The 72,089-nt window shown below is 46.7% G+C and overlaps 1 protein-coding gene, 1 long non-coding RNA gene and 1 pseudogene across 12 annotated transcripts; 1 reads left to right on the top strand and 2 right to left on the bottom strand.

Moving 5' to 3' along the window:
• Positions 1-15,104: 15,104 nt before the first annotated feature.
• LOC147991513 (uncharacterized) lies at positions 15,105-18,315 on the top strand. Its single transcript, XR_015613932.1, has 2 exons — positions 15,105-15,505; positions 18,072-18,315. It is a non-coding gene; the product is annotated as an uncharacterized LOC147991513 (long non-coding RNA).
• Positions 18,316-29,580: 11,265 nt separating this feature from the next.
• On the bottom strand, positions 29,581-37,856 carry LOC125515340 (secreted mono- and diacylglycerol lipase 2-like). Of its 11 annotated transcripts, none has more exons than XR_015603496.1 (7): positions 37,421-37,856; positions 32,512-32,563; positions 32,261-32,352; positions 31,692-31,776; positions 30,687-30,848; positions 30,081-30,410; positions 29,581-29,989 (listed from the first exon to the last, which is right to left on the bottom strand). XR_015603496.1 is itself a non-coding variant. In XM_087523536.1 (7 exons), exons 3-6 carry the CDS (start codon positions 32,300-32,302, stop codon positions 30,220-30,222), a joined length of 324 nt encoding a protein of 107 aa, XP_087379662.1. In that variant the 5' UTR covers positions 32,303-32,352; positions 32,512-32,563; positions 37,421-37,856; the 3' UTR covers positions 29,581-29,989; positions 30,081-30,219. The 11 variants fall into 11 exon arrangements, 1 of the variants encoding a protein (XP_087379662.1); XM_087523536.1 differs by having other exon boundaries at positions 30,081-30,258; positions 31,696-31,776; XR_015603490.1 differs by having other exon boundaries at positions 31,692-32,352.
• LOC147991512 (subtilisin-like protease pseudogene) lies at positions 32,574-37,407 on the bottom strand (annotated as a pseudogene).
• Positions 37,857-72,089: the final 34,233 nt, after the last annotated feature.

The following is a 72,089-nucleotide window of genomic DNA, read 5'->3' as shown; positions in this document are numbered from 1 at the left end:
AAAAAAACGAAAAAATAAAACTATTCACACCACACAAAGATAGAGTCTTGCCCCGTTTTACTATACAAATGTTATTCAAAGCTACACCCTCCTTCCATCTATATAGGACCTAATGCGTTTTTCGATGCTAACTTTAACCAAACATTAGAGCAATGATATATGACATGCAACTTACACAAAGCACACCATTGAATTAGTCTGTGAAAGGTTCTTTCAATGATATAATTTTCACATTGTGCATGTCATGTACTATTAATCTTGTCAATAGTCAAAGGCGGTCTTAAAAATCTCATTACGCCCTATATAGATGGAAGGAGGGAGTATGAATCCATGTTATGTTCGATTAAATTTTTTCGCTTGCTGTATAATGCATGTAACCTACTCATACCAACATTTTAGTGCATTCCAAATGTCTATACTACCGCTGCAATTTGAAATAAATTTGAATTCGTTTCTCTATTTCAATAAGAATCTACAATCATGATTGTTGCCAACTTCAACCATCATAGTTTCCTTTCTATCCGCCAGATATAAATTAGACGGCCTATAATGCAGGATGGCAGGCACACCATCATCAACAACTCTGTTTTTTTTATAAGAGTAGAGATAAAATATATTAAATATAGTATACCATGTTCATAACCACACCATGTGTATCACCGTTATATATATTCACACATCCGTCGGTTTGAAACACTATGATAAATTCTTCAAATATCTGAATTCGCTTTTTATAATGAAGTATATATGATCTCTATTCGTCTTTTACACCCACACAACCCTCTTATCTTTGTAGCTAGCGCTAACTTTCTCTTGTGCATGCACACGCCCGCATCCCTCTCACCCTCCCTCAGCATTCTCTAGCTCCATCGCGCAAATTCGTCTTTTCACTTTAGGTCGTTCACCCATGGTGTGTGTAGGCCCCCCAGCTCCTTCTTTACGGCACACATCGATCGATATGCCTCTCTAGCCAGGTGTGCCTAGCACAAACACAAGCTTCCCCTCTTCTCTTGTCACCGTCCATGCCTCACTCCCACCACTCTTTTCGTCATTCTCGTACTCGCACACTCCTCCCCCTCGATATAGTATGCCTCTCGTACCACCTCCTACATGCATCCCTCTCTCTCTATCCTTCTCCTCGTGCCTCATTTGTTCTAACACACACATGCATGTATACCGATCGATCTCCCAACATATACCTAGATCGACTTTAACTACCCCCCCATCGATCGACGTACCTCACAAGTTATGTCTCTCCTTTCTCTTACAAAGGGCGATTGATCTTCCTATGAAGTTATGTCTGCTTACCACAGCCACATCGTCCCCCCTCATCATTCGTGCATGCCTCCTGACCCGTCTCTCACACGCACGTGCATAGACAGCAAGCAGCCATCTCCTCTCTTATTGATATTGCGGGTGTGCCCTCCGTTTGTCTAGCAAGCCTATCCCACCATTTGTTAGAAGCAACTCCACTACCACCCCCTCCAACACTCTAGCTCTGTCTCTCTCCCAACCTTATTCATCTCCTGTACATATGCACGGATGCCGATCAATCTCCCTTAATACATGAGGCAGATCGATCTCCTTAATACATGAGGTAGGCCTCTCTCCTCCTCCACACATATACCAGCCATTGTACCTCTATAGTTAATTGGGGGACGTTGCTGCCAATGAAAGCATGGATCAATTTTAATTTAACACCTTCTCACAACTTTGTCTTCAGTTGTGATGTAATTATTAGCTCTGATCTGCTAATAATTGACATGCATTAGCAAGGAAGTTAGTTTTTTATTGTTTCCGAAAGAGCATCAATGGCAAGACACGCGAAACAAAAGCTGAAAGCTCACACCATTGTACAATTTGATGTCGCTGGAAAATTATTTGTATAGTATGTCAATTATGTAAAAAATGATGGAAGCTTGATAGCATTGCCAGAAGCCTCTTCATCATCCGGGTCCATGTGCCATGCACAAAATTATACTCCTTCGTTCCTAAATATTTGTATTTTTACAAACTTCAAACAGGCATATTTTAGAGTGTAGATTCACTCATTTTGCTTCGTATGTGTACTCCCTCCGTTCCTAAATATTCTATTCGTCTTAACAGAGATTTCAACAAGTGACTACATACGGAGCAAAATGAGTGAATCTACACTCTAAAATATGTCTATATACATCCGTATGTGCCAGTCCATTTGAAATCTCTAAAAAGACAAATATTTGAGTAGTCACTCATTGAAATCTCTAGAAATACAAATACTCCGGAGTATATTTAAGAACTGAGGGGGTAGTGCACAACCGCATGGGAGACTCAGCCCGGTCGTTGCGCCGCATTAATAGTGAGTAATGAGCAGTAAAATCATAAGCCCCACCTTTCCCACTGTAAGTTGCTTTGAAGAAGCAACCATCAATACGCTCTTCTTTGAATCCGCTCATACTAATCCATCCGTCACTATTTATACAGCGTGCTTCAGAAAAAAGAAAAAAATCTGTGGGACCAAGGCGACTAGCGATTGGCCTGAAAAATAGCATTGGTAGTTATAGCATGGCGTCTATTACTAGAGGGAATAATGCGTACACACATGCATGCAGTGCTTCCACTCCGGGTACACACATGCATGCACTTCGTAGTAGTACAGTACATGTAGAAAAGCAAGACACCATCGACATAATCACCCACGTCTACGCGCAAATCGTCCACAAGGACTACATGCAAGAGGAGGAAGATAGGACGCTGGCCTTCTTGGAGCGCAGGGCAACCTTGGACGACACTGTTCAGAAGCATGTTGAGCTCGCCACCAATGCCGCTGCTCCTCACACATCGGTTGGTGACCCGGCGCACTAGGGCGTGAGGATGTCGATGAACGTTGATGGATCCGTATGTATTTTTATCTTTCCGTCAAATCCATGTAGTAGTATATGATACAACAGTAATTATCTTACCTTTCGCATTAACTTCATAATTTTCGTACGTACTCCATGCATGAACGGCGCCAGAACCAAACTTCTCATTACTCTAGGCAAAATCGTTATTTTCTATCTATCAGTCGCGCCATGGAGCAGAACCAAATTTTACAAGTTACGAGATCAAAAGGAAAAGCCTGTTGTGTTCGCGTCGCACCCCCACATGGTTGGTCCGGCACGCCTCTCAAGCGGGAATGCGTGCGGTGTTGCATTTTCACTTACAAGTGGGACCACAGTTGAGCAAACCGACTATCGGCAAACCCCCACCCCGCCCACCGCGCGATGGCTGAGAAAACAGGAGGGAGAAGAGATGGCTATAGCACGGACTCCAAGAAAATTGGTGTCAGATGGGACTCGTGTGGGTGGAGTGTGCAGTACTGCTAGACATGAATGCTAGTTATGGCCCATGCCACCCCACTATATCGAGCCTATATCGAGGTACGTAGAATAGATTTCCTGTAGTCCGTGCTCAGCCCTCCTCTATCTCTCTTCTCAGCCAGCCAGCAGACGTGTGGAGCCCATCGTCTGTTTGCTCACATGCAGCCCCACATGTCAGTGAAAACGGAAGAGGACCCACTGAACCTGCACATCTTTCACCTCGACGTGCTGGTGATGAAAAACAAATCCAATAAAGATCTTCGGTGGCCGCTTTTGGAGTTACTCAAGAGTAGTAAGATTCTATTCACAGTTTAACCCAAGATGCACATCTCGTGGCTTCAACTACCACTCTATTTTCTTTCATGACACAACCTGGATGCTGGATGTCCCACGTGTCGGCAAAAGGAGGAAGAACCCGACCAAATCTTCGGTTCTGCTCTCGGATTAGACTAGTTGTGCTAACTTAAAAATTTTATTGTGTACTCCCTCTGTTCCAAAATACTTGACTCCCATTTGTCCAAAAATGGATGTACCTATATACTAAGACATGTCTAGATACATATATATTTTGACAAATAGAAGGCATGTATTGTGCAACGGAGGGAGTAGAATGGATGCAAGTTTTTGTATTGGGAAGAAGAGTACATCCATATATTGATAGAGCGCAATTTAGTAGATGTTCTATCACTTTTAGCTAGCACAGACGCAAGATCGAGCCTTCGTAGATCAACAATGAATGCATTGAGAAGGCACTAATCCAACTTACAGGAGTAGTAAAATGTATTCTTGTGGTTCTTGTTTTCTTTGGTCTTGCTTTTCTAGTCAAAATTATCGTTGGAGTTCATGCAAAACGGAGGTGCGTTTGGGGTCGTGCGTTGTAGTTGGCCTTACAAGTGGGACCGCAGTTAAGGAAACCGACAATCGGCAAACCCCCACCTCGCCCGCCACGCGATGGCTGAAGTTAGAGAAACGACGAGGTTGAAGAGATTTCTCTAGAACGGACTCCAAGAAATAATATGGTGTCAGATGGATGTCGTGGTGGTGGCGTGTGTCGTACTCCTGAAGTGAATGCTTGTTCTGGCCCATGCTACCCTACTACTCCTACTACTTACTCCTACTACTATATAGTATACTAGTATCGAGGATTCGAGGTGCTGGTTACGTACAACGAACACATTAACATATGGCTACAGTAAAAACAACCGCCAGACGCGCGAAGCATGTGAAGCTAGTACAAATAGTGTACTACTATTGTTGATTGGCCTCATCGATAACCTGTTGCAATGCACGTACAATTATGTATTCAGAAAATATTTTTTTGCCTCGTCGCACCACTCACTCAGAGAAGCGACTCAAAAGCCATTCATAAATTTAATAAGTTTATCATAGGCATATCATTTTATTACATACAACAGGTCATCAACCCACACCGACAACGAGGATACATTATAAATACTAAAGTTTTCACCACACAACAAATAACAAGCCATGAAATGAACTTTAACTCAACCATTCCGCGGCGTTGGAAACGCTTGCTTTGAACCACAAGTGATTCTCTGGGACGGGCCATCCGTTGTCGATCTGGAGACCAATGCAGGACTGATCATCCAGGCTGAAGCAGCCTACTATATCAGTACCAGGGTAGGGAACCACCCAAATGTCTGAGGTATAGACATAGTTGCTTCTCATAAATGTGTCAACACAGTTGGATCGCCTTTCACCATCATCGGATAGTTTTATCCAAGGAAGAGCGAGTTTTCTCCAAGACTATCAATTCTGTGCCAAGGAGAAGGAGTTGGCGCTAGCACACTAGTATCCATCCCGAATACCATGCAACGGGTGTTGGAATAGGTCCGGAGAGTGTGACAATGGGAGACACCTGCTTCCTTAGTAGTAACATCATCAGTGGGCTGTATACACACAAGAAGAGGTGATCCATCGGAATTAGTTGCCAGGTGCCACAAAGTATATGGGCGCTGCTCGTGATCATCACCATCGGCATCTCCCCCTTTTTTATAAAAAATTTCAAGTATAGGTTGTGGGATGTTCACAGGACCTTGGAAACACAAGAAGAAGGTTAATTAGTAAAGGGAAACTTGCTAACCCGCATGCATGTGGATGAAACAATTATAATTACGGTGGAAGACAAACGTACCGAAACTACTAGGATGCCATGCAAAAACAGTGCCACGAGTGGTGGCAGCAAACACAAGGCCCTCGTATTGAATTGCATCACAGTACTCATCCGTGTACATAAACCGATTTTTGAGCAATATCCATCGAGTCGAACCACGAAGGACGGCAACAAGCTTGTCAAAGATAGCAACAACATGCAAAAACAGTTCCAAGAGCGGTTGGGAACTCGACAAATTTCTATCTTCTGTAGAAGACAGTCACCATGATCGTATTTGAACGTGCGTACATTACCGGTGTGCTCAACCTCTGGGCAGTGTGCTTAGATTTTTTGAAGTGGAACCCGGTGAAGAGTGTACACATTCACAAGTTCCCACTCGCAGTTGGACCCAATGTAAACAACCCAATCTCCATTTGCGCCCGCCCAAGCCTTGCCCTCAAGCGATGGCATCTTAACATCATACGTATCATTATCAAGCGGCATCAACTAGCATAGGGCGAGGCCTCCGTCGTGCCGGCGCCAGTCATCGGGGTCACGGCGAAGAAGATAGGGGAGATCAAACCGCTCCTTGACTCTTGGGTTCTTTGTAATGATGTTATTAGTTGAGTCGAGAATGGGCTTGAACGAACCTGCCATGCTAGCTGAGGTGATGACGTCACACCGATCAATGAGTTCCTCCACCACGTCATCTTTCAGATCGGGGCAAGAATAACGGGGTCATTTCCGGCCTGTTCCTTCCATGGAGAAGACGATCGAACAATGGCAGAAGAAAGGGTGAAGGGCTGAAGGAAAATGGAGGAGGGAGAGGAAGAGCGTGCGACAGCAGTTCCAAATCGATAGGGAAAGGCGAAGAGTCGGTGGACGGTTGCGAGTTTGCCACGGTTCACGAAGAGGCGCCCCGGCCTACACGTCCGTTCGGAAATACTCCTACTACTCGCCGTCGTCTCACTGATATGTTGGAACGGGACCACATGTCAACGAAACATGGTGTGTAATTTCTCATGCAAAATGCGATCTGGCCGCGTTGGCCCGAGGTGCCGCATTAGTTATCGACCTTTATTTTTCTAATGGCGTGCCGATCAGTTTTGAAGCATGACTAACTGGTACTGTATGCAGAGAAAATGGGTTGTATTTGTCCTCCACAGTTTAGAGGCTGACTTGTGGGCCTAGCAAGTTGACGCGTACACAATCAGGAGATGATTGTACGTGGAGAGGATGACAGCAGGGACCCGCCAAGGTCATGGCAGTACGCAAGCAAGTGCCTCCTTATTTCAAGCCAATAAAAAAATGGCTCCTCCTATAGGATTTTTGACATCTGGGTCCCATGCCATTGTCAACATAGTCAATAAACGAGAGAATTGCACAATGAGCGGCTGACACCAGGGACCTAGCAGCTCGCCCAGTTATTTTCATTTTGGGTTAATTAGATAAATGCCACTCCAAATCTGGTGTATCCGAGAAATGCCACTGCAATTTCCAAACTTTGAAAAATTCCATTTCATGCCATTTCTAGTGGCATTTTTCGAAGTCTGGAGTGGCGTTTTTCAAAGTTTGCAAACTGCAGTGGCGTTTTTCAAAGTTTGCAAAAATTGCAGTGACATTTTTCAAAGTTTGGAAATTGCAGTGGCATTTTTATGAATCGCCATAATTGGAGTGGCATTTATCTAATTTGTTTTTGAGACGGAAGCAGGGTGTCAACTGGGCTGTGCGGGACACTCTGGCCTGTCTAGACAGCCTTTTCTTTTATGTTTACCACAGACTAGCCCAGTAATTTTTTTTTCTGAAAATGGCTAGCCCAGTTCTTTTGTGATTTGTCAAGTAAGTTGCTTTATCAGGCCTGTTGGGCTGCAAATCTTTCAAGACGAGGAGAGCTTCATTCGGCTGGCCGATAAAATGGCCTATCAGTAATGAGAAATGGGCTGTACATTTTCAAAACACATCAAACCGGCAATTATTTTCAAAAAAAAAATTTCATTTCGAGATTTTAAATTGCATTGATTTTTACGCGTGGACAATTTATTGGATTTTATATTGATATACATTTATTTTTAAAATCAGTCTGAATGTGACTCGAAATTTCCGGATTAAAAATAGTTCAGACCGCACCAACATATGTAAAATTTTGTATAATTTTTTAACCGTGGCCACAATATGGGCTGTAATGCTAACATAAAGAATATGGGCTCCAAAAAAACCCGTAAGAATTAGCAAATGGGTTGTAAATTATTTGAAATAATGGCAGATGGGATATATACTGTTTTCCACAGATTTGAGGCTTGCCACAGATGGCCTATAGACTGTTGGATGTCCATCCAACGGCTGTCGTGCTTCTTCAATCTCTGCTCTTCCTGCTCCAGCCGCTCAAACAAGCGCTGGCGGGACTGCCTGCTCCCTCATCCCCGCGGCCGTCTGCGCTGCCGCGCAGGCCTCACCGCCCCACCGTACTCCCATCGCTGGCCTAGCCATCCCTCTACTCACCCACACCTGCTGTTATTCTCCGGCGACGGAAGACGAACCAGTAAACCCTCGTACAGTCGTACTCCCCTCCGCGTGGGAAACAAAAACAACGGCCGAGTCTTCCCTACCTCCCTGTCGTTCCTTTCCTAGGCCTCGCTGTCGTCCACCACCCTGGTGCTCTCGGCGTGGCGTGGTCAGCGTGGTCAACGACCGACATGCATCTGAAGTGGACCGTACGTGGAAAGGCTGACAGCTGGGTCCACGGCCGCACGCAAGGAAATGCCTCCTTATTACGCGCAAAATAATGATTTCCTCCACCTGACATCTGGGACCCACTGAAACGGCCTCTGTATTTTGCGAAAAAAACGTTACCACCGCTGACAGCTCAGACCCACCAGCTATATCTTCGCACGCAAGGAAGTGCCTCCTTATTACGCACAAAAAAATGAATACCCCCCCTGCTAGCTGGGACCCAGTATAGTGGGCCTACTAAGTTGACGGGGACGGAGGGCTTTGTCAACTTAGTCAATATGCACGATTCTAGCTCTAGTGACCGTACGATGTCCATCCAACGGCCATAGTGCTTCTTCAACCTCTGGTCTTCTTGCTCCAGCCGCCCAAACCAGCGCCGGTCATGCCTCGTGCTCCTGCCTCCCGTGGCCGGCTGCGATGCGGCGGAGGCCTCACCGCCCCCTACTACTCCCACCGCTGGCCAGGCCATCTCACTACTCACCCACACCCCCTGTTATTCTGCGGCGATGGCAGCCTCACACCGCAGTGAACCAGTGAACCCTCGTACTCCTCTAAGCGTGGGAATCCACTGCCGCGTCTTCCCCGTCTCCGCGCCGTCCCCTTCCTCGGCCTCGTCGTCGTCCACTGCCCTGGTGCTCTCGGCGCAGCGTGGTCAACGTGGTCAAGGAACTGCTTCCATCGGACGTGGACTGTACGTGGAGAAGCTGACAGCTGGGTCCACGGCCGTAGCAAGGACGTGCCTCCTTATTACGTGCAAAATAATTATTCCTCCACCTCACAGCGGGGACCCACCGGACGGGCCACCGTATTTCGTGAAAAAAATGTTTGCCCCTGACTGCTGGGACCCACCAGCTACATCTTCACACACAAGGAAGTGCCTGATAGTCGGGACCCACCTGGTCGAAGCGTACGTAGCGTTGTCATTCTGGTCGCGAACATGTACGTACATACTGGTCGATGTAGAGGCGCGCACGTGTCGTAGTAGAGGCGCGCACGTGTCGTAGTAGAGGCGTGCATGTGTCGTAGTAGAGGCGCACACGTAGCATGTACACGTACGTACAACGGCTAGGGTGCAAGAGAGAAAATACGTCCACGTATGTGTACATACAGGCGGGGTCTCGAATGCCTACTCGCGCATACGTACGGCCAGGGCTCGTGTACATGGCTGGGTCGGAACGGACAAACAGCATCGTCGTCTTGTTCATGGGGAGGCAACGGAATGCGTCATGTTCATGGGGAGGCAACGGAATGCGTCATGTTCATGGGGAGGCAACGGAACGCGTGGGAGCCAACCGGCTAGGTCGGAACGGAATGTGTGGTCGTGTTCATCGGGAGGGCTTGGTCGGAATAGGCGATGGAAACGAGGCCTGGCATACCGCAAAACAGAGGAAACGGCCTTGTGTTCGACCGGCCACGTTCGAAATAGGATCCTGTTCGTCAGGAGGGGTCTGGCGTACTGCAAAACGGAGGAAACGGACCTCCTACGGTCGAAACGGGGGTCCTATTGATCGGGAGGGGTGCGGCGTACCGCAAAACGGACGAAATGGACTTGTGTTGGAGCACTACGGTCGAAACGGGGGTCCTGTTCATCAAGAGGGGTGTGGCGTACCGCAAAACGGGACTCCACGGGATACTGTTCATCTCCACCGTCGACCCCCTCCAGCCTCCATGAGCTACTGTTCATCCACCGTCGACCTCCTCCAGCCTCCACCTGCGACTGTTCATCCACTGGCTCCTGTTCATCCAGCATCCACCGCGCGCTACTCCACCGGCTACTGTTCAACCAGCCCTCTCCACGGGCTCCTGTTCAACCACCCCTCCACGGGCTGCTGTTCATCCTGCCCTCCACCGTCTACTGTTCATCATGCCCTCCACGGGGTGGTCCTATTCATCCAACCCTCCACGGGGTCCTGTTCATCCAGCCCCAACCGGCTCGATCGATCGGGGTCCTATTCATCCAGAGGCAACACCACAGGGTCTTGTTCATCCACCCCCACCAGGAACTATTCATCCAACCCCCCTGCAACGCTCACTGTTCATCCAGAGGCAGCATCGATCGGCTTCTATTAGCAGCAGTAGTGAAGGAATCGCTCGATCGGGTTCAGTTAACAGCCATCGATCGATCGCTCGGGTTCAGTGACGCGTAGCCTGCAGTGCAATCGCTCGGGTTTAGGTAGAGCCCAACGCCTCGCTCGGGTTCAGTTAGAGCCAACGCCTCGCACACACACGCGTACGTGTACGAGAGAAGCACGCATCGCTCGGCCCCCAACCTCCCACCGTAACCGGGAACTCCCCGAAATTTTCCTCCCCCTCGCTTCTACCATGGTTTTTTCCGTCATGGACGACCCAAAGATTGTCATGCAGCTGCGTCTCCGGCCCGCCCAGGACGAAAAGCCCATTTTCTGTCATGATTTTTTGTCATAGAAGTAGGAGCCCACCACATCTATGATGATACCGGGTTTTGTCACAATTATCGTCATAGAAGTGTTATATGTATGACAGAAAAAAAATTCGTTCGGCCCAAAATGTCACGGATGTGTCTTTTTTTTGTAGTGTTTATTCCTCACCTATACTCTGAGACTATGATCTCTCTTCTATTTGGGTTAAAAGATTTTGCTAACTCTAACTCTAGGTTCTCGTAATTACTTCCTTCCGGGGAGCCCCTTATTACAGATGATCGCCTGCTGCACCAGAAGATTCAGAAGATACTCTCTGATGCTATCCCGAGAACTTGTGCTCATTGCGTTTGCAATTCCCTTCCACGGTCAACCCCTATAGATAACTACATTCACTTGCCATTCTTACCTTAGTCCCGAATTGCTCTTGTTATTACAAGATACCCCGAAATACTCGTTGTTGTTCCGAGAATCCTTGTGCCTACTGCCATGCAGTTCCTTGTCGCCTGACTACACCTACAAATTAATCCTCACACACACCAAGGATTTGTTTCTCCCCAGTTGTTCATGTGTTTGACCAAAGCCTTCGAAATACTGTTTGATCTTCCGAAAATCCTCAGCAACTTATTGCTCTTGAAATTCTTGCTTGCTTGCATTATGGTTAATCCCATAAGTATAGTAATCTTATTGGCATCCTTTGACACTATCATTTTGAGCCCATTGATTCAATAAGTGTGAATGCTCGCAATCCTCAACCAGATCCTAGAATTCATCCTTCCGGCTCAGACACCATTTTAAACATGAGCTGGATCTCGATCAACCAAATTGCCATCGATTGTACACCTAAGGATATTCAAATTATCCATCCCTAATCAGAGCATTGCTTCTGACCCCTTGTCTTGGAATTCACAATTCCTTTGCATTTGAGCTTTGAGTTAGTCAGTTGTTTATATAATCTGACCTCCTTGCATTCTTTCTTCCTCTAGTTGAGTACCGACGCTCACATCAGATCCCTTATAGACCACCAGATCCTTTGTTGAATTTTGCCCGACATCGTCCTTCATATCCATTAAACTTGTGAGCCTTTCATCGGATACATAATGCCTTTGGTAAAATTGTATCCCCTGCTTTTGTCAACCATGCTCTGCTCCCGAGCTTGAGTTATTCGCTCCTGATGTTCGTGGTATATGTTTCTACGATGCCCCGATGGGTTGAACCTATGTTTCTAAGATTTCACATGTCATACTTATCTGGTATTGCACTAGGTAAAACTTTTAACAACTAATGTCATTTTCGAAAAGTGAGAGGTGAATGGAAGGTTATGCATTGAGGAAGTGGGAGTCGACCTTGAACCTTTGTGTTCATGCCCATGGACACGATGTAGATCATATCATGGAAGCTTCTTGTAATAATAACTATTTCCTTGATTTAATATCCTTTGGTATTGGTGGATTGATCTTTTGGAATCATGGTTCCGACCATATGTTCTTCTTTGATCCCATTTCTTGGGAAAACTTTAAGCACTTGTCTTCTATGGATCAATACACCTGTCCAACCTTTACTTTGGTCTGTCGTCGAGTATTACCCCCCCTGGTATCTCGAGATTGTCACGGAACTGCATAACTTCTTATGAGTTCTTCGTCAAGTACTACATTCTCACCGATTCCAAATATTTCACGAGCTCTGAGTTATTAAACCCTCAAGGACATCGATAACTGAATCGAGTCCGCATCGTGATTAAACAACTCTTAGTAACCTTCTTTACTTGCGAGTTTGTACCCGATCATGCCATTCCTAGCCTATTTGGCTATATCATTATCATACTAAATTTTTACTGTGCTACATGGTCCTTCACGAAGCACAATTTCCAATGATGAGCTAACCCTACGTCGATCTTCCTCGTCATATCATTTCACCTTGAACAGCAAACTTGATTTTCAGTAAGTGTCCTATCCTTGGTTCCAATAACCTTTCGCTTCATCATTCCTTTGACTTGATGTCATCACCGATTGATTACATCTTCATGAGATTCTTGAAAAATGTGCCGTGATCATCATCAGCATTCTAACATTGATCGTACTACATAAGCCCATATTTCGGGTGCACTTTTCAACCAATGTTTAATTGTGTATGTTTTCCTCGAGCATACCTCCTTATATCATTTGATCCGACAAATGTTATCACCTTGTTCACATAATTGTGGAAATACATCTTTTGGAAATCCCAATGAATTGTCGCTGAGATCATTAGCCGCCTCCTCATTCTCTCCATGGTTTACTGATGAACTCTTGTATCGGAACTCGCTTCCATAGTTCATTTCCCGAGAATCTTACGATGTCTTCTCATCAATTTGTGTCGCAAATTTTTCTTCTAAGGTATCCTGACCCCAATCAGATCTGAATCTCGGTCTGATATGATGGTTGGAACATATTTCCAAGAGATATAACATTGGTCTTTATGTGACCCGGTAAGGTGATGTCGTGCCTAGCACACTTGGCCTGAGGACTATTGTTATAGATTCCTTTTCAGCAAGGTTATCCATTCTTCCATGAGGAAATTGTAAGACTTATTCTACTAGCTATTCCTGATGGATCCTTTCTGTTTCCAAAGTCTGATCTTCACATGTTGACCATGTCAATGCTATCTTGAAGCATGTCTATGGTACTCCGATTTTCAACAAGAACATTTGAAGCCCAATGTTAAATGTTTCCTACTCAATTATCCAAATACCGTTGTATGGGTAATGTCATGAAATTTCTCCCCCCTTACCTAAAGAGTTTTCTACATTATATTCTGCCATGGATATCTTGCTTTGCTTGTCTTTGGGAAGGATATACCCTTGAATGATGTGTTTAAACACATTTTTCCTTTCCATTGTTCTGTTTAATCTGATAATCACATATTCCTTTCCATTGTTTTGTTTAACCTTCTTGAGGTTTATATGATCTAATCAGTAATATTCTCCTGCTTATGTAAACACCTCGTTGTACAATTCTGTCAGCAAGACCCTGTTACTATTGTTGATGACATTTCGGTAGCCACCGATGGGTGAGTACTTTGCCTATTGGTCTGCCTCGTTCAATGAGTAGGAAAATGGTTCTCTTCGTCCCTCACCCTTGGTACTGATGTTGTTGCCGACATAACTGATAGGCTATCCTCTGACATACCTTGATTACATGATCGTGCACGACATAATCGCTCTTCCTACTTTTAACCCACATGATGGGCCCATAACCCACAGGTCCCAGGATCGAAACCTAACTCTCATATACACCCTGTTGTCAAATATTCCTCACGCTTGACTTCTTATGTAATTCACGAGCCACCTGCCAGGAGATCTATTCTGGTTTCAACCGCAATGCTTATTCGTTGCTCTGAACCCCCTTTCCTGCTATGTTTCAGGCATATAAACATTGCTTACCCGCTTGAAACTCATTACTATACCTTCTTACTTTACTCTCGATATTTTCTTAAGTATCTATTCGAGATTTACTTTCTAGCACATTCCCTGAGTTATCCGCCAGATAGTCAACCTTGTAAGGCCCGTTCTTCCGAAGTTACCCCTTGTCCTTTCGTAAGTACGATGAAATTTCCGAAGAAAGGATGTCGACTTCATCATGATGGCTGGAAGCAGAGTAATGAAGACGTCAATGTAATGGATCGACCTGTTCGAGAAAAGCAACCAAAGACCGAGAAGAACCGTTAGACTTTCGTAACCTAGTCTTTCCCCTTAATCCACCCCTTAAAATCTCAGGACGAGATTTCTTGTAGTGGAGGAGAATTCTGATGCCTAGATAATTACGCTACAGTAATCCTCTACTAATGGTGCCAAGTCATCACAATTAATTTTTGCTAATCATCACTTTGTTCCAAACTGATCTCGAATTCAAATTTAAAAGATAAGTCAAATTATTATTTCTTTAAACTATAAAACTAAAATATTCGAATTTTGGTATAAAATCCCCTAATCAATTGTCAGTTGTAACCCACATCATTTGACTTACCATTTAATTTCTACGAAAATGTAAAGTGGTCAAACAGCTACCAAAATAGCCATTTTAGAATAAACAAATGTTTATGTGATTCCAAACCACTTGAAACTTTGTGGGCCTCTCCAAAATAATGACGACTATTTATATGACAAGTTTCATATTTTACATAATGCTTTTGCTATTAAAAATAAATAGAAAGCGGTAACTCTATTTTTCTAAAAAAATTAAACAGTAGTAAAAGGGTAAATCCTAGGTACTGTGCACTGTAGCCCAACAAAAATGCTAGACATACAAAAATTTACAAGCTTTTACAAGCTCTTTCCATCTAACAACCAATCACAAACATCTCCCCCCTGATTGTCACGAAGGTGGGCCGTCCCGCTCACTTGTTGACCAATAAAAACTAACCCCACCTATAAAAGCCTGTAAACTTTTTGTACGTGTAGCATTGCCGGTAGCCCAATGCTACAATGCATAGCCCAGCCCACGTAGCCGCCATCTTCAACCTCCTGTTCACTCCATCACGGTGGACGCCGCTCCCGCGTCCATGGCGCGGATGGCCACACGTCGGCCATCCTACGGCCTCCCCGACGTCGTGGGTGCCTACTAAACCGCTCTCACGGCCCCTCGGAGAACCCTACCCTCGCAATCCCCTTATTCTCGCTCTCTCTCTCTCTACTAGAGCTCGCGCCCGAGACTCCCGTCAGCGCCGCGTCGTCGTTGCCATGCTCCAAGGCATCCCCGAGCTCCTACAAGGTGGCCAGGATCCTCCTCGACCACGTCTCCTTCACCTACGCATCTGGATAGAAGCCAAAAGGCCATGTATGTTCCGCATCGAGCTGCCATCCCCACCACGACCGTCGCGGCCATAGCCGTCGATCTCCACCACCGGCGCCTCCCCGACCTTCCCTGAGCTCGCCTACGTCCTCCCCGGTGAGCCCTCCTCCGGATCCCCCTTCCTCCGCCTTGATTCGGTCACTGTTTGCCGTCCCCGAGCACATCCGAGCTCGCGTCGCGTGTATGTGTACGCGTACTAGCGTAAGCACGTGCGTGAGCTGCTGCTGCTTAACCGCCGTCTCCTGCTGCGGCGTACTGCTGCTGAAGCGCGCCCGCCCTGGCCTCGCCTCTGCCCGCCGCTGCTCGCCGGCCATCGCCCGCGGCCGCGTAGCGTACCCCTGCTGCTCCTTGCCATGTGTTGCTGCTCATACCGCTACTCTGCTCTGCTTGCTACTGCTGTCGCTACACTGCTGCTTCGTTTGCTGCAGCTCACGGCCGCTGCTACTTCTTTCCTTGTGCTGCTGCCGCTGTTGGCCATGGCCGCCGTGGCTTGTGCCTCGTGCGTGCTAGCCATGGCAAGCATAGCCAAGGCCTGGGTGTGCCGCTGCCAATGGCCGGCCCAATTAGTAGGTCTAATTAGTTTAGGCTAAATTACATGTTAATTAGTCTAAGGCTATTACAAGTGGACCCAAGCTAATTAACCTAATTAACTAGAATAGTTTAGTTGTTGTCTATGATGTGTGGCTCCCACCTCTAATTAAGCTAGATTAACAAATCTGTTAAACTAAGACAATGAAAATTGGGCCCCACTTTCACTATTCATCAGTGGACCGATCAAAGTTGACTGGGTCAACTGAGCCCTCCAGCCCCACATGTCATGCACATGCACACATTTCTGGGTACACTCCTGTGTACCCATAGCCATTTTTTTAATTCGGGTTAAATTTAATTCCAGGATTTCAGAAATGTTTAAAACTTCATAAAATCATATAAAATAAACCATAAGTCAGATGAAAATACTTTGTACATGAAAGTTGCTCAGAACGACGAGACGAACCCGAGTTCGCAGTCCATTCGTTCACTACATGTCCCTAGCATAGTGAACATGAAATTTTTCCCCTCCGGTTCATCTGTCCGAAAACGCGAAACATCGGGAATACTTTCCCAGATGTTTTCCCCCTTCGCCGGTATCGCCTACTACCACGTTAGGTCACCCCTAGCACTGCGTATTGGCATGTTATGCTTTGTGATGCTTTGATTGCTCTATTATTTATTGTGTTCTCTCTCTGTTACTTCTTTTCGGTAGACCCCGAGATTGTCAGCGACCCCCAGTTCGACTACGGTGTCGACGTCCCTTCTTCTTGCCAGAGCAACCAGGAAAGCCCCCCCTTGATCAACCCGATATCGCCTATTCTTCTCTCTACTGCTTGCATTAGATTAGTGTAGCATGTTACTATTTCCGGTTAATCCTATTCTGTTGCATAGCCTATCATTGTTGCTACTGTTGTTGATACCTTACCTGCAATCCTAAATGCTTAGTATAGGATGCTAGTTTATCATCAATGGCCCTACATTCTTGTACATCTGCCATGCTATGCTATCAGGCCGTGATCACCCGGGAGGTGATCACGGGTATATACTAACATACATACTATACAGGTGGTGACTAAAGTTGGGTCGGCTCGTAGAGTACCCGCATGTGATTCCGATGTGGGGGCTGAAGGGGCAGGTGGTTCCATCTAGGTAGTGGTGGGTCTGGGTTCCCGATGGCCCCCGACTGTTACTTTGTGGCGGAGTGACAGGGCAGGTTGAGACCACCTAGGAGAGAGGTGGGCCTGGCCCTGGTCGGCGTCCGCGGTTACTTCAAAATAACACGCTTAACGAGATCTTGGTATTTGATCTGAGTCTGGCCACTGGCCTATACGCACTAACCAACTACACGGGAACAGTTATGGGCACTCGACGTCGTGGTATTAGCCGAAGCCTTCGTGACGTCAGCGACTGAGCGGCGCGCGCTGGATTCGACCGTAAGCCTGCTCTTGTATTAAGGGGGCTAGGCCTGCTTCCGGCCGCCCACACAACGTGCAGGTGTGCAATGGGCGATGGGCCTAGACCCCTGCGCCATAGGATTTAGACCGGCGTGCTGACCTCTCTGTTGTGCCTAGGTGGGGTTGCGACATGTTGATCTTTCGAGGCTGGGCATGACCCAGGAAAGTGTGTCCAGCCAAAGGGGATCGAGCGTGTTGGGAAATGTAGTGCACCCCTGCAGGGAAGTTTATCTATTCGAATAGTCGTGTCCCTTGGTAAAAGGATGACCTAGAGTTGTACCTTGACCTTATGACAACTAGAACTGGATACTTAATAAAACACACCCTTCCAAGTGCCAGATACAACTCGATGATCACTCTCTAACAGGGCGACGAGGAGAGGATCGCCGGGTAGGATTATGCTATACGATGCTATTTGGTGAACTTACCATCTACTCTCTCCTATATGCTTCAAGATGGAGGCTGCCGGAAGCATAGTCTTCGTTAGGACTAGCTATCCCCCTCTTATCCTGGCATTCTACAGTTCAGTCCATAGATATTACCCATTTCATTGATACCAATGCATATGTAGTGTAGATCCTTGCTTGCGAGTACTTTGGATGAGTACTCACGTTTGCTTTCCTACTTCTTTTTCCCCTTTTTCCCGGTTATTGCGATCATATGATGGAGTCCAGGAGCCAGAGGATCCCGAGGATGATTCTACATGGAGTTCGGGTTCGAGGAGTAGTTAGGAGGTTCCAGGCAGGAAGCCTTGCCTTTTCGGTCGTTGCTAATTTTGTGCTAGCCTTCTTAAGGAAAACTTGTTTAACTTATGTCTGTACTCAGATATTGTTGCTTCCGCTAACTCGTTTGTATTCGAGCTAATGTATTCGAGCCCTCGAGGCCCCTGGCTTGTAATATAAAGCTTGTACTATTTTATTTGTGTCTAGAGTTGTGTTGTGATATCTTTCCGTGAGTCCTTAATCTTGATCGTACACATTTGCGTGTATGATTAGTGTACGGTCAAATCGGGGGCGTCACAGTGTCAACTTTAGATCCCACACATTTGGAGAATGTTCAATCTTATGAATTTTTTTATAAAAGTGGGTTTGGAGAGGTCATGACTTTAGTTAATGTTAATCCCACTATTTTGGAAGAGTGTCAACTTCGCATGCATGTGGATCGTGTTGAAAATATTTTATATGATAGCTATATTGTTGAATTTGATTATGATTCTACATGTAATTATTATGAGAGAGGAAAATATGGTTGTAAAAATTTTCATGTTACAAAATTACCTCTCGTTATGTTGAGATTGATATTGTTTCTTTCTTCTTCCTTGCATATGGTAGTTTTTGCTTGCCTTGATAATTTGTTTGCTTATAAAATGCCTACGCATAGGAAGTATGTTAGACTTAAGTGTGTTTGTCACATGTTTTATGATGCTCTCTTTGTGCTTCAATTCTTGTCTTTCATGTGAGCATAATTAAAATCTCAATGCCTAGCTAGGGGCGTTAAACGATAGCGCTTGTTGGGAGGCAACCCAATTTTATTTTTGTTCCTTGTTTTTTGTTCCTGTTTAGTAATCAATAATTCATCTAACTTCTGTTTAGATGTGGTTTTATGTTTTTAATTAGTGTTTGTGCCAAGTAGAACCTTTGGGAACACTTGGGGGAAGTCTTTGCGATCTTGCTGTAAAAACAGAAACTTTAGCACTCACGAGATTAGCTGTCATTTTTTACTGGAGAGTGATACTAGGTTGATTCTTTTTGAAGATGATTAATAGACAAATTCCTCACGTCCAAAAATTTATTTAAGAATTTTTGGGGTTACAAAAGTATTCGAAACCTACAGATTACTACAGACTGTTCTGTTTTTGACAGATTCTGTTTTTCGCGTGTTGTTTGCTTATTTTGATGAATCTATGGCTAGTATCGGGGGGTATGAACCATAGAGAAGTTGGAATACAGTAGGTTTAACACCAATATAAATAAATAATGAGTTCATTATAGTACCTTGAAGTGGTGGCTTGTTTTCTTATACTAACGGAGCTCATGAGATTTTCTGTTGAGTTTTGTGTTGAGAAGTTTTCAAGTTTTGGGTAAAGATTTGATGAATTTTGGAATAAGGAGTGGCAAGAGCCTAAGCTTGGGGATGCCCATGGAACCCCAAGGTAAAATTCAAGGAAAATCAAAAGCCTAAGCTTGGGGATGCCCCAGAAGGCATCCCCTCTTTCATCTTCGTCTATCGTTAACTTCACTTGATGCTATATTTTTATTCACCATATGATATGTGTTTTGCTTGGAGCGTCCTGTATGATTTGAGTCTTTGATTTTTAATTTACCACAATCATCCTTTCTGTACACACCTTTTGGAAACACACATGAATCATAATTTATTAAAATACTCTATGTGCTTCACTTATATCTTTTGAGCTAGATAATTTTGCTCTAGTGCTTCACTTATATCTTTTTAAGAGCACGGTGGTGGTTTTATTTTATAGAAATTATTGATCTCTCATGCTTCACTTATATTATTTTGAGAGTCTTTTAGAACATCATGGTAATTTTCTTTGTTTATAAAATTAGTCCTAATATAATAGACATCCAAGATGGGTATAATAAAAACTTTCATAAAAAGTGCATTGAATACTATGAGAAGTTTGATACTTGATGATTGTTTTGAGATATGAAGATGGTGATATTAGAGTCATGCTATTTGAGTAGTTATGAATTTAGAGATACTTGTGTTAAAGTTTGTGGTTCCCATAACATGCACGTATGGTGAACCGTTATGTGATGAAGTCGGAGCATGATTTATTTATTGATTGTCTTCCTTATGAATGGCGGTCAGGGACGAGCAATGGTCTTTTCGTACCAATCTATCCCCCTAGGAGCATGCGCATAGTGCTTGGTTTTGATGACTTGTAGATTTTTGCAATAAGTATGTGAGTTCTTTATGACTAATGTTGAGTCCATGGATTATACGCACTCTCACACTACCACCATTGCTAGCCTCTCCAATACCACACACCTTTAGCCGGTATCATACACCAACCATATGCCTTCCTCAAAACATCCACCATACCTACCTATTATGGCATTTCCATAGCCATTCCGAGATATATTGCCATGCAACTTACCACCGTTCTGTTTGTTATGACACGTTTCATCATTGTCATATTGCTTTGCATGATCATGTAGTCGACATCGTATTTGTGGCAAAGCCATCTTTATAATTATTTCATACATGTCACTCTTGATTCATTGCATATCCCGGTACACCGCTGGAGGCATCCACATAGAGTCATATTTTGTTCTAGCATCGATTTGTAATTTTTGAGTTGTAAGTAAATAAAAGTGTGATGATCATCATTATTAGAGAATTGTCCCAAGTGAGGAAAGGATGATGGAGACTATGATTCCCCCACAAGTTGGGATGAGAATCCGGACGAAAAATTAAAAAAAGGAAAAAAAGAGGCCATAAAAAAGGGAAAAGGCCCAAATAAAAAATAGAAGAAAGGAAAAAAAGAGAAATGAGGGAAAAATAGAGAAGGGACAATGTTACTATCCTTTTACCACACTTGTTCTTCAAAGTAGCACCATGATCCTCATGATAGAACTTGTCTTGTATATTCCAATGATGGGCTTCCTCAAAATGCCCTAGGTCTTCGTGAGCAAGCGAGTTGGATGCACACCCACTTAGTTTCTTTTGTTGAGCTTTCATACACTTATAGCTCTAGTGCATCCGTTGCATGGAAATCCCTACTCACTCACATTGATATCTATTGATGGGCATCTCCATAGCCCGTTGATACGCCTAGTTGATTTGAGACTATCTTCTCCTTTTTTTGTCTTCTCCACCACCACCATTCTATTCCACATATAGTGCTATGTCCATGGCTCGCGCTCATATATTGCGTGAAGATTGAAAAAGTTTGAGAACATCAAAAGTATGAAACAATTGATTGGCTTGTCATCGGGGTTGTGCATGATTAAATACTTTGTGTGATGAAGATAGAGCATAGCCAGACTATATGATTTTGTAGGGATAACTTTCTTTGGCCATGTTATTTTGAGAAGACATGATTGCTTTGTTAGTATGCTTGAAGTATTATTATTTTTATGTCAATATTAAAATTTTGTCTTGAATCTTTCGGTTCTTAACATTCATTCCACAATAAAGAAAATTACATTGAGAATTATGCTAGGTAGCATTCCACATCAAAAATTATGTTTTTATCATTTACCTACTCGAGGACGAGCAGGAATTAAGCTTGGGGATGCTTGATACGTCTCCAACGTATCTATAATTTTTGATTGTTCCATGCTATTATATTATTTGTTTTGGATGTTTAATGGGCTTTAATACACCTTTTTATATTGTTTTTGGGACTAGCCTACTAACCAAAGGCCCAATGCAAAATGCTGTTTTTTTGCCTATTTCAGTGTTTTGCAGAAAAGGGATATCAAACGGAATCCAAACGGAATGAAACCTCCGGGAGAGTTATTTTTGGAACAAACGCAATCCAGGAGACTTGGAGTGGACGTCAAGGAAGCAACGAGGCGGCCATGAGGTAGGAGGGCCCGCCCAGGGGGGTAGGCGCGCCCCCCACCCTCGTGGGCCCGTCGTGGCTCCGCCGACCTACTTCTTTCGCCTATATATACTCATATACCCCGAAAACATACGAGAGCACCACGAAACCCTATTTCCACCGCCGCAACCTTATGTACCCATGAGATCCCATGTTGGGGCCTTTTCCGGCGCTCCGCCGGAGGGGGAATCGATCACGGATGGCTTCTACATCAACACCATAGCCTCTCCGATGATGTGTGAGTAGTTGACCACAGACCTTCGGGTCCATAGTCATTAGCTAGATGGCTTCTTCTCTCTCTTTGGATCTCAATACAAAGTTCTCCTCGATTCTCTTGGAGATATATTCGATGTAATTCTTTTTGCGGTGTGTTTGTCGAGATCCGATGAATTGTGGGATTATGATCAAGATTATCTATGAACAATATTTGATTCTTGTCTGAATTCTTTTATGCATGATTTAATATCTTTGCAAGTCTCTTCGAATTATCAGTTTGGTTTGGCCTACTAGATTGATCTTTCTTGCAATGGGAGAAGTGCTTAGCTTTGGGTTCAATCTTGCGGTGTCCTTTCCCAGTGACAGCAGGGGCATCAAGGCACGTATTGTATTGTTTCCATCGAGGATAAAAAGATGGGGTTTATATCATATTGCTTGAGTTTATCCCTCTACATCATGTCATCTTGCCTAATGCGTTACTCTGTTCTTATGAACTTAATACTCTAGATGCATGCTGGATAGCGGTCAATGTGTGGAGTAAGAGTAGTAGATGCAGAATCGTTTCGGTCTACTTGTCGCGGACGTGATGCCTATATACATGATCATGCCTAGATATTCTCATAACTATGCGCTTTTCTATCAATTTCTTGACAGTAATTTGTTCACCCACCGTAGAATTTGCTATCTTGAGAGAAGCCACTAGTGAAACCTATGGCCCCCGGGTCTATCTTCCATCATATCATTTTCCTATCTACTTGCTATTTCTGCCGCCTTTTTATTTTGCAAACTTTATTTTCCAGTCTATATAACAAAAATACCAAAAATATTTATCTTATTATCTTTATCAGATCTCACTTTTGCAAGTGGCCGTGAAGGGATTGACAAACCCTTTATCGCATTGGTTGCAAGGTTCTTGATTGTTTGTGCAGGTACGAGGGACTTGTGTGTAATCTCCTACTGGATTGATACCTTGGTTCTCAAAAACTGAGAGAAATACTTACGCTACTTTGTTGCATCACCCTTTCCTCTTCAAGGGAAAACCAACGCATGCTCAAGAGATAGCAATCAACACCAAGACTCCATGGGTGTTAGAATCATTACAATGTAATCTAGATTATTGACTATAGTGCAAGTGGGAGACTGAAGGAAATATGCCCTAGAGGCAATAATAAAGTTGTTATTTTATATTTACTTATATCATGATAAATGTTTATTATTCATGCTAGAATTGTATTAACCAGAAACTAGATACATGTGTGGATACATAGACAAAACACCGTGTCCCTAGCAAGCCTCTACTAGACTAGCTCGTTAATCAAAGATGGTTAAGTTTCCTAACCATGGACATGTCTTGTCATTTGATGAATGGGATCACATCATTAGGAGAATGATGTGATGGACAAGACCCATCCGTTAGCTTAGCATATTGATCGTTCAATTTTATTGCTATTGCTTCTTCATGTCATATACATATTCCTTTCACTATGAGATTATGCAACTCCCAGATACCTGTGGAATACCTTGTGTGCTATCAAACGTCATAAGTAACTGGGTGATTATAAAGATGCTCTATAGGTATCTCCGAAGGTGTTTGTTGGTTTGGCATAAATCGAGATTAGGATTTGTCACTCCGAGTATCGGAGAGGTATCTCTGGGACCTCTAGGTAATGCACATCATAAGAACCTTGCAAGCAATGTAACTAATGAGTTAGTTGCGGGATGATGTATTACGGAATGAGTAAAGATACTTTCCAGTAACGAGATTGAACTAGGTATGAAGATACCGATGATCGAATCTCGGGCAAGTAACATACCGATGACAAAGGGAATAACGTATGTTGTCATTACGGTTCGACTGATAAAGATCTTCATGGAATATGTAGGATCCAATATGAGCATCCAGGTTCCGCTATTGGTTATTGATCGGAGAGGTGTCTCGGTCATGTCTACATAGTTCCTGAACCCTTAGGGTCCGCACGCTTAACGTTCGATGACGACTTTGTATTATATGAGTTATGTGTTTTGGTGACCGAATGTTGTTCGGAGTCCTGGATGAGATCACGGGCATGACGAGGAGTCTCGAAATGGTCGAGAGGTAAAGATTGATATATAGGACGATGGTATTTGGACACCGGAAGTGTTCCGGGGGTACCGGGTACATATCGAGTCACCGGAAAGGGGTTCCGGGCACCCCCGGCAAAGATATGGGCCTAATGGGCCAAGAAGGGAAACACAGCAGCCAGTAGGGGCTGTTACACCCCCCATATGGGCCACACCAGAGGGGAAAGGAAAAAGGGGGAAGAGAGAAGGAAGGGGAGGGATTCGGCCTTCCCCTTCCTTCCCTCCTCCCTCCTCTTTCCTTCCCCCTCTGGTGAAAAGGAAAGGGGGTGGAATTGGGGAGGAACACCAAGTAGGATTCGGCCTACTTGGGGCGGCCCCCTGGCTGCTCCCTCTCCATCCCACCTATATATATGAGGGGGGGCGCCTAGAACACACACCAATATCTATTAGCCCTGTGCGGCGCTTCCCTCCACAGATTACACCCTCGGTCATATTCTCGTAGTGGTTAGGTGAAGCCCTGCGCGGATCACATCACCATCACCACGTCGTCGTGCTGACGGAACTCATCTACTTCCTTGACACTTTGATGGATCAAGAGTTTGAGGGACGTCATCACGCTGAACGTGTGTAGAACTCGGAGGTGACATACATTTGGTGCTTGATCGGTCGGAACGAGAAGAAGTTCGACTACGTCAACCGTGTTGTCAAACGCTTCCGCTTTCGGTCAACGAGGGTACGTAAACACACTCTCCCCCTCTCGTTGCTATGCATCTCCTAGATAGATCTTGCGTGAGCATAGGATATATTTTTTTTAAATTGCATGCTACGTTTCCCAACACCTCGTGCTCCTTTCGGAGCTTCCCACTAACAATCTTCTCCACCCCACCTCCCGCCTTCCCATGTTTCTCGCAGATCCGCGTTCGCCACCAATCGTGTGCGCCGCGAGGGGGCGGGCAAGGAACCAGAGAGAGGAAGAGGAGGTGACAGGTGTGGCGGGCGACACTAGGAAGAGGAGGAGGAGGCGTGTGAGGGGAGAGGAGGAGACGAAGACGTGTGTCTGCCTTCGTTGGGAAGGAAACAACCGATCGTTGCGTTTCTCTCTTGTCTTTTTTCCCTCAACCTAAACAGAAGCCTTGATGGCGTGGCTAGCGTGAGGGCTCACGCTTTGCGCGTAGCTTATTTTGTTGATGGCCCAGAACCAAATATGGTGAGTGGTTTTCTTGCAACAAGAATGTTGAGCCCAAGTGCTAATATATCTGGTTGAGGACGCGTGGGCTGAAAATGTTGGGACTACAGATGAGAATGTCATGGAAGTGGGAGATGGACGAACACCAAGCAGGGTGTTTTTGTATGGGGGGATATGCCCCCTCCCTCATGCACGACACCACCATATATTTCTTCAATAGTTTTTTACCGTTAAGTGCATTTACATCATGCGTCTCGGGTCATGACCATGATAGGGGCACAATAGTCGAGATTGCTCCAGGCACACACCTACCATGTACAACATATGTGTCCTTCGTGGGTGTGCATCATCACACATACTAGACATATTAGCTGGGTTAGATGAAGCTACTATAAAGGATGGGGTTGATGTGCTCTCACTCTCCCTCGCCAAGTTTACAATGTCAACTTTAGTGGTAACCCGGTCGCGATTGGCGCACCAGCGTTGTTGTGGCTGTGGCTGGGAATAATGGACACGAGTCATTTCTTGCCAATTATTTACCATGGTTTTCTCACAGTCGCAACTGGCTAAGTGGACCGAAGCTTTGGGGCTATTGTGCAGTTTGGGAACGGTAATTACATCAACGGGGAAGCTTGTAACCAGATTTCAAACTCAAGCTCCAAGTCATTTCCTCTTTATTGGAATAAACGTTTACGCGGTGGCATCATGAGTGTCGGGGCGGCTGGCGTAGTGCTGATCACATGAAAGCTAATGGATATCTAGCTCTAATAATCATGAATGTGTAGTTAATCTAGGATTATGGCGGCTTGCCCACTCCCCCATATTATGTTAGGGGCGGGGAGGACATATGCCCCCTCACTCATGTACGACACCACCATATATTTTTCAATATTTATTTACTATTGATTGCATGTACATCATGTGTCTCGGCCCATGACCTCAGCACAATTGTAAGGAGACACCATTTGCACAATTGCAAGAAGGGTAACCTCGATGACATTGCTGCTATGATGGTTGTGAGTTAATCAACTTGTTTTCTAATTTGTTATACTTTTTAGGCATTAGTGTTTTGTAATCAATCATACATGTTAGCAAATTGCTTGTGTAGAGAACCACCAAAGAAGAGGAGAAACACTACCCAAGTCCTCCATTGTGTCAAGAGAGGATGAAGCACCGACAATCGCTATGTGTTTTCTATCAAGGTTAGCAATTCTACACCTACCATTGTGCCAAATGAAAACTGAGTTCAATTTGTATGTATTGACTACAAATGTTAGAGACTACAAATAGGAAAAAAGGAGAAGGGGTAAAAGGTGAGCTTTGCAAGTTTTGAATATTGTGCATGGTTAATGTTGTTGTTTGCTCTAAAATTATTGCTACCATATATATATATGGACAAATGTAGATCAAGAACTGGATCTAACGAACCCCAGCTCATTCTTGAGCCTATTTATGTTCCTACGAAGCAAGCAGACTATGTTGTGAAGGTATGGACCAAAAGGGAAAAGATAACGTTTTCTAAAAAAGATGAAAACATTCCTATGGTGCTATTTGACAACCCTGCAATGGGCGCGAGAAGCCAAGAAAACCTTGGACAACCCTACAATTAGCACAAGAAGCAAAATAAGACTCGGCTTGTGAACGTCATCTAATTTCTTTCAGTTAAAGTCACTTTTGTGTTGTTCATGACATATGTGTGAAGTTTAACTCATACATGTGAATGATATACATTACTAGCAGGTGGTCTCTCCCCTCCATGTAGGAATCGATGGTAATATTTGGTCCAGTCATAGTAATTCATTACTAGCTTTAGGTCTCAATCCTCCATGTAAAAATCAATGGTAATATTAGGTCCAGTTATAATAATTGATTACTAGCATTAGGTATCCCCCTCCATGTAAAAATCAATGATAATATCAGGTCTAGTTATAGTAATTCAAACATGACGCATTACTATCATGGGGTTCTGCATTTACGTGAACATGATGCTTTACTTGGTAACACAAGTAATTTTATTACCATATCCCGACCTATTTTACTACCAATAATTATGGAGTGTAGTTGGTAACACAAATTATTCTATTACCATATCCTCAACCCGTATTACTACAGAAGTGTAGTTGGTAATGTAAATTATTTTATTACCATATCCAACATGCTTTACTACCAACAATTAGGGAGGGTAGTTGCAAGACGTAGGTGAACCTATGGGACGGTAATGAAATAAATTGCATTACTATTTTTGTAGTTGGTTTTACCCTCATTCATTAACGAGTGAGGAGGCCTATTCATGCGGAGACCTAATTAGGACTGGTGGGCAGGATAAGAAATTTTGCGCTCTCGCTCAGTTTAGAGCTACCGTGAGCTATTGTGAGTGTGCGAGCATTCTTGCTTAGCCTACGCTCCGGTCGGTCTGCATAAGATAGGCAAAACCAAGATAGCGTAAGATAGGCCATAGGCTAGAATGCGCGCCGGCATAGTCTAGCAAGCCTGTGTGTGTGTCTTACAGGAAACAAAAAAATTCCCAGTGTCAAACAGGAAACAAAATTAAAGACAATGTTAAATAAGTAATTCTCTCTTACTTCTAGAGTTCTTTTACAGTACCCTTAAATGAATATAGGCCCTTCATTTATCTTCATCTGATGGATAGGATAGGTTGGTACTCCAACGTTGGTGTTTAGGAGTACCACCGCCAAAAGTTGGGGAGTACCTTGATTTAAAGGGTAAATTGGTAATCAATATATGGAAATCAAGGTGGAAACTACTCCCTCCGGGCGGCAGTTACGGTAATTACGAGATTTGACTAGCATCCAGTGCGAACCGGCCGGCGAGGGACCCGTCAGGAAATAAAGATGGATGCATCATCTGAAAGCCATGGCTCCTTTGCGATTTATAAATCAACACATGAGCACTCAAAAGAAACGAAACGTGATGCCGATATTCAACAATTTACAACATTCCAGTTTTCTATACAAGACGCCGAAGAACTATGTTAGTAATTTTATCGCCTTCGCGAGCGAAGTGAAGAACTAGACTCGGATACGATGGATGATCGAAGGTCTCGCCGGCGGCCGACGCGCCATGTTTTCATGGGTGTGAAAGTAAGGGTGCAGACCAGGGGAAGAGAAGGCAGCCACGGCTATGCAAGATCAGGGAGGCCACAGTTTGTGCTTGATCGGGAAATCAGAAGAAATTAGTTGGCGCAGAATTCATCAAGAGTACGCTTAGATGAAAGAGACAAAAAGACCAAAGTACCCTCTCAAAGGAATGGTCAGATCTAGTTTGTAGTCGAAGCCCTGCCTATGAAGTACCAGGGTACCTAAAAAACATGTACTTCTTTGGTGGAACATGGTAGCAGTACATGAACATTTATGAATGTATCATGTATGTATCATGTTTGAGTCTTACAAATGTTGTCTAGAAATAGTCCAACCATGATTGCATACCCTCCTTAAGACTAGGCCTGGTTTTCTTGATTACCATAGCAAAATGTTCCTTGAAGCTACTGATACAGTATTCTAGATTTCTTTGCTTGTGGTCAAATATTATATTATTTCTGTGCTTCTATATGCTCCTACATGCAGTGATCAGGCGTTCTTTGAAACATTGAATTGGCATTCTATCTTTGGCTCCCATCAGCATATCAACTATGGCATTCCATTAAAAACCAAGTGTAATCTAGAAATTCTGACTAAAGTCACATAAAAAGAAAGGACCCAGAAAGAAAAGGTGGATGTAATCTTCATTAGGTTCATCATCACACATAAACACATTTGTTATTCTCAACATAGAAATTCTTTCCGTTTAGTAGACCCCTTGTGTTCAATCTGTCTTAAAGGAGAAGCCAAAAAAATAAGAATATCTATTTGGAGAGACAGCTTGATTTCCATATCCAATGAAATGCATGTACAATAGCCGTGCAGATTTTTAAAATTTTACCACATCCCTGTAAAGTTTAATAGTTTAACTTGAATATCAAAACCAGGCAATTGTAAAACAAAGCATTTGACGGCAGGAATGTCAAAAACCATTGTGTATAAACATCCTCAACATTTTTAAGAACAATTGATACCACAAACTGACTTGTGCACTTCACCATATATAACATATGCATCTGGTATGCTGCACATAATGAAAGCAACCGCCATGCTTAAATAAATTAAATTATATACAAGAATATGAACAAGTTAATCAGCACAAATATGTTTGTACATTTCAGAAATACACCCTCGACTATGATTATTTAATCCAGCCAGGATAACGCGTGTATATATACATGAGATAGTGCTTTGATTGCCAACAAGAATATTGTACTTTGGCAGAAAAGAACCATAAAAACAAATCCATGTAATCTTCAGCTTGTTCACTGTGCACTGAGTAGCTGATCAACTGATAAACCAGGCTGCTTCGAGAAGACAATAGCGCCGTCTACAGTGCCAACTTTGTACCTGAGCATATTGTCATCTGCGACGATCCTGCATGATCCCCGCGATTCGGAATGCATGCAGATGCCAAGATAGTGGATATGGTCTTGCACGCTATTTCCACTGACGGACCTGAATAGAAGAGCAATGTTAGGGTGAAAGAACATCAGCTGGCAAAGAGTTCACAAAGGACAGAATGTTAAAACGTGAGAGCGGAAAGGACCTGCTGCAAGTGGGTTCTTCACCAGAATCGTCACAGATTTGCTCGATCGGGTATACTAGGCTATCGAGCCCAATATGGTGGCTAAAATCAGAAGCATGTCGTACTTTTCAGGATAGACAAAAACAGACGCCAGTACTACTTATGCTTGATGCCACTGTTCAGATATACAGAGGGTGTACTGTCCACACATGAACAAAGATAGTTACATCTGCCTCATCTAAGATTTCTGTATTCAGAAGAACAGCACAGAAATCAAATTATACTATCACTGAGGTTCTTGATTCGCCGACACTTGCTGTCATTCCCAACAAAATATTAGCAATAACTAGTCTGTCAAATGTAAAGAGAGCTCAGTCTGAGAATTGTGCAGTAATTATGTAGTATTGATTTTAGTGATGTTAGAAGTTTTTTCAATGCATTTTATACACATGAAAGAATCGATTAAAACTAAGAACAGAGGAGGAATGGAATCCCCAACAATGCACCCTATTCCATTCAAAAAGGACAGCTTGTAGTAGAATTTAGCACGAGGATGAATTCATGAAAAATAGAGAAACTTCTGAATAAATGAAAGCATATCTTCTTCAGACAAATATTAGCACTCACAATAAGATCAAGGGCACAAAACGAAGCCATGGCCCCTCCCATGGAATGTCCAGTCACCATGATGGGAATATTGTCATATGCTTCCCTGGTCTTCTGGATGCCATTGATGACTCCATCACGCAATGTTGTATTATGATATGCAGAATAAAACCCACTGTGCACCTATAAACAGATAGATCACCAACATTAATACTGTGCATGAACCAGCATTTTCATCATAAATACTGTGCAGCTGCACTAATCGTCTTTGTAAACATACAAGGGGCTCGAATAGTGTAACCATAGTAGCTCAACCAATGAATGAAAGGATCATCTAGACCAAGGTATGGGATAACTTGCTTCAATCGATACCAGGGGCTTTTACCCTCTTTTCGGGAAAAAAAAGGTATACTTGCTCGAGGAGGAGGGATAAGAATAGAAGAAGATATTCACCTGGCCGTAGTTCCCCCCTTCCCACTGTCTCCACTTCTCTTTCCCAATTAAAAAAACAAGAACCAAAGGAGGTGGTAACCTGAGAGACCACCAATGCTGGCTGTCGTGGGCGGGGGAGGAGCTGAGAAGCATGCCTAAAGAAGCAATTGCATCCAGAGTAGAGACAAAACCAGCAAGCAAGAACAAAAAGGAGCAATTGCATCAAAGAAAGGTGTTTTTCTTCATGCCATCATTTTTCTTTTCTCACGTACAAGCACAAATCCCATGTCACCACAACGGTTTCATTAGCGGAAAAAGCTGGCGACATGAAGAAAATAGTGAAATGCTTTAAGGCAAGCAAAATACTTAGGACTTAATGACACCATCACCTCAATTTTATATCAGAAACCATTGAGGTGGGAATTTGAGTTAAACATCAGTATAAATTATGGGTTTAGGCCTAATATAAATGCTGGGTTTAAAGGCGAGAGTTGGGAATTTTGTCTCAGCACACAAGAGCATTTTAGGTCCCAGAAACCTCTAGATCAAGTAGAGGAGAGTTCAAGGTGTTCAGGAGTGACAGAGAACATCAACCTACAGTGATGTCCGAGCAGCTCTGTCGTGGCTGCATACTCGAGCTCCAGTGTGCGCCGTCCAGCGGCAACGCTGCGGCCACTATCTGCATTTCAAAAACCAGAGACCAAAATCAGGGAGATCAGAGTGTCAAGTGATGGGAAAATATAGGGGAATAGCATTAGCAAAGATGAAGGATTTCGGATCCAGTAGCAAACATAAATCTTCACTCATGTAGCACCATTGAGGAGAACGACCTGGACCTGGAGGCAGAAAGCAGAGGAGTTGAGGAAGAAGAGATTGTGTGTTGGCAAGGTCTAACTCGGTGCCTGGCTCCGGGTTGAGACAGGGGAGTGAGCGAACATGCACAACTAATAGTACAAGCTCTAAACTGACTCACTAATACATGTTCTTACAGCACGAACTAATAGGTTTAAACTGTACAATTACTGCAACGATGTATTTTTCTTGTTAAAAGTCAAGACTCAATTTAGCTTCGGAACATATATACACGAACTGCAAAAGACAAAAAGGAACAGAAAAGAAACACAGGGAGAAAAACCAATTTAGCTACGCGTATTCAGGCAAACCTCTCCTTTGTTCATGTAGATTGATGATGACCTTAATATCATCAAAATCTAATTTCAAAGCACCCGAAATAGTCATTAGTGCCCAACTGAACCTAACAATTGAAAGGAACTAATTTAGAGGAAACAAAAAAAGAGCAAGTTTATCATCAATAGCTCATATCGGCAGAAAGTATATCATCAATAGCGCGGATAAAAAATCTGGAGGTAGCAATGGCATATACCCATATGAGGGAAAGGGTAGGTTTAGGTACCTGGATGGATTTTACACCTTAGAAGCAGCACCTCTCAATGGTGATCTACTACCTGCAGCAAACATTGTTGATAAGTTGGGAAAAAGAAAAGGTAATTCAGAAAAGAATTGTGACAGCAATGGATGCTAAACGTCCAAACATCAATTATTTTACAGGCATGGGTACACTTCTAATTAAAAGACAGTCATTGCCCTAATTACAATATTACATGCGCGATTCTACAACGTCATGTGTCACACATGCCTTTCCTGATTACAACAGAGGAGAAGCCACGATCGGACTACGCACAACATGTTTTTTGGACACCCAGCTCAAACTTCCCTGCAAGGCCTTTGACCCGACATTGCGATGCCTGCTCACCGTAATGCTGAATGTTTTCTTTTGTCCAACCTTGGAGAACACCAGCGTCTCTGGGTAGACTCGCACTGTGAGAGACTTGGGAACCTCCATCTTCTGTGTATGCTGAATTTATTGGCCCCACATTTGTCACGGTTCTGTTCACCGTGAATGGCCTTGTCCTGAGTGGCACTGTTATCGATGGGTAGTTCAACTGTGCCTCTGGTATCTTGGGAAGCATTTTGCAGGACAGCGTCGGGTCACGCGCAATGGTTGCCAAGCCTTGATCACCGAGGAGAGCACATATGTAGCCAGCATATTCAGTGATGCTAAGGTCATACACAAGGCCCGGATCAATAGCTTTTATAGGATTGGCATGGCCAGCACCCATGGCATACGCGGTTGCCCTCGGATGCTGCTCGTCCAAGATCGGGCCACCAGCGCTGTCCGTGATGTCAGCTGTGGTGAGGATGGCTGACTTGATAGCAGCAGCAGACCAATCAGGATGGGAGCTCTTGACAAGCGCAGCGATTCCACTGACATGTGGAGTCGACATGGATATCCCTGACCTAATGTTGAATGGCCCAGATCCAAGAATGGTGAGTGGTGGCCATGCAACAATGATGTTGAGCCCGGGTGCTAATATATCTGGCTTTAGCACACCGGGGCTGAACGTGCTGGGACCGCGGGATGAGAATGACGCGACAGTGGAAGATGGACGGACACCAAGCACAGTGTTCTTGTATATGACTTCGGCACTGGCTTTGCTTGTTGCCCTTGCATACTCTATGATATTGTTGCCATCAGCCACGGTCACCTGCACAACATCACTGCCATAATCCTCCAGAAGGGTGGTGAAGCTAGCATCTTTCCTGTTGATCAGGACTATGCCAGCCGCCCCGGCACTCATGATGCCACTGATGTCAGACTGGTTGATTGCTGACCCTGTGTCATTCATTGGTCCTGTGTTATGGCAAATCACAATTTTGCCAGACACATTTCTTCCAGCCAATGATGACTTGCAGTGTTTGTTCCAATACAAAGGAACAGAGTTGGAGCTTGAGTTCGCAGTCTGATTGAAAGCTTCCCCACTGATGTGCTCGCCGTTGCCAAGCTGCACAACGGTCTGGAAGCTTCGGTCCACCGAGCCAGCTGCAACTGTGAGCAACCATGGTGCAGAGTTGGCAATAAAGGACCTTGGACCGTTGTTACCAGCTGCAGCCACGACAACAACACCCTTTGCTACCGCATTGAATGTGCCAATGGCAACCGGATCATCAGTGAAGTTGACATCAAAAAAGGGGCCGAGGGAGAGTGAAAGCACATAAACACCATCCTTGACGGCTTCATCTAACCCGACAAGTATGTCCGAGGATGCACACCCAAGAATTATGCACACCCTGTACATGGCCAAGTGTGCATGTGGAGCAATTCCGGCAGCTGTGCCCCTGCCGAGGCCGTGGGCTGAGGCATGACTGACGAAGTTCCCAGCTGCGGTGGACGAGGTATGTGTTCCATGCCCCGTGTCATCTCCGGAATCATATGCTCTGGGATTATGGAATTTGGCACCTATCAATTTGTTGTTGCAGCATGCAGCGCCATGGCATGAGCCCTTCCACTTTGATGGGGGTGGAGGGATGCCACTGTCATCAAAGGAAGGATGCTCTGAGTATATGCCGGTGTCCAGGACCCCGATTATGACTCCTCGGCCATAGTTGGTGTCCCTCCACAGCCCGACATCTTTCTCCAGTCCGAGGAACTTCGGAGTGTGAGTGGTGCTGGGGCGCCAGAGATGGTCTGGAAACGCCCACAGAAACTCCTTCCTTTGGGACACCATGGCGAGGTCGTCTTCAGTGAGCCTCACGGCAAAACCCGTGAAGACCTCAGTGTAGGTATGGATGAGGCGTGGCTCATCGGAGCCGGCGAGAGGCGTTGGCAGGAAGGAATCCTGCCACCAGCGGTGGTCGTCCTTGCTGCTGGCTTCGACGGGTGGCCTCAGCAGCACAATGTATGTGCAATGGCCTGGAGAGAGGCCTGCACCTAGGTCGTCGCATACCGTAGGTGCAGGAGCATGAGGGTGAGCGAGAAAAGTGAGATCATGAGGTTGGCCAAGGATGCCATGGCTTGAGCTGTGATTCCGAAAGGAAGCTGGGGGGCGTGGCCAATATGGGTGAGGTTGGTGTGTGAGGGGAGGTGGTGGTGATGGAAGGAGCCGAGAGGACGACGGGGCTGCTGGTGGTGGAAGCACGGAGCAGAGGAGCAAATGATTCTTCCTCTTTCTCTTGGTGGTGGTGGTGGTGGTGGTGGCATGGCGGAGAGCAGCAAATGCTTCTTCCTCTTTCCCTCACTCTGCCTCGGTTGGTTTGGGGAGAGAAAGAAAGGGGGGCAGAGCACAAGCACAACAATGGCTTCGGGCCTCAACGTTAAATGCTGCGTGCTGAACCTTGCACGCACGCCTAGATGCTCCTCTGCCTATATGTGAGTCAAATCACATTGTTCTGTGCGGTTCCTCTTGGCAGGAAGACACACAAGTGATGCACTGACACCCCTACATGGCGTAGGGAGACGCTCGTGTCGAGCTCGCTGGTCGAGAGAGAGCCTCCGCAAGAGAGAAAAGTTGAGCTTCCATCTATGGAAAAAGAGGAAGCTCCGCTGCTGGTGGGTGGTGGCGGAAGGAAATGACCAAGGGGAGAGGACGACGCTACGTGTCTGACTGTTGCGCTAGCGTGGTTTCAGTTTCAGCTAAATTAAAATCAAAATAGCGGGGCACTGGTCCCTGCAAAGCACACAAGGGCAAGGCTATACTTCATAGACACTAGTGTGTGTCGAGTTTGCGCTGGTGGAGAGAAAGCCTCCAAACAAACAAGGCCAAGTCTAGCGAGTGGCCGGCTGCTCGCTTAGCCTACGTGAGCGGCCGGCCTAAACCGGAAATTTTGTGTCATCTTCCTAATTAACCATTCTAATTAATAAAGCTTTTTACTTGGTCATTAAATGTCTGCACAGCCATCCCATCGGTGCATGCATTTTATTTTTTAGTGTATTTAATTCGTGGTTTCAAAAACTAAAAAGAGCATAACTTTTATTCCGCGTGTCGGAATTAAGATCCGTTTTCTCCGCTAGAATCCTTGCGACGTGCTCTTTGAAACTAGATCCAGCATCGGGATGTTTCGACGAACTAGTCTTCCTGCCAACTAAACATCAATGTGTGTGCAACTAGACTAGATTGCCACGCCAACTGAGCATATCTGTGTGCCAAAAAAGTCCTGCCAACTAAACATCAATGTGTGTGCAATTATACTAGATTGCCGCGCCAACTGAGCATATGTGTGTGCAACTAGTGTCCTGCCAACTAAACATCAATGTGTGTGCAACTAGACTAGATTACCGCGCCAACTGAGCATATATGTGTGTGCCAAAAAAGTCCTGCCTGTGAGATGTGCAACTTCGTATGTTGGCCCGGTCAACTGCGTGGAGGACTTGTACAACTCCGTATATTGCCTCCGCCAACTGAAACTACATATCCACAACAAGGGAGGGGAAGGAGTTGCACATCGACTAATAAGCTGTTGGCGTGAACAACAGACTAAGTTACACATAACACTGGTAGGGGGGTGGGCAGGGTGTGCAAAGCATGAAAAACTACACATCCATGAGTAAGGATCGGGGTTGCACATCGACTACTAGGTTGTTGGTCGGGACAGTAGACTAGTTGCACATTACGTTCTCATGGTTAGGTTGCAACCTCATAGAAAATTGGATCATGCAGCTACAAAAACTAAGTTTGTAAAGAAGTTGCACCATTCAGTACTAAAGTTACATAATGCAGTACTAAAGTTGTAACATATAGCATCAAAGTTGGCATCAATTTTTTTTCTTCAAAACATACTCATGGGGGATCTAGTTTCAAAGATCTCGTCGCGAGGAACCCAACAGTGAAGACGGAACTGAATTTGAATGGACGGTTTGAAAGATATGACTTTTTAAATATTTGAAACCCAAAAAAAGCGCACATGCACACCCATCAGACAAGGAATCTCTTGCTCATGTGAATATGTCATTATTATCTGTCACGTCATGCATAAAGACAAAATTTTAGACCACAACACTGCATGCATGTATGTGTGAGAGCCCGGCAGCTCAGTTTCGCTAATTAGTGTATATGCACTTTTTAGAATTCAGGAACAAAGAAAGGTTCGACCGCGTCAGCACGCAGCTTGCAGAGCTGATGGGGAAAATGGTGGAGGAGGGAACAGAGAAGTGACCCAAAGGGAGAGAGGACAGTGGCGGTGGTGGACTGGTGGTGGGTGCACTGCGAGAGAGAGAGGCTGAGCTTCCACGATTCCATCTATGGAAAAAGAGGAAGCTATGCTGCTGGTGGGTGGTGGTGAAAGTGGCCGAGAGGACGACGCTGCGTGTCGAGTGTTGAGTTTCAGTTGAATTACAAATTAAAATAGCGGGGCGGGACAAGATGTTTAGCGGAGTTAAACCACAATTAGCGCTTTTTGATGAAAAATTCAGTAGTAAATCAAAGCATCTGGATTTGGAAAAGAGAGGAGGAAGGAGCTCAGCTTGCCTGGCGAATTGGTGATGGATGATCTAGACGAGGCCGGGACTCGCGCATCGTCGCCTTCGTGGCGGGGACGAGGAAGCAGCCAGCGCCTCCTCGCCGCTGCACAATCCTTACTCCAGCAACTCGTCGGCGCTGCGCCTGCCGACCCCGTGCGCTCCGCCTCAGGCCCTCGGCGACGAAATCCTGCCGCGACCTCTCCGGGCCGGGGCGGCGCTCTGCGTCTTCCGCCCGCGGCTGCCTCGCACTTGCCGCCTCGGGCCCTCAGCGACGAACTCCTGCCGCGGCCTTCGGGCCGGGGCGCCGCCCTGCGTCTCCCGCCCGCGGCTGCCTCGCACTTGCCCCCCACGCCTCCGACCCGCTACCTCCCTTCCACCGCCTGCGGCGTTGAAGTCGCCGTCTCCGCCCATGGCTCGGGCCTAGGTGGGTGGAGATTGTCACACCCCCCGGCGCTGCGCTGGGCCGGCCCGTTATCTTTTATTCCTGTTGAAACTGCAGGAAAAAATAATGGTGGAGGAGGGAACAGAGAAGTGACCCAAAGGGAGAGAGGACAGTGGCGGTGGTGGACTGGTGGTGGGTGCACTGCGAGAGAGAGAGGCTGAGCTTCCACGATTCCATCTATGGAAAAAGAGGAAGCTATGCTGCTGGTGGGTGGTGGTGAAAGTGGCCGAGAGGACGACGCTGCGTGTCGAGTGTTGAGTTTCAGTTGAATTACAAATTAAAATAGCGGGGCGGGACAAGATGTTTAGCGGAGTTAAACCACAATTAGCGCTTTTTGATGAAAAATTCAGTAGTAAATCAAAGCATCTGGATTTGGAAAAGAGAGGAGGAAGGAGCTCAGCTTGCCTGGCGAATTGGTGATGGATGATCTAGACGAGGCCGGGACTCGCGCATCGTCGCCTTCGTGGCGGGGACGAGGAAGCAGCCAGCGCCTCCTCGCCGCTGCACAATCCTTACTCCAGCAACTCGTCGGCGCTGCGCCTGCCGACCCCGTGCGCTCCGCCTCAGGCCCTCGGCGACGAAATCCTGCCGCGACCTCTCCGGGCCGGGGTGGCGCTCTGCGTCTTCCGCCCGCGGCTGCCTCGCACTTGCCGCCTCGGGCCCTCAGCGACGAACTCCTGCCGCGGCCTTCGGGCCGGGGCGCCGCCCTGCGTCTCCCGCCCGCGGCTGCCTCGCACTTGCCCCCCATGCCTCCGACCCGCTACCTCCCTTCCACCGCCTGCGGCGTTGAAGTCGCCGTCTCCGCCCATGGCTCGGGCCTAGGTGGGTGGAGATTTTCACACCCCCCGGCGCTGCGCTGGGCCGGCCCGTTATCTTTTATTCCTGTTGAAACTGCAGGAAAAAATAATGGTGGAGGAGGGAACAGAGAAGTGACCCAAAGGGAGAGAGGACAGTGGCGGTGGTGGACTGGTGGTGGGTGCACTGCGAGAGAGAGAGGCTGAGCTTCCACGATTCCATCTATGGAAAAAGAGGAAGCTATGCTGCTGGTGGGTGGTGGTGAAAGTGGCCGAGAGGACGACGCTGCGTGTCGAGTGTTGAGTTTCAGTTGAATTACAAATTAAAATAGCGGGGCGGGACAAGATGTTTAGCGGAGTTAAACCACAATTAGCGCTTTTTGATGAAAAATTCAGTAGTAAATCAAAGCATCTGGATTTGGAAAAGAGAGGAGGAAGGAGCTCAGCTTGCCTGGCGAATTGGTGATGGATGATCTAGACGAGGCCGGGACTCGCGCATCGTCGCCTTCGTGGCGGGGACGAGGAAGCAGCCAGCGCCTCCTCGCCGCTGCACAATCCTTACTCCAGCAACTCGTCGGCGCTGCGCCTGCCGACCCCGTGCGCTCCGCCTCAGGCCCTCGGCGACGAAATCCTGCCGCGACCTCTCCGGGCCAGGGCGGCGCTCTGCGTCTTCCGCCCGCGGCTGCCTCGCACTTGCCGCCTCGGGCCCTCAGCGACGAACTCCTGCCGCGGCCTTCGGGCCGGGGCGCCGCCCTGCGTCTCCCGCCCGCGGCTGCCTCGCACTTGCCCCCCACGCCTCCGACCCGCTACCTCCCTTCCACCGCCTGCGGCGTTGAAGTCGCCGTCTCCGCCCATGGCTCGGGCCTAGGTGGGTGGAGATTGTCACACCCCCCGGCGCTGCGCTGGGCCGGCCCGTTATCTTTTATTCCTGTTGAAACTGCAGGAAAAAATAATGTGCGCAAGCGAGGGATCGAACACTGGATCGATCAATTAACAGAGCAGCGTACTCACCACTATAATAACAACGCACTTGTGATTACAAACTTCCTTCTTTTCTTTTTATTCTTTTTCTAGGTCGTTCCCTGGTCAACTTCTAGGCGTGTTTTTTTTCTTGTTCCTTTTTCACTTTTCTTTTCTCATTTACCTTTCTTTTTTTCTTTCCTTAAATGCGTGAACTTTTTATCAAAATCGATGAATTTTTTTCAAATCCAATGAAATTTTATAAAAAGCGATGAACTTTTTTCATTGATGAACTTTTTTCAAGTTTCATGAACTTTTTTTCAAAACTGATGAACTTTTTTAATTTTTTGTGAACTGTTTTAAAAACTTATGAACTAGTTTTCAAAATCGATGAACATGTTTCAAATTTGATGAACTTTTTCCAAACTCAATGAACATTTTTTTAAATAGACAAACTTTTTTCAAATTCGATGAACAATTTTCAAATTCGATGAACTTTTTTCCAAACCTATGAACTTTTTTCAATTTTTGTGAACTGTTTTAAAACTTATGAACTAGTTTTCAAAATAGATGAACATTTTTCAAATTTGGTGAACTTTTTTCAAATTCAATGAACTTTTTTTTAAATCGATGAACTTTTTTCAAATTCGATGAACTTTTTTTCAAAACCGATGAACTTTTTTCAATATTTGTGAACTTTTAAAAAAAATTGATGAACTAGTTTTCAAAATCGCTGAACTTGTTTTTCAAAATCAATCAACTTTTCAACTAATTTTTAGATTTTTTTACGTTAAATGTTTTACTAAACGAATGGTTAAGTAGCACCTTTTCCTACATGTAGAGTAACAGAGCTTGTGTGGTGTACTGGTAGTTGCTGCAGAGCAAGAAGTACGAGCGATCCTGAGTTCAAAACCAGGCATTCGCGTTTTTTCTCACTTTTTTTTCGCGACGTGCTTCGTTGTGATCGATCGAAACCCTCCTGGGCCAGCCCAGTATCGTGACGCTTCGAGGGCCACAACTCGAAACCGGCGCAGAAGGCGCCGGTTAGGAGCTCCCATCATCATTGGTGGACTAGCGGTGTAAGGGATGAGAAAAGAGTGGGCCAGGCCAGGGTGTTGTTGGGCGCGTGTGGCCGACGACCATGTGTGTGCGTGAGGGGTACTTAGGCTGTACCGTGATGAATTCTCAAAAAAAAACATAGGCTGTACCGTGACATGAGTTAAGCAGGAATGGAAATTGGATCTGAACCTTCTCATCCCCTCTTCGTCTAGCTCTCACGTAGTACTATGTTTTCTCCCCAATTCTTCCCCTGTGCGATCGATCCCCTTCATAGGATTTTCACTCGTCACAATTGGTATTTGAGCCTCATTTTTTTTCCTCCGCTGCCAGATCGGCACCGCCACGCCCATATTCTCTTGGCCAATTGGTAAAATCCACTGCCTCATGTGCGATTTCACTCCGGTGAGATCGCCCAAAATCCTGGGCAGAGTTTGATTTGCTCGGAGCAGGTGTCACAACGCCATCCAAGCCTTCCGCCCAGACCCGGCAGCTCATGGCTGCCGTAGGGGAGCAGACAGCGGGCCTCACGACCCTGATGGAGAAGCTTCTCTCCCGCTTTGAAGAAGAGAAAGTGCGCGCCGAGGTGCAGACCACGTTCAACACCTAGGTGTCACGCGAGTTGCATAGTTTGACCAAGCAAATCGGCCTTACCAGGTAGAGGTGGACGATGTGTGCAAGGTGGCTTCCCCATCAGCCTCCCCCTCCCCTTTTCCTAACTCGCAAGTGGATGATCCGTCTGCGGCAGTGCCGCAGACACCAGGTGCTCGCGAGGGGCCGCAGTAGCCACCGCTAGCGACACTGCACAACCCCCGACCGATCCACGCGCCGCACCACACTCGAGCGGGCTTCCAGTCCCGCAAGTCATCGGTGCCGCCCCGCTCGCCAGGCTCGCCAATGATGCCGGTTGATAATGATACGTATGATGTTAAGATGCCATGGCTTGAGGGCAAGGCTTAGGCAGGCACAAATGGAGACTGGGTTGTTTATATTGGGTACAACTGCGAATGGGAACTTGTGAATGTGTACACTCGTCACTGGATTCCAATTCCAAAAATCTCATACGACTGCCCAGAGGTTGAGTACATCGGTATTCTACGTGAGTTCAAATACGATCATGCTGATTATTGTCTATGAAAGATAGCAATTTGTCGAGTTCCCAACCGCTCTTGGGGTTATAGGAATGCTTGTGTTGTCGCTATCTTCGACAAGCTTGTTGCCGTCCTTCATAGTTCGACTCGATGGATATTGCTCAAAAATCAGTTTCTATACACGGATGAGTACTGTGATGCAATTCAATACGAGGGTCTTGTGTTTGCTGCCACCACTCGTGGCACTCTTTTTGCATGGAATCCTTATGATTTCGGTACGTTTATCTACCACGGTCATTATAATTGTTTAATCCACATGCATGTGGGTTAGCTAGTTTCCCTTTACTAATTAACCTTCTTGTGTTTCCAAGGTCCTGTGAACATTCCACCACCTATACTAGAAAATTTTATTCACGAGCATGAGGACGAGCAGGACCCATATACTCAGTGGCGCCTGGCAACTTATTCTGATGGATCACCTCTTCTTGTCTGTATACAGGACACTACTGTTGTTACTAAGGAAGCAAGTGTTGTATCGTATGGTCGCACTCTCCGGACCTATTCCAACATCCGTTGCAGGGTATTCGGGATGGACACTAGTGTACTAGCGCCAACACCTTCTCCCTAGTTCGGTATTGAAAGTCTTGGAGGAAACTCGCTCTTCCTTGGACAAAACTATCCAATGATGGTGGAACGTGACCCAGCTGTTGTTGACACAACGTTACTACCAATTATGAGAAGCAACTGTATATATACCTCGGACATTACTATGCTTCCCTACCATCCCAATATGGGTCCTGACATAGGCCGCTTCAGCCTCGATGATCAGTCATGCGTTGGTCTCGAGATTGCCAGTAGCTGGCCCTTCCCAGAGAATCACTTCTGGTTCAAAGCAAACGTTTCCAACGCCGACGAGTGGTTGATCTGAAGTTTATTTCATCGCTTTGTTATTTGTTGTGTGAGAAAAACTTTACTAGAATGTTTTGTTGGAAATGATCTATAATCCAACGTGTATCCTCGTTGTCATTGTGGGTTGATGACTTGTTGTATATAATCAATGGTACATTTGCATATGCGTCCATCAACTCACGCCTGCTAGTGGTGTCCATATGAATAGTGCTAGTGATTTTAGTTGCAAAAATTAGATAGTGCTAGTGATTTGTAGCTGCATATTTTGACAACTCGCAGTGTTACAAGGTTGACAAATGGCAATGTTACTAGATAAACAAATGTCAATCTTTCCAGTTTGATAAATGGCAACACACCCAAAATGACAGATATGCAAATCTTACCTAATTGTTTGTACGTGGTTGCACACGGGTCATGCAAAACAACCATTTGCGTTGAAGGGATGCAGAAATCCTGCTCGGCACATTTTCCCTTGGCTTTCTGGGGAAGCTGTCGGTTTGCATACGGGTGTTCTAACTAAAACATTTGCGATGAGTATTTTATATTTAAAAACCATTGACTTTTTTTTTCAAAAGAAAATCGTTTGATAAGTCTGTACATTAAGAGAGAAAAACGCAAGTTTGTTCAAACCATATCTTTCATTCAGTCACGCTGCGAATTTATATCCATATGGTTGAGAATTCGAGATACAGTATTAAACCTCAAAAAAACTATTTCCGGCGGTTGTTGTTGTCGTTGTCGTCCTCCGGGACGCCGTTGTTGAAGTCTTCAAGGTAGCACAAAATGTTCTTCACGTGTAAATCAAACATCATGTTGTCACGCGATTAACGGGCGGGGCACGGGAGGACGGCAACTGGCACCGCTGAGAGGTAGCGGTCGACGACAACGTCCCATGCCGCTGAGGGGAGGGGGGGCGCACGGGCACGGTGGGTGCAGCCAAACGCACGGGGACCGTCGCCGCGGTGGGTGGAGGGGCGCACACGATCGCGGCGGGTGTAGCCAAACGCACGGGCGCCGGCGCCACGGTGGGTGGAGGGGCGCACACGGGCATGGGCACCGGTGCTGACGCTGGCATGTACACGAGCTCGCGCGGGTCCGCGGAGACCTCGCTGACGCCCGCAGCTTCCAGCTCTGCGATAGTGCTCGGCAACCAGCCCGTCAATGCTACGGGGATGGTCGCTGGCGCGGGCGCAGGGATGGGAGCTGGGACGGGAGTGGGGGCAGCAACCACCGCAGCCAGCTCGTTCTGGGCCATGTCCATGAGGCCCCATTCCTCCTTATTTTCTATCTCCTCCAGCTTGGAGTCGACTTCACCAAACTTGAAGACTAGTGGGAGATGATCATTCTGTGCCATGGCGTTGTTGGAGGTCTGCGGGAGGGAGGGGAATGGGAGGTGAACAGTAAGGCCGCCCGTATTAAACAGCGGCTCGGGCACCATTAATGGAGAGGAAGGTGGGCGGCCGTGGAAGTAAAAGGGCTTGCTTCCCAGTGAGCCTGCGTAGCATACAGATCACACGCTTCCCAGTGAACCGGCGCATTGGAGGACAGCTTACACGCCTCTCGATCAGCCTGCACACCGGACTGCGCTCGCATGCCTCCCATTTAGTCAAGGTCAAGCAGCTGTCTCCACGACATCTCCTACAACCATTAAGACCAAGACACATGGCGTCACGTCAATGGTTAACAGAACACACACGATTTGAATTATACAAACGTTTAAGATATTAAAGTGGCAGCTATTTCTTCAAAATGCCTTTGTTGGATGTCATTATTCGAGTGCGCCTTCTCTCAGAATGGACACGAAAAATACCACATCATGTCGGGTGCCATTCCATGATAGCATGCCAAGTTTCATGAATTCATATGAGTTTTGGATTTACTAGAATTTAAAAACCACGCATCTCAATGTTTTGCCGGCAATCAACGACGCCCTGGTGTTTGAAATTCATTCCCATTTCTTGCATGGGACCTAAGCATGCACCCAAGGACACATATTTGATTTTCAACCAATTTATATGCACTAGAGCATGTGCATGTAGTTCAAATTTGAACTATGCACATGAATGCATAAAAAAACTCAGTTAATGCATAAAAATGTCCAAAAGAACCCCGAAAAATCACAAAAATTGAGACAACACCTCTGTTGTTCTATGTTGACACAAGAAAATTTTTGGAAGTAATAAGAGGCAGTGGATATCGTTTCGTCCCCAAATGTGGGACGTTCCCTACCGAAACCATGATGCTTGTTGTGAGAAGCTCTAGTTTGTGAGAAGCATATACCCAAACCTGCCCCAAACGGGACAAAAATTTTACCACGGCATGTTGATGCCGCTCCATGAAAGCATGCCAAGTTTCATAAATTTCATACGAGTTTTGGATTTACTAGAATTTAAAAAGCCAGGTGTCGGTGTCAAAACCGGCGGATCTCGGGTAGGGGGTCCTGAACTGTGTGTCTAGGCCGGATGGTAACAGGAGGCAAGGGACACGAAGTTTTACTGAGGTTCGGGCCCTCTTGATGGAGGTAAAACCCAACGTCCTGCTTGATTAATATTGATGATATGGGTAGTACAAGAGTAGATCTACCACGAGATCAGAGAGTCTAAACCCTAGAAGCTAGCCTATGGTATGATTGTTGTTGTGTATGTTGTCCTACGGACTAAAACCCTCCGGTTTATATAGACACCGAAGAGGGTTAGGGTTACACCAAGTCGGTTACAATGGTAGGAGATCTACATATCCGTATCGCCAAGCTTGCCTTCCACGCCAAGGAAAGTCCCTTCCGGACACGGGATGAAGTCTTCAATCTTGTATCTTCATAGTCCAGGAGTCCGGCTGAAGGTATATTCCGGCCATCCGGACACCCCCTAATCCAGGACTCCCTCAGTAGCCCCTGAACCACGCTTCAATGACGACGAGTCCGGCGCGCAGATTGTCTTCGGCATTGCAAGGCGGGTTCCTCCTCCAAGTACTTCATAGAAGATTTTGAACACAAAGATAGTGTCCGGCTCTGCAAAATAAGTTTCCACATATCGCCATAGAGAGAATAATATTTACACAAATCTAATCTGCTGACATATTCTGTAGTTTGACACACCACGGCCAAGCCTTTATCCGAGTCGTTTTATTATCCCACCTCAGCGCGTCATGTGAGGCGGTTTCCTTGGCACGTCCTGTCAAAGCAGAGATCGTGTCCCCTTATTCCGGGATTCTCATTAATACGGGCGTGGGTAACCCAACCACGCCATTGGTTACGGCGCTTGGAGATAAGCGAGTTTTACCAGGCTGGTGGGGACATGTAGTTGCGTCCACCCATATAAGGGGATAAGGATCCACCTTTTTCACCTATGCCTTCTTCCTCCCTTGCTTATCCATTCTCGCGCACTCGAGCTCCAGCGCCCAAGTCCACACTCCCCACCTCAACCTTCTCCAGCCATGTCCGGAGCGGGAGGCAAGTGGATGGTATCCTCCGTTACGGAGGGACACATCAAAAAGCTGAAGAAGGCCGGATACCTGTCTAACGACATCGCATACCGTCTTCCTGGAAAGGGGCAGCTCCTCCCCACCCCAAGGCCTCATGAGAGGGTAGTGTTCCTCCCCCACTTCCTCCGCGGACTAGGCTTTCCGATCCACCCATTCGTCCGGGGACTCATGTTCTACTATGGCCTGGATTTCCATGATCTGGCCCCGAACTTCATCCTCAACATCTCGGCGTTTATCGTCGTGTGCGAGGCTTTCCTCTGCATCCGCCACCATTTCGGCCTATGGCTCAAGACTTTCAATGTCAAGCGGAAGGTGGTGCGTGGCAACCAGGCGGAGTGCGGAGGCGCCATGGTGGGCAAGATGCCCAACGTCTTATGGCTCGAGAGATCCTTTGTGGAGACCCTGAAGGGGTGGCAATCGGGGTGGTTTTACATCACCGAGCCATGCGACCCTGAGTGGGTCGCAGCCCCCGAGTTCCGATCCGGACCCCCAACACGGCTCACGTCCTGGAAAGAGACGGGCCTATCGTGGGGCAGCAAGGGAGAGGTGACTGGACTGCAAACATGCCTCCAATCCCTGGTGGACAAGCAGATCATGCTTGTCAACGTAGTCCAGGTTATGCTCATCTGCATGATCCTCCGTGTCAACAACGGGCCTTCAATCTGTGGGAGTTCAATCCGGCGCAGCACTGAACTCTGAGCAGGCTCTTCGACACGACGTACGAGGATGCCTGGAAGGTGCTCTTCAAGGGCGCCGAAGCTCCCGCATCCGCTACCGAGGATCACGGATTCAGTGCGCAGCGTCATGCTAGCGCGGTAAGTTGTTTGTTCCTCTTACAGGGTATTAGTTTTTCATAGTTTGACTCTTATGCGGGATCTAAGCCCCCTTACCTTTGACAGGCTTGGCAGGCGCAGTCCGGACAGATCAACTGTCCGGCTCCTTTGCCTGAAGACCCAGCCGATGCCCGCTTGGCGAAGCTGCTGGTTCCGGCACCCTATGTGGTGCCGAAGAAGAAGGCCACGAAGAGGGCCACGGGGACTCGAAAGAGTGCCCGGCGCCAGGAGGTGTCGGATTCATCATCCGATGGCTCTGAGGCGCATTCCTCCCGTGAAGACGAGGAGGAAGAAGAAGAGACCTCTCCCCCTCCAGCGGGAGGAGAGAAGAAAAGGAAGGCCGCCCTCTCTGGGGAGGCCAGAGAGTCCAAGAAGGGAAAAACCCTTCCTTCGGACTAATCCACCGACGCCAATGACGGCGGAGAGGAGTGGCCGCTCAGGGCCAAGCCCCTGGCGAAATCGTAAGTATCCGGATACCAGAGTAATTCATAGTATTCCTTTATTGCACAGCTTTCCCTTATGTCGAATATGATTATGCAGCCCACCCAAAGACCGGCTCGACACATCGTCGAGCGGTTCACTGGACTCGTCGGATGTGAATTCGCTTCCGTCGGCTTCCTCCCCCGCCCTGCGGACGACGCCGAAGTGTTGTCTCAACAGGTTCCAAGCCAGGAGGAGGTGGTCCTAGAGGCGCCGCAAGGCGACCTCCCGGACTCCAGGAGTAAAGGGGATAAAACCCCCCAGGGCTCCAAGTCAGGCTCCAGGACGGACACCGCTTCGGAACCTTCAAAGGTTCCAGAGTCCGGCGGGCGACCTCCTTCCAAGAGGAGCAAGCCCACTATACCGGTGACCCCCGTCCAACCGGAGGCGTCGGACAATCTGTTGGAGGCGCCTCCATCGACGAGGGGCACCACACCATTATGAGTGCGGTGGTCTAGAAGGTTCAGTCCGCCAAGAGCGGACTGACTGAAGCTTGTACTAGCCTTTTAATAGGCTTGAGGTAAGTAAAGAATGTGTAAATAATATTACCGCATAGGCAGTAGCCCCTGATGCTCTTTTTGGCGTTCGGGAAGAAAAGCCGAATAGAGGATCAAATAAAATTCGCAGGAGTCTAACAAAAAGGAGTCAATATGCGTATGCAGGCTTCTCTGCTTGCGTCCGCCGCACTGACTTCGGAAGTGGACACGCTAAAGCAGAACCTCGAGCAGTCCGAGCAAGAGCTCGGGCGTGCCAAGAAGCAGCTCGAGGACAATGAAGGTAAGAGATACCTTGTTTATATATATATAAAAACGTGTAATTGCAAAAAATGACAGGATTATCATGGCTATTGTAGGGGCCACGTCTGAGGTGGTGACCCTTAAGCGAGCGCTAGTCGAGGCCAAGAAGAGGGCGACCGCGGAGCGCTTCGAGCGGGAGAAGTACGAGGCCCAGGCTGGCAAGGTACAGCAAGAGCTCTAGGTTCTCATGAAAAAACATGAGATTTTGGAGCGTGGCTCAAAGACGCGAGCGTCCGAGCTCGCGGCGGCTATTAAAAATGCCAAGTCTACCAAGGCCGAATCCCAGAAGGCCCTCCAGGAGTTGGATGAGGTGAAGAAGATAGCGGCGGGTAAGGCATTCTATATGAAAAGCAAACATATAAACGTGAGTTACTTGTTACTTACCCAAATCCGGAGCTCTCCAGGAGCATTTGCAGATCTTCCCCAGAGTGTGTTCGATGCCGCCGCATTCTATCGAGCCGAGGAGGGCAGCTAGACAGAGAAGGTGTTCTGGTCTCAGTATGCTGAGGCCGGACACCCCATGCCCCTGAGCGACCAGATGAATCAACTGGTCGAGCTCCACAAGGCGGCCGAACAGGCCGTGAAGGGCCTCATAGTTCGGCTGTGGCCTGGAGAGGCTCTGCCTGGGAGCTATTTTGGGCTGGTGCGGCGGCTGGTGGAGGCCTGTCCAAGGCTCAAAGTCATCAAGCGCTCCGTCTGTATTGAAGGTGCCCGTAGGGCCCTTGCCCATGCTAAGGTGCACTGGGGCAAGCTGGACGCTGAGAAGCTTGTAAAGGACGGGCCACCGCCGGGGAAAGAGCATCGCAAGCCCGAGAATTATTATAAGGATGTTCTGAAGGGTGCCTGCCTTGTGGCGGATGAATGTTCTAGGGATGTAATTTTTGAGTGAAACTTGCTCGTTTTGTCCTGTGCATTGAAAACTTGTTCATATGCGCTAAGAAAAGCTGTTGGAATTTAAAATATTACCTTCTGTGCGGCTGTTTATCAATTCTGAGAGATGGCGAGTCATCGGCTTCTGCCCCCGTGCCGCTAGTGCTGGGGTGTTCGGGGATAAACCTGAGCGCTCTTTTTCCCATATTTGGGTCCTTCGAGGGAGGCGCTCAGCCCAACGAACAAGGCAATCAGACTATAATGCGTGAACACTCTCACTTAGCCATAGAATTCTATAATTTTAAATTTCAGCGAAGCCCCTGGTATTCGGAAGACCGAGTTCGGGGCGCTATCCATGCCTTTGGCCGGACAGAGCCGACTCCTCGCTCTAAGCGGCATAAGTCTTTAGGGACTCGAAAAACCTCTCGAACAACGACCAGCTCTCGCTTCATCATGACAGTCAGTTTTAGCTTTCTCCATTGAGGTGCTCGACCCAGCTCAACTGGGGCACAATTGCAGTGGTTCTCCTAGTGCTACCTTAGCCGATATAGCGGAACGTAAGGCACCAAAACATAGGAGCCTGGCAAACCCAACTATTGACCCAAGACATGATTCGGAGCCGATGCATATAATGCTATAAGTTCGGGGTGCCGAACTTGTTAAAGTGTTCGGACTTCTCACACCATATTGAGGGATACTAAAGCCCCTGGCGTATTTTGGCCGTACCAAAGTGTACGGGTGCAACATGTCGTTAAGGAACATATATTTATAGAAAAAGAGTAATGCACAAATAGGCAAAAGCTGTGCATTGTTTATTAAAAAGGGGTGCGATCAAAGCAGAACGATACAAATAATGCGATAAGCGAAAAGGTTGGACTATTTAACATGTCCGTTCCAGGGGCAGGTTGCGGAATGGTATGCGAAATAGGTATACTGCTCGTGATAGAGACCACCTGGGAGTTCAGTAATGCGGCATGGCTTGTCTGCTTCCCTGGTTCTTGCATCGTTTGTGTGGCAATTGAACTGCCGAACAGGCCTTCCGAAAAATGGAGTCCTGAAAGTAGGAGAAAATTAAAAAATCGGCAGCCCCTGGTGCGGTTTAAGCCGTGTTTCGGGCATGTCGTGATGGTGCCCCTCCCCCTGTACCCATGGTATTTCTAGAGCGTAGTTATGTACGCGAAGCACTGGCGTCGCCTTTTTGCGAGGGCTGGGGTTGGGGCCGCATTGCTACGCCTGATCGAATCATGCCAGGCGGTCTTGTTGTGGGTTACCCCGGGCGCACTTGATGGTGTCCGGTCGTTTAATGGCCGGACTGGAGAACTGCCTGGAGAGGCTGCTTTGCACTTCCACTGCAAGGGCCGCCGTGTGCTCCTCCGTTCGAAGGGAGTGTTCGGTGTTTCCATTGACCATAATTACTCCTCGAGGGCCTGGCATCTTGAGCTTAAGGTATGCGTAGTGCGGTACCACATTGAACTTGGCAAATGCGGTTCGACCGAGCAGTGCGTGATAGCCACTGCGGAATGGGACTATGTCGAAGATTAACTCCTCGCTTCGGAAATTATCCGGAGATCCGAAGACCACTTCAATTGTGACCGAGCCTATACAGTTGGCCTCTACACCTGGTATTATGCCTTTAAAGGTCGTTTTGGTGGGCTTAATCCTCGAGGGATCGATGCCCATTTTCCGCACTGTATCCTGGTAAAGCAGGTTCAGGCTGCTGCCGCCGTCCATAAGGACTCTAGTGAGATGAAATCCGTCAATAATTGGGTCTAGAACCAATGCGGCGAATCCGCCATGACGTATGCTAATGGGATGGTCCCTTCAATCGAAGGTGATCGGGTAGGAGGACCATGGGTTGAACTTTGGGGCGACTGGCTCTACCGCGTATACGTCCCTTAACGTGCACTTCCGCTCCCTCTTGGGGACGTGGGTTGTGTATATCATGTTCACCGTCCGCACTTGTGGGGGGAAACCCTTCTGTCCACTGTTGTTCGGCGGCCGGGGCTCCTCGTCGTCATCGCTATGTAGCCCCTTGTCTATACTTTCGGCATTTAACTTGTCTGCCTGCTTGAACACCCAACAATCCCTGTTGGTGTGATTGGCCGGCTTTTCGGGGGTGCCATGTATCTGGCATAAGCAGTCGAGTATTTGGTCCAAACTAGACGGGCCCCTAGGATTTCTTTTGAATGGCTTTTTCCGCTGACCAGATTTATAGCCTCTGAATCCGGCATTAACTGCCGTATCCTCATCGTTGTCGCCGTTAATGCGGTGCTTCTGCTTGTTGCGACAGGACCTGCCACTGCTGTCCCTGGTTTCCGAATTACTAGGGTTCTTGGTCATATTGTTGCTACGAGCAAGCTAGCTGTCTTCTCCCGCGCAAAAGCGGGTCATGAGTGTCGTGAGTGCTGCCATGGATTTCGGCTTTTCCTGTCCAAGGTGCCGGGCAAGCCACTCGTCACGGATATTGTGCTTGAAGGCTGCTAGGGCCTCAGCATCTGGACAGTCGACTATTTGATTTTTCTTTGTTAGGAACCATGTCCAGAATTGCCTGGACGATTCCTCTGGCTGCTGAATTACGTGACTTAGGTCATCAGCGTCTGGGGGTCGCACATAAGTGCCCTGGAAATTGTCGAGGAATGCGGCTTCCAGGTCCTCCCAACAACTGATTGATCCTGTTGGCAAGCTGTTAAGCCAATGCCAAGCTGGTCCTTTGAGCTTGAGTGGTAGGTATTTGATGGCGTGGAAGTCATCGCCGCGGGCCATGTGGATATGAAGGAGATAATCCTCGATCCATATCGCAGGATCTGTTGTTCCATCATATGATTCGATGTTTACGGGTTTGAAACCCTCGGGGATTTGATGATCCATCACTTTGTCTGTGAAGCATAGTGGGTGTGCGGGGCCTCTGTACTGGGCTATATCACGACGTAGCTCCAATGAGCTTTGTCTACTGTGTTCGGCCCTGCCGAATTTGTGGCCGGCGTGACGGTTACCGTCCTGAGTCGTGGGGCGCCCATGCGATCCGTAGATCGATCTTGTTTGCCTTGCCTTGTCCTCCAACATATCTCGCAGGTCCGGCGCATTTTCCCGTACCTTGGTACGGGGTGCGGCTTGAGTGGATGGCCTAGAGGCCTCTCTGTCGCGGCCACAAGGTGGCCGATCGGCCGTATCGAGTGCAGGTGATGCAGGTTTAAGTGCTTCCTCCTCTAGTCGGGGTAGCAACCTGCGCTTTGGGTGGCTCTTGGATGGGTGTTCGAGTTTATTCTCTTCGGTCGCAAGGACTTCGGTCCATCTGTCGACTAGCAAGTCTTGATCAGCTCTAAGCTGTTGCTATTTTTTCTTGAGGCTTCTTGCCGTGGCCATAAGCCTGCGTTGAAAACGCTCTTGCTCGACGGGATCCTCTGGCATGACAAATTCGTCGTCGTCGAGGCTTGCCTCGTCTTCGGAGGGAGGCGTATAATTATCGTCCTCGACCTCTCTGTCTGCCGCTCTTCATGAGGGCTGGCTTCTCCATCCTCCTGTGCTAAATCTTGCTGGAGGGGGTTTTCTTCGGACTCTCCGGAGTATTATTATCTCCCGTGCTGGATTCACCGTATTTGTTTTGGCGGGATTTTGAGCGGCACCGCTGACGCCGGGCGCTTAGGCTATTTCTTGGAGGGGTCATCCTCCGTTGTTCCATCGCCATCTCCTTCTTTTGGGGTGTCCACCATGTATATGTCACATGACGAGGTGGCTTTCTAGGGCCCGATAGGCACTGGTTCTTCATCGTCTCCTGCATCGGCGTCCATACCGTCGATGTCTTTGGAGTCGAAGTCGAGCATGAAGGTTAGATCATCGACAATGGCTACAAAGTGGGTGGTGGGAGGGCTTTGAATTTCTTCATCGTCCGTAACCCAACCTTGCTGACCATAGTCCGGCCAGGGCTCTCCTGATAAAGAGAGAGACTTTAGTGTCTTCAGAATATCGCCGAAAGGCGAGTGCTGAAAGATGTCCGCGACAGTAAACTCCATGATCGGCGCCTGATCGGATTCGATCGGCAGGGGCGCGGAGGGTTCGGAGTCCGGAGAGGAGTCCGGCTCCTTGGAGTCACGAGTCTCGCAGAGTGCGGGGCTGGTGTTCGGCTCGATCGCCGTTGGGATTGCAGCCCCCGAGGCGGTGTCCAACCACCCATCCTCGATCGGCGCAACTGGCTCCGAATTAAGGGTCGAAGCCGATGCGGGTGCAGCCTCCAGGGCACTGTTCGGCGGCAGAGCCAGATCATGCTCATTGTGACAGTGCGGCGCGCTTGGCAATGGCTCGAATCCGTCGAAGATCAAGTCCCCGTGGATGTCAGCCGTGTAGTTTAAACTTCCAAATCTGACCTGACGGCCAGGGGCATAGCTTTCGATCTGCTCCAGATGGCCAAGTGAATTGGCCCACAGCGCGAAGCCGCCGAAGACGAAGATCTTTCCGGGGAGGAAGGTCTCACCCTGGACTGCATCGCTATTAACGATCGTAGGAGCCATCCAGCCTGACGGCGACGACACAGAGGAACTCTCAATGAAAGCACCAATGTCGGTGTCAAAACCGGCGGATCTTGGGTAGGGGGTCCCGAACTGTGTGTCTAGGCCAGATGGTAACAGGAGGCAAGGGACACGAAGTTTTACCCAGGTTCGGGCCCTCTCAATGGAGGTAAAACCCTACGTCCTGCTTGATTAATATTGATGATATGGGTAGTACAAGAGTAGATCTACCACGAGATCAGAGAGGCTAAACCCTAGAAGCTAGCCTATGGTATGATTGTTGTTGTGTATGTTGTCCTACGGACTAAAACCCTTTGGTTTATATAGACACCGGAGAGGGTTAGGGTTACACCAAGTCGGTTACAATGGTAGGAGATCTACATATCCGTATCGCCAAGCTTGCCTTCCACGCCAAGGAAAGTCCCTTCCGGACACGGGACGAAGTCTTCAATCTTGTATCTTCATAGTCCAGGAGTCCGGCTGAAGGTATAGTCCGGCCGTCCGGACACCCCCTAATCCAGGACTCCCTCACCAGGCATCTCAATGTTTTGCCGACAATCAACAGCGCGCCGGTGTCTGAAATTCATTCCCATTTCTTGCATGGGACCTAAGCATGCACCCAAGGACACAGATTTGGTTTTTCAACCAATTTATATGCACTGGAGCATGTGCATGTAGTTCAAATTTGAATTATGCACATAAATGCATTGAAAACTCAGTTAATGCATAAAAATATCCAAAAGAACCCCGAAAAATCAAAAAAATTGAGACAACACTCCTGTTGTTCTATGTTGACACGAGAAATTTTTTGGAAGCAATAAGGGGTAGTGGATATCGTTTCGTCCCCAAAGGTGGGACGTTCCCTACCAAAACCATGATGCTTGTTGTGAGAAGCTCTGGTTTGTGAGAAGCATATACCCCAACCTGCCCCAAACGGGACAAAAAATTTACCACGACATGTTGATTCCGCTCCATGAAAGCATGCCAAGTTTCATGAATTTTAGACGAGTTTTGGATTTACTAGAATTTAAAAACCAGGCATCTCAATGTTTTGCCGGCAATCAAGGGTGCCCTGGTGTTTGAAATTCATTCCCATTTCTTGCATGGGACCTAAGCATGCACCCAAGGACATAGATTTCACTTTCAACCAATTTATGTGCACTGGAGCATGTGCATGTAGTTCAAATTTGAATTATGCACATAATTGCATTGAAAACTCAGTTAATGCATAAAAATGTCCAAACGAACCCTGAAAAATCCCAAAAATTCACACAACACTCCTGTTGTTCTATGTTGACACGGGAATTTTTTTAAAGCAATAAGAGGCAATGGATATCGTTTTGACCCGAAAGGTGGGACGTTACCTACCAAAACCATCATGCTTGTTGTGAGAAGCTCTGGTTTGTGAGAAGCATATACCCGAACCTGCCCCAAATGGGACAAATTTTTTAGCACGTCATGTTGATGTCGCTCCATCATAGCATGCCAAGTTTCATGAATTTCAGACGAGTTTTGGATTTACTAGAATTTAAAAACCAGGCATCTCAACATTTTGCCACAATCAAGAGTGCCCTGGTGTTTGAATTTCATTCACATCTCTTGCATGGGACCTAGAAATTCACCCAAGGACACAGATTATATTTTTCAACCAACCTTAGTGCATTGGAGCATGTGCTTGTAGTTCAAATTTGAATTATGCACATAAAATTCCTAGAAAACACAGTTAATGCATAAAAATGTCCAAACGAACCCCGAAAAATCACAAAAATGACACAACACTCCTCTTGTTCTATGTTGACACTAGAAATTTTTTGAAAGCAATAGGAGGCAATGGATATCTTTTCGTCCCCAAAGGTGGGACGTTCCCTACCGAAACCATCATGCTTGTTGTGAGAAGCTCTGGTTTGTGAGAAGCTTATACCCGAACCTGCCCCAAATGGGACAATTTCTTTACCAAGGCATGTTGATGCCGCTCCATGATAGCATGCCAAGTTTCATGAATTTCATACGAGTTTTGGATTTACTAGAATTTAAAAACCAGGCATCTCAACATTTTGCCAGCAATCAACAGTGCCCTGGTGTTTGAATTTCATTCCCATCTTTTGCATGGGACCTAGAAATTCACCCAAGGACACACATGTGATTTTTCAACCAACTTTAGTGCATTGGAGCATGTGCTTGTAGTTCAATTTTGAATTATGCACATAAAATGCCTAGAAAACCTAGTTAATGTATAAAAAAGGCCAAACGAACCCCAAAAAATTCCAAGATTGAACAGAACACTCCTGTTGTTCTATGTTGACACCAGATATTTTTTGAAAGCAATTAGAGGCAATGGATATCGTCCCGTCCCCAAAGGTGGTACGTTCCCTATCGAAACCATCATCCTTCTTGTGAGAAGCTTATACCCGAACCTGCCCCAAATGGGACAAAATTTTCACCACGACATGTTGATGCCGCTCCATGATAGCATGCAAAGTTTCATGAATTTTAGATGAGTTTTGGATTTACTAGAATTAAAAAACCAAGCATCTCAACGTTTTGCCGGCAATCAACAGTGCCATGGTGTTTGAATTTTATTCCCATCTCTTGCATGGGACCTAGAAATTCACCCAAGGACACACATGTGATTTTTCAACCAACTTTGGTGCATTGGAGCATGTGCTTGTGGTTCAAATTTGAATTATGCACATAAAATGCCTAGAAAACTCAGTTAATGTATAGAAAAGGCCAAACGAACCTCGAAAAATTCATTCTCATTTCTTGCATGGGACCTAAGCATACACTGAAGGACACATATTTGATTTTTCAACCAATTTGATGCACCAGAGCATGTGCATGTAGTTTAATTTTGAATTGTGCACCTAAAATGGCTAGAAAACCAATTTAATGTATAAAATGTCCAAACGAACCCTGAATAATTCTAATTCTTTTACGACACACATATAGTTGCATGTTCATTGTAGATAAAAGGTCTAGCAATTCAAACAGCATCCATTGCCGCTGTGACCCCATTTTGTAATTCAAATCAAGTAGATCACACACAGTTTATTATCACCAACCGTGTGAGATGTAGTACAAAATATGTTAGAGCACCGTCGGTGTATAGTACGCCTATAGCTTACGCGAGAAGGTGCATCGGCTACAGTCGGCAACTGGCATGTCAAGCCACTAGCTCGCTCCCCAATAACTCCCGCCTATGCATCCCTCGCAATCTCAAAAATATCTACTGCCTGGAAGGTTTTAATGTTTGATAGCACATGATTAGTATGTGCGGACTGTAACATCCCTAGCCTTGCTATGCACTTTGACTAGCTTGGTTGCTGCATCACGTCTAAAAATTCATTTAAACCTGAATTGGGGATGTTAAACCCTAGCACCAAATGAAGTTCAAATAGGTTCAACCTAAACTAATCTTCAATGAACCCAAAATGCCCTTTGAAAATGTTCATGATTTCTGATAAAGGTGAAAACCTCTGCCAAAAATGATGAACATATTTCTAGGTCATATCTGGGTTTTTGATTTAAATCATTATGTATTTGAATTTGAGCATTTAATTACTATTAATATTTAAATTGCTTGAATAATTCTGAAACTAAATGTGGGCCACTTGGTTAATTTAGGGAGTGTCCACAAATTATTTCAGGATTTTACAAAATGCTTGGGTATTTTTACTAAAGCCAAAACAGTTGCAGATAAATAGAAAACATAAAGAAATTAGAAAACAGAGAGGGAGGGATGCTCACCTGGGCCTCACCCGTGCTGGCCTAGCCCACCTGGCCTGGTGCCAGTCATCCCTAACCTCTGCTAGTAGGCAGAGGGAGGACAGCGCACATGCGCGCAAGGCGCCACGCCTCCTGCCTGCCTGCAGCCTCCCGATGCGTCTGGACGACGCCACACGCCACCCTGGTCCCTCTCTCCCACTCCCTCATCCTTTCCCCGCCTCTGCTCCCTCTCTACAGCATGCCCGAACACCCCGCCGCACGCCGACGAGCACCACCGTAGCCACAACCATCCCAGCGCCTCCTCGTGCTGTCCCTGACGTCCGCCTCAACGCCGTGAAGCTCCCCCTCAACGAGAGCATAGCCGGACGCCCTGTCGCCTCGCCATCGACCCATCTTCTCCGCTCGGCCGCCGAGATCGCCGGCGACCTCACGTCCAGCCCATCCCCGAGCTCGCCGTTCGCTCCCCTGCACTCGCCGTGAGCCACTGACCCTTCCCCCCTCTCCGTTCTCGCTCTCATGCGCCGTAGCCACCACACCTTGCTCGCCCGCATGCGCCGCCGCCTGTGCTCGCCGCCGACATGTCTCTGGTAATCTGACGGTTCGGCCGTCGTGCTCAGCTTTCTCACCGCGCCGCGTAGAGGACGTAGGTGCCCCTCACGAGCTGCCCCGGTCACCGTAGTGTCGACCCCGTGCTCACTCGAGCTCCGACGACGACTCCGGCCACCCCAAGCCCAACCACCGCCACTACTCGACGCGGACGAGCGCCCGCGTCACGTAGATGCCCTCCGCCGGCCATTTGGTCGCCGGAGGAGGAATCCCAAGTCCCTCTATCATCTCTGGCCTTGCCGGCGACGAGCCCCGGGTCAACTTCAGCGAGTTTGACCCGGGTTGACCTAGTTTGACTGCCCCTCCGAGTCACTGACATTTGGGGCCAGCCCCTAACTAATTTCTAGACTAGTACTAATTAAAATAGGTTAGTTAGTTAGACACTGACCTATGGGCCCCACTGGTCAGGTTTGACCTGGATCGGCCCTGTTGACCGCTGACATCACAGTGACGTCATGCTGACGCAGTAATTCTTTTCTAGAATTTAAATAAATCTTAAATGGTTTATTTATTTTAGAAAATGTTTAAAACTTCTAAAATTCATAGGAATTCAACCATAACTCCAAATGAAATAAGTTATATATATATGAAAAATGATCAGAAAAATCCAATCTATCCATCTGTACTGGTTTCATGCATAATAAAGAAACTTAATCCCGCTGTTTAGTTCAAAACATGATAATGCATTATATGAGTTCATAACTTGAGTTTGAATTTGAACCCTTGGTTCAAATAAGCTCAAAACTTTCTGTCCTAGTTGCATTAGCTCAAAACAGAGAATGTTGCCATGTCATGATCATGCATCATATTGTGCATTGCATTGATTGTGTTTTCTCTCTGTTGCCGGTAACTGTTCCCTCTGAGTAAACGTGGTTCCGACAATGAGATCGATGACACCAATGAAGAACTATACTATCTTCAGAAGTGCTAGGCAAGCAACCCCCCTTGTTCATTTCAATACAATCCTACTCTCTGCTCTTGCTCTCTTTTATTGCATTAGGACAATAACATTTCAACTGTTACCTTTTCTCGGTAGTTGAACCCATTCCTTTACATGACCTGTCATTGTCACCAAATAGCTAAACCATCCTAGCATGCTTAGGAGTTGCTTGAGCTTTGTTGTGACCACTCTTCCATGCTCGCTTGCTATGCTTAGAGTTGTGTCGGGTCTGATCCATCTAGGTGATGAATTGGAATGTACATGTCCTAATAAAGAGACTTAAGTGTCTTGACCTGTTTTGGTCAAGTTGGTGATGAGAGGTCGTGTTGGAAAACATGGTGGATTGTCTTGTGATATGGCTCACAGGAATTGAGTTCCATGCTTATCAGAGAGCCTACCTTGCGGTCACACGGACATTTGCAGTCTGGTGTGCGGGCAGGTGACGCATGACACATGTGTCCGGGTGACACACGGCATGGCACAGTGTTTGGACTGGATGTAGATACGTGTTCCAAGAGGGAACATTGCTGATGGGATGGGTTCCTTTGAGTCAGGGTTAACATCATCTATTCGAATAGCCGCGTCCGCGGTAAAGGACTACTTGGTTTCTTATACAGTTCATAGACAAGTGAAAAGTGGTTACTCTAAAATGCGCAAGATAAGTGTGAGTGCTATGGATGGTGTTCTTGTAGGGAGACGGGAGCGGATCCATAGTGGTGTATTGATTGGTGAATATGTGGACTCATGTGCACCACCTCAAAAGAGTTACTTGCAGACGTAATTCAGGATAGCCACTAAGTCAAAGCTGGCTTGCTGTAGTTAAACCCCACCACCCCTTTCTTGATACTGATGCATATGTAGCTAGTTCTGATGTAAGTCTTGCTGGGTACAATTGTACTCTCGTTTGCTTAATTTATGTTTTTGCAGAGAGACTTTAGTCTCACTAGTAGTTCCGCGTGGACTTCGACGTTTAGCTTGTTACCTCAGCTACGATCTTGTACCCTATGGAGGGTCTTGTAGATAGATAGGCTTACTAGCCTTCTCTCTTTTCAGATGTCTGTACTCAGACATGTTTATGCTTCCACCTGTGCTTGTTGCTCGTATGACTTGAATGCTAGGTCATCAGACCCATCTTTGTAATATCTGGCTCTTCGGAGCCTAATGAATAAATACTTTGAGTTGTAGAGTTTTGTTGTGATGCCATGTTGTATTTGCACATATCAGCATATTGTGTGTATGATTTGAAATGATTGGCATGTGTGGAATTCGACAGCCTAGTTCTGTATCCTTGGTAGCCTCTCTTACCGGGAAATGTCTCCTAGTGCTTCCACTGAGCCATGGTAGCTTGCTACTGCTTCAGAACACTTAGGTTGGCCGGCATGTGTCCTTCGATAATGTGTCTGTCCCTTCTGGAAAATGTCACGCAGTCTCTTCCAGAGTCTTGTTAGCCCAGCTGCTACAGCCCGGATTCACTCGCTGATGACCGACACGTTTGTTGCTGGGTCATGTATGCATGTCCGTGTAAGTTAGTGCCACTTTGGGTTTATGACTAGTCATGTCGGCCCGGGTTATCTATCATATGGATGCTAGCAACACTATCATATACGTGAGCCAAAAGGCGCAAATGGTCCCGGGCCAGGTAAGGTGGCACCCGTGGGAATACCGTGCGTGAGCCCGCAAAGTGATATCATGTGTTACATGCTAGATCGATGTGACTTAGGATCGGGGTCCCGACAACTTTGATATCAGAACCTGACTGCCTATAGGATTACCAAGCCAAACCGGTCGAAGTCGAGTCTAGAAATGCTTTAGTTATGTAGGGGAATTGATTGTGGAAGGGAACATAAGGTTCTTTTTACTCCTTTACCCTATGCCCTTCTGATCCGAGTCATCTTATCTTTCCTACGAGGTTAAGGAACTAGGCCTTCTATTCTCTCTATCAGGATCACGTGTTATTAATCCATAGACTTATAGGATTGATGGATTCAAGACTCAGTTCAGTTCCTATTACTTCCGTGTGTTCATAGCTGGCCTCAGAACCTTGATATTGCGATGTTAAGTGGTTATGCCACCATTTTGCAGGATGTCTCAAATCTTTTTGAGCATTTACAACCGTTATGCTGTCCGAGTCATCCCAGGTTTCTAAATAGTCTGATGCACTTGCAAATCTTTCTTCACATTCCCGATGTTCCTTTGGGCCAGATTAACCACACTAACCAGTGTGTTGAGGTACTCCATTGCCTCGACATATATGTTAAAGCTATTATTATGAGACTAGGGTATCTTAGAGAATCACCTAGGAATCTAGCCATGTTTTGTGTTCCCAGTGTGATGATTATGGCCATCATTCTCGAAAGCATCCCGTGATGCCATTTAGTTAGTAGGGATTCTATTCCTGGGTTCTTGAACCGAAGATTCACTCTACTTATTCCGTGTTGATAGTGTTTGCTCGTTCCTTAGGATATTAGTAACCTTTGTGATAGTCCTTGAGGTCCGTGGTATTTTCCTCTTCCAAATACCATGAACTACTTGTGGCAGAAGTTCCTCGTTGAACTGAAATATCACAACCAGAGTGCTCTTGATGAGTTCTCGATTCTATGTTGTGACTCTGCCAGTTCTACCTTTCTGCATGGGTTATCTGGAAGAAATATGTTGAACTCGTTCGACATACTAATCTATGCGTCCACAACTCAGAAAATTATAAGCTCCTTTGAGTTGTCCCTCTTTAGTTGTCTTCTGACCTTCGTCTATCAATTGATAGTCAAGAGTATGCGTGCATTCGTTCATCGATGCCTATTATTCTTGTGTTCCGTCAAGCCATTCTATCTCGGAATGACTAGGAGAAACAAACTCCAGTACCTTATCCATCTCCAGGATTGGGTCAAAGCAGTTGTAATCCACAAATCAAATGCCAACCTAGCTTTTGATTCTATTCTACCCTGAAGTATTACCGTCTTATGTCAAGAATGACATGAGAATTGCACCACCTCTTATGAATTCTTGACGCAGTGATACTTCTTGCCATCATTGTTCATTCCTCGGTTCCCGTGTTATTGTAACCGGAATGCCGACAAGTGAATCATGATGTGTGAAATCAATACCCCTAGCAACTGTGTCGCTTGGTACTTAATGGACAATAATTATATTCTTAGCGTGTTGGTTACTGAACCATCATTCTAAGATTGATCGTGCTACCTAGTCCATTTTGCCTGGTGCACTCCTCGATCAACGAGTTAGGATTGTGTCAATCCCTTGCTCTTTTGATCATATCGTCTTGCCTTGAAAAGCAAGATTGTTCTCGAGCTTCATAACATATCGGTGGCTCGTGATTTTTCGAATATCTTCTTGGAAGTATCACCAGGTTGTCCCCTGGCCGTTATGTTGAGCTCGTGATCAAATGGTTTTCCTTTGAACCACCCCTTCTCCAAGAATCTGCATTGGGTACCCCTGAACTAGTTGGTTAAGCTAAACAATAACTTGGAGAGTTGGAAGATAAAAGCTTGCCTGACTTAGTTCATTCCAAAGGGCTATTTGTGTGTGTGCGTGTGTGTTGAAGAAAGATGATATCTTCATCGATTGGTCCTCGTGATCAGTTGTTGCATCTATTATCTTGTCAAAACTTTGATTTGAGTGTGGGCTATCATCAAATCAAATCAGAACCAACGATACTCGTAATGTTGTCTTACTCGTGGTTGATTCCTCGAGCATACACCATTATATCTTTTGGGTCTGACCAATGCCATCACCTTGTTCACATAGTTGTGGAATTCCACCTACATGGAAGCCTGGATGGATTGTTGTTGAGCCCATTGACAACAATTTCATCTTGTCCATGATTCATGTTGAACATCTAAGTTAGTGTTGAAAGCTTTAATAAGCATTATCTTCATGTCCCGTTCATGAAGCATATGTTCTGATGAAAGAAGTGACTTCCTCTAATACATGTGCATTTGATGCACTACAAAAGAAAGACACATCCGTGGCATTTTGGGCCGAACAATTTTTTTTCTGTCATACATATGACACTTCTATGACGATAATTGTGAAAAAACCCGGTATCATCATAGATGTGGTGGGATCCTACTTCTATGACAAAAAATCATGACAGAAAATGGGCTTTTCGTCCTGGGCGGGCCGGAGACGCAGCTGCATGACATTCTTTGGGCCGTCCATGACGGAAAAAACCGTGGTAGAAGCGAGGGGGAGGAAAATTTCGGGGAGTTCCCGGTTACGGTGGGAGGTCGGGGGCCGAGTGATGTGCGTTTCTCTCGTACACGTACGCGTGTGTGTGCGAGGCGTTGGCTCTAACTGAACCCGAGCAAGGCGTTGGGCTCTAACTGAACCCGAGCGATTGCACTGCAGGCTACGCATTACTGAACCCGAGCGATCGATCGATGGCTGTTAACTGAACCCGATCGAGCGATTCCTTCGCTACTGCTGCTAACTAAAGCCGATCGATTGGATGAACAGTGAGCGTTGCCGGGGGTGGTTTGGATGAACAGTGAGCGGTGGCGTTGCATCTGGATGAACAGGACCCCATGGTGTGGAGGGCTGGATGAACAGTAGACGGTGGAGGGGTGCCCATGGAGGGGTGGTTGAACATGACCCCATGGTGTGGAGGGCTGGATGAACACTAGACGATGGAGGGGTGCCCGTGGAGGGGTGGTTGAATAGTAGCCGGTGGAGTAGCGCGCGGTGGAGGCTGGATGAACAGGACCCGTGGAGGCTGGAGGAGGTTGACTTTGGAGAAGAACAATATCCCGTGGAGTCCCGTTTTGCGGTACGCCACACCCCTCCCGATGAACAGGACCCCCGTTTCGACCGTAGGAGGTCCGTTTCGTCTGTTTTGCGGTATGCCACACCCCTCCCGATCAACAGGACCCCTGTTTCGACCGTAGGAGGTCCGTTTCCTCTGTTTTGCAGTACGCCACACCCCTCCCGATCAACAGGACCCCCGTTTCGACCGTAGGAGGTATGTTTCCTCCGTTTTGCGGTACGCCACACCCCTCCCGATCAACAGGACCCCCGTTTCGACCGTAGGAGGTCCGTTTCCTCCGTTCTGCGGTACGCTAGGCCTCGTTTCCATTGCCTGTTCCGTCCAAGCCCTCCCGATGAACACGACCACACATTCCGTTCTGACCCAGCCAGTTGGCTCCCATGCGTTCCGTTGCCTCCCGATGAAGACGAGCATTCCGTTGCCTCCCGATGAACACAACGCATTCCGTTGCTTCCCCATGAACACGACGCATTCCGTTGCCTCCCCATGAACACGACGCATCCCGTTGCCTCCCCATGAACACGACGACGACGCTGTTTCTCCGTTCCGACCCAGCCATGTACACGTGCCCTCACCATACGTATGCGCGAGTAGGCATTCGAGACCCTGCCCGTATGTACGTATGTGGCCGTATTTTCTTTCTTACACCATGGCCGCTGTACGTATGTGTTCATGTTACGTGCGCACCTCTACTACGACACGTACGCGCCTCTACTATGACACGTGCACGCCTCTACATATATGTACATACACATTCGCGACCAGAATGACAACGCTATGTACGCTTCGACCAGGTGGGTCCCGACTGTCAGTCACTTCCTTGCCTGCGAAGATGTAGCTGGTGGGTCCCAGCAGTCAGGGGGCGAATTGTTTTTTTGCCCGGACGCACTTCCTTGCGTGCGAAGATGTAGCTGGTGGGTCCCAGCAGTCAGGGGGGCGAATCGTTTTTTTGCCCGGACGCACTTCCTTGCGTGCGAAGGTGTAGGTGGTGGGTCCCAACAGTCAGGGGGAAACATTTTTTTTCGTGAAATACAGTGGCCCGTCCGGTGGGTCCCTGCTGTCAGGTGGAGGAATCATTATTTTCCGCGTAATAAGGCGGCACTTCCTTGCTGCCGCCTTGGACCCACCTGTCAGCCTCTCCATGTATAGTCCATGTCCGATGGAAGTCATTCCTTGACCACATTGACCACGCCGCGCCGAGAGCACCAGGGCGGTGGACGACGGCGAGGCCTAGGAAGGGGACGACGCGGAGCTGGTGAAGACGCGTCAGTGGATGCCCATGCAGAGAGGAGTATGAGGGTTCACTCGTTCGGCTGTGGTGTGAGGCTGCCGTCGCCGCAGGGCCTGGCCAGCGGTGGGAATAGTAGGGGGCGGTGAGGACTCCGTGGCAGCACAACCGGCCACGGGAGGCAGGAGCAGGCGGCACGACCGGCGCTGCTTTGGGCGGCTGGAGCAAGAAGACTAGAGGTTGAAGAAGCACTATGGCCGTTGGATGGACATCATACGGTCACTAGAGCTAGAATCGTTCATATTGACTAAGTTGACAAAGCCCTCCGTCCCCGTCAACTTAGTAGGCCCACAAGTCAGCCTCCCACCAAGGTGGGTCCCAGCTAGCAGGGGGAGTATTCATTTTTTGTGCGTAATAAGGAGGCACTTCCGGTGGGTCCGAGCTGATAGCGGGGGGAACGTTTTTTCACGAAATACGGTGGCCCGTCCGATGGGTCCCAGCAGTCAGGGGGGAAATGTTTTTTTGCGAAATAAGGTGGCCCGTCCGGTGGGTCCCCGCTATCAGGTGGAGGAATAATTATTTTGCGCATAATAAGGAGGCACTTACTTGCGGCCGCCGTGGTCCCAACTGTCAGCCTCTCCACGCATAGTACTCTTCCAATGGAAGTCGGTCGTTGACCACGTTGACCACGCCGTGCCGAGAGCACCAGGGCGGTGGATGACGGCGAGGCCTAGGAAGGGGATGACGTGGAGCCGGGGAAGACACATTAGTGGAAGCCCGTGCGGAGAGGAGTATGAGGGTTCACTGATTCGGCTCCGGTGTGAGGCTGCCGTCGCTGTAGAATAACAGGGGGTGTGGGTGAGTGGAGGGATGGCCTGGCCAGCGGTGGGAGTAGTATGGGGGCGGTGAGGCCTCCGCGGCAGCACAACTGGCCACGGGAGGCAGGAGCAGGCGGCACGACCGGCGTTGCTTTGGGTGGCTGGACAAAGAAGACCAGAGGTTGAAGAAGCACTACGGCCGTTGGATGGACATCGTATGGTCATTGAAGCTAGAATCGTTTATATTGACTAAGTTGACAAAGGCCTTGGTACGCTCCAATAGTAGGCCCACAGGTCAGCCTTCGAAATGGTGCGCCCCAGATGTCAGGAGGAGGAATCATTTTTTGGACGACCGAAGCTAAGAATATCCGAGATTGAAGAAGAAGCATGACATCTGTTGGATAGACATCCAACGGCCACTGCTGCTAGAACCATGTGTTGACTATAATAAGTTGACAAAGCCTTGCATACGCGTCAACTTATTTTTTTAGGGGACGCATCACTTAGTAGGCCCACAAGTGTGTGGCAGAGAACTTATAGCCCATTTGCGTTTTGTAAGAATGTACAACCCATTTTTGAATTCTAATGGAATTTACAACAGCCCATTTATAGTTTATTAAAAGTACATCCCATTTTCTAGCTAGGACAATGATTAATAATTTCAACCAACTGTTGAAGATAGAATTCAATAAAATTTCCCACATTTTGATGGGATCCGAAATATTTTTATCCCGAAATATCTAGTCAGATTAAATATAAATTTGTATTACGTAAAAATCCAACGAAACATTGCGCGCGCAATAATGAAAATTTAAGATTTTCAAAATCCATAAATAATATTTTATAAACTAATTTCATGTTTGGTGTATTTTTTATAGTTACTGCCCAGTTTTTATAATTACGTCCCATTTATTATTTTTAAAGCCCATTTTCCTGTTAAGCCTAATGCATCCCTCCTAGGAAAGATTTGCAGCCCAGCGGGGTGGAGAATAACAAGTTGACCTTGCCTGGGTATTCCTCAAAAAGATGTATAGCTGGGCTAGCCATTTTCATCTTGAAAAAATTAGTATCTAGGCTGGATATCTGGCCTGGGCTAGACGGGCCACAGCCCGCCCAGTTAATACCCTGCTCTCCTCTAAACAACAACGAAATCATCGCCAAGAAAAACTCTGCAGTGCTCACGCCTAAAAAACACAAATACTGCTCGAGCTGCTTGGTCCCAGCTGTTGGCCGCACCTTGTGCAATTCTCTTGTTTATATTGACTACAAAGGTTGACAACGGTGTGGGACCATGATGTCAGGAAACCAGGAGAAAGCAAAAAAATATAGTTGTACATAATAAGGAGGCACTTGCGTACGTACGGCTATGGCCCTAGTGGGTCCCTAGTGTCATCCAGTCAAAATAAAAGTCATCTCCTGAATCCTCATGTTCGTTGATGATGTTAACAACGCTCGACGCCACGGCGAGCGCAACAACTCGAAGGACAATGGAGAGGGCCTCGCGGGCCCTACGGATGGTCTGATACAGCACCCGCTGCTCATTCAGGAAGCCAGGATCATCGGACACCTATGAGAACCTTCGAGAAACTGAGACAGCATGAAACGGTAAGGCCGCGCTTGGGAGCTCTGGTTTATTTCAAACCTGTATTAACATACAAGTGTAATTTACTCGTCATCAGAAACAACGCGTAAAATACAGGCGTAATGAAACCGAGGGCCCGAGGTCTGTAAGTAAAATCGGTGGGTTACGCGTGTAATTTGAGAGACCAGTGTATATTTTACGATCACTGCTATATGGACGACATTACCAGACGATACATGCACGACGTGCGTATCATGCCATCCATGGGCAAAGCTGAAAGAGCAGCTAACGGCTGGATTAGCAGTCATCCGAGTGACATTTAGCGTTTTTATCGTGTGTGAAGTACTTCCGATATTTTACTAGTCGAAATCGACCAACCAAGTGCCTTCGCCCGAGACCATCTGCTTTAATTTACAAGGGTCAGTTTTACAAGCGCTTTTGGCTGGAAAACGACGATCCAATCACGGCCTAATATCATGAGTTGGTCGAAAGATCATATGGTTTCACGTCTAACCTACCCGACTTATTGTATAGGCTATGAATGAAACATCAGACAATGAACTTCTTAAGCACGGAAACAACAGAAGAGGATGATCTTCTTAACAAGCAAATCACTAGCATTAGATCGACATGCAAAACAATACGAAGCATTATTCTCAGGAGGCACGGTGAACAGCTCGTGATGTTGCATGCCACAACATTCCAAGCTCAACTTTGCAATCAAACACAAGGCCTGGCATTACATAGACAATATTCAGAACAAACTCTTAGCACAGGAATATCTCAGCAGAGTAACTATTTACTTCTAAACTGAACACAGGAATAGGAAAAAACACTCGACGCTGCTCACAGCAAGGGCGTCCCAGTCAAAAATATCAAATGCATGCCTTCTGGCTAACATCAATGAGCAAATTTTGACAAGGTTTTCCAATTCCAATATATTAAACTAACGTCTTCTTGCTAACATAAATGATTAAACTTTGACAAGCTTTTCCCATTCAAAATATGTAATGCCTATGATCGTGGAGTCCTGTCGTAGCTTCTTGTACTTGTTTGGGCACTTTTTGCCCAGGGCACTCCATGTGTTGTTAAATTGCCAATGGTCTCTGCAGACTAGTCATGTCACCGGTGTCTAATAATACTCTGTAAAGCTTCTCGGTCATTCCGTCTGTAATGTAGCGCAAACAGTGACTGCTTCTTTCTGCAAAGTGGAACGACCAACTGGACCCAGTAATGCAGCAGTTTGCCTTGGACACATTGGCTCCTTTTGTGCAGTTCAACTAAAATCGAAGTCGGAATAAAACCAAGCTTTAATTTTGAAATCCCTGTAAGCAACAATAGGTATAAGGGAAACAATTACTGAGAAATAACGGTTGATGACTTGTACTCCCAGAAGAAAAGCATCTACTGATCTACTTTATCTTAATGGGAAACAAAGCAGGAGACTAGCAATTCTCCATCAGTGTGATTCATTCATATTGACCGAGACATTATCTTAAAAATGCCTTGTTTCAACATGTATAAAGAACGACAAAGCAGAAAAGTACCATTCCTAAAACAATGCAACTGATTCATTTTAACAGAGACATTATATACCTTGGTTAAACATGTAGAAAGAACTACAAAGCAGGATAACACCATTCCTAACAAGTGTTGCAGTTTTGAACTAAGATTCAATAGTTAATTAATTCTGAGAGTGGCATTGCTTAATTTTACCAGCGGCATTAGATTAACGAAAAGCATAAACAGTTCCAGGGGAGAGTGGGCGCAACAACAATATGTGCTTCCATCTACTTATAAAGGGGGTGATGCAGAGTTTGTTGTAACAAAGCAACAAGCATAATGTCTGGGTTGGTCCCATTTTTGTTCACTACTTAATGGGAAAAGATAGCAATACAATAGCTTCAATTCAACATTTATTTAAAACAGTACCAATACAAGTAGCACAACATCTCAAAGCACACTGCACAATCATGTGGATGAAGGCCTGTACTAACCTTTCATGAGATGGACAAGATAAAATATGAATCTGCCAACACGAATAGGAAATCCAATCTCGTTTTGTGCAGTTGCACTGAAATCAAGCAAAGTGTTTCGCGTAGCAAAGCAAGATGTCACAATAGCAACAAGTTGAATAGATATCCCTGTTTAAACAGAGGCAAAAAGGGAATCAATTACTGGCTAATAAAGGAGGATGAAACATGCGGCCACAAAAATGGTAATCCCGCCAATCCCTAACAAGTGTTGCAGTTTTGAAATAAGATGCAGTAGTTAATTCTAAGAGTGGCATCAATTACTGGCTTATAAAGGGGGTGATGCTGAATTTGTTGTAACAAAGCAACAAGCATCATGTCTGGGTTGGTCCCATTTTTGTTCACTACTTAATGGGAAAAGACAGCAATACAATAGCTTCAATTCAACATTTATTTAAAACAATAACAAAACAAGTAGCACAACATCTCAAAGCACACTGCACATCATGTGGTTGAGACCAAGATTTGAAAAAACTCGCCACGAAGACTGGAATCAAATCTCGATCTCCTTTTGTGCAGTTCCACCAAAATTAAGCAAAGTCACCGGTGCGACATTCAAGTTGAACTGCACAAAACACTCTTAAAACACAAGTGTTTCGAGTAGCGAAGCAAAATGTCGCAATAGCAACAAGTTGAATTGATACCCCTATTTTAATAGAGGCAAAAAAGGAAACAACTACTTGCCGATAAAGGAGGATGAAACAAATGGTGACAGAAAGAAGCATCTAACTTATCTTGGATGGAAAACAAAGTAGGACACTAGCATTTCTAAAACGGTTGCATTGATTCATATTAACAGAGACATTCTCTTGAAACAACATTCGTTAAAAAATGTAATTTACTTTTAACAGTGGCATTGCTTCAATTTTCCGGCGGCATTCTTAGATTAACAACAACAAAATAGCTGTATGGGACATGCCAGCACCATGTGCGTCCACACGTATAAATGGGTGATGCAGAGTATGTAGCCAAGCAGCATATATGCGCTGGTCCCATATTTGTTCTCTTTGAACCTTCTTCCTATCTGAGGGCAGCAAATCTAGTCCTGCGCAAACTACCCGACCCCCTAGTTTCTTTCCCTTTTCTACAAAGAGATCAGTTCCTTATAGATGTGTGTACTGGGTTACCCCCTTTTTCCCTTTTCGACCTACAAAGCGGCTGGATAGCCAGTCTATACTACTTTCCGCCCCTCCTTTCCTCATTGAACCACGTCCTAGATTCTTGCTCCAGCCGACCGCACCCTTCTTTCCTCTTTGAACCAAGACCTAGATTCGACTACAGATCGAAAAAGATCCACATGCAGCTAGAGCAATGACGGTTTCAAAGAAACTTATACCTTAGGGTCATCGGGATGTGGCTAGGCGTGCGGCAGGAGGCCGGATCTGCCCACACTACGTACGGCAGCGAGGAAGAAGGGGTCGGTCACCCTCCCGCATAGGCGCTGGGTGAAAGAGAACAACGCAGCCGGCAGTGGATTGCCTCCCTTGCCGAAGGCGATAGAGTGAACGCTGCACCTCCTCCCCTTCCCGGTGCGGCGGGATACGAACGCCTCCTTCACCAGCTGTGAGGGGGGAGAGAGTTACAAGAGGCCAACACAGTCTTGTTTAGATCTGGTGAAGAGAGGGTGAGAGACTGTGAATATAGCAAACCCTAGCAAATGAACGTTAAGCCTCCAACGTGTAACATATATGTAGTGCGGCGAGCGTGTGGAGAGTGCAAACCCTAGCGAACAAGCGCTGAGGCTCCCGCTTATATATAATTATATATACTACTGTAGTACGGACTGAGCTCCGGTGTAGGGGAACGTAGCATAAATTCAAAATTTTCCTACGTGTCACCAAGATCTATCTATGGAGAAACTAGCAACGAGGGGAAGGAGAGTGCATCTACATACCCTTGTAGATCTCTAAGCGGAAGCGTTCAAGAGAACGGGGTTGATGGAGTCGTACTCGTCGTGATTCAGATCACCGATGATCCTAGTGCCGAATGGACGGCACCTCCGCGTTCAACACACGTACAGCCCGGTGACGTCTCCCATGCCTTGATCCAGCAAGGAGAGAGGGAGAGGTTGAGGAAGACTCCATCCAGCAGCAGCACAACGGCGTGGTGGTGGTGGAGGAGCGTGGTAATCCTGCAGGGCTTCGCCAAGCACCACGGGAGAGGAGGACTTAGGAGAGAGGGAGGGGCTGCACCAAAGGCATAAGGGGTTGGTGTCTCAAGTTCCTCCTCTCCCCCACTATATATAGGAGGGCCAAGGGGGGGTGGTGCGCCAGCCTAGGAGATCCAATCTCCTAGGTGCGGCAGCCAAGGGGAGGTTTCCCTCCCCCCAAGGCACCTAGAGGTGCCTTCCACCATTGGGACTCTTCCCTTATGTGGAACCCTAGGCGCATGGGCTTTTGGGGCTGGTGCCCTTGGCCCATCTAGGCCAAGGCACACCCCTTACAGCCCATGTGCCCCCCCGGGACAGGTGGCCCCACCCGGTGGGCCCCCGGGACCCCTCCGGTGGTCCCGGTACAATACCGATAACCCCGAAACTTGTCCCGATGGCCGAAACAGCACTTCCTATATATAATTCTTTACCTCCGGACCATTCCGGAACTCCTCGTGACGTCCGGGATCTCATCCGGGACTCCGAACAACATTCGGTAACCACATACAAACTTCCTTTATAACCCTAGCGTCATCGAACCTTAAGTGTGTAGACCCTACGGGTTCGGGAGACATGCAGACATGACCGAGATGTTCTCCGGTC

Source organism: Triticum urartu, chromosome 1A (assembly GCF_056163025.1).
Source record: "Triticum urartu cultivar PI428250 chromosome 1A, HENAU_Tu73, whole genome shotgun sequence".
Taxonomy (NCBI): Eukaryota; Viridiplantae; Streptophyta; class Magnoliopsida; order Poales; family Poaceae; genus Triticum; species Triticum urartu.
This window is presented reverse-complemented; position numbering and strand designations above follow the sequence as displayed.

Coding starts and splice junctions, on each gene's coding strand:
- LOC125515340 (XM_087523536.1), bottom strand. CDS start 32,302: ATGATATTAAGGTCATCATCAATCTACATGAACAAAGGAGAG. Junction 31,777..32,260: donor TCTACATGAACAAAGGAGAG/GTTTGCCTGAAT, acceptor TTTGAAATGCAG/ATAGTGGCCGCAGCGTTGCC. Junction 30,849..31,695: donor AGAGCTGCTCGGACATCACT/GTAGGTTGATGT, acceptor ATCTGTTTATAG/GTGCACAGTGGGTTTTATTC.